The 72,089-nt window shown below is 36.4% G+C and overlaps 4 protein-coding genes and 4 pseudogenes across 7 annotated transcripts; 7 read left to right on the forward strand and 1 right to left on the reverse strand.

The window, feature by feature from the left end:
• The first annotated feature begins 13,321 nt into the window (after positions 1–13,321).
• Positions 13,322–14,321, forward strand: LOC143587507 (putative F-box/LRR-repeat protein 9 pseudogene; annotated as a pseudogene).
• Positions 14,322–37,597: 23,276 nt separating this feature from the next.
• Positions 37,598–39,498, forward strand: LOC143587502 (putative F-box protein At4g05475). Of its 2 annotated transcripts, none has more exons than XM_077068777.1 (2): positions 37,598–38,125; positions 38,913–39,498. In XM_077068777.1, the coding sequence occupies exons 1-2, from the start codon at positions 37,875–37,877 to the stop codon at positions 39,283–39,285; spliced, it is 624 nt and encodes a 207-aa protein (XP_076924892.1). In that variant the 5' UTR covers positions 37,598–37,874; the 3' UTR covers positions 39,286–39,498. The 2 variants fall into 2 exon arrangements, with proteins under 2 accessions (XP_076924892.1, XP_076924891.1); XM_077068776.1 differs by having other exon boundaries at positions 37,603–38,125; positions 38,853–39,498.
• A 5,339-nt stretch (positions 39,499–44,837) lies between these two features.
• On the forward strand, positions 44,838–45,752 carry LOC143587508 (uncharacterized). The gene is made up of 2 exons (XM_077068781.1): positions 44,838–44,930; positions 44,984–45,752. The coding sequence occupies exons 1-2, from the start codon at positions 44,838–44,840 to the stop codon at positions 45,527–45,529; spliced, it is 639 nt and encodes a 212-aa protein (XP_076924896.1). The 3' UTR covers positions 45,530–45,752.
• Positions 45,753–46,556: 804 nt separating this feature from the next.
• Positions 46,557–51,504, forward strand: LOC143587509 (putative F-box/LRR-repeat protein 9; annotated as a pseudogene). Its single transcript, XR_013144906.1, has 4 exons — positions 46,557–46,568; positions 48,954–49,041; positions 49,400–49,784; positions 50,898–51,504. The product of XR_013144906.1 is annotated as a putative F-box/LRR-repeat protein 9 (transcript).
• Positions 51,505–53,411: 1,907 nt separating this feature from the next.
• LOC143587503 (putative F-box/LRR-repeat protein 23) lies at positions 53,412–55,802 on the forward strand. The gene is made up of 2 exons (XM_077068778.1): positions 53,412–53,764; positions 54,937–55,802. Exons 1-2 carry the CDS (start codon positions 53,412–53,414, stop codon positions 55,424–55,426), a joined length of 843 nt encoding a protein of 280 aa, XP_076924893.1. The 3' UTR covers positions 55,427–55,802.
• A 5,504-nt stretch (positions 55,803–61,306) lies between these two features.
• On the reverse strand, positions 61,307–62,798 carry LOC143587505 (putative F-box protein At4g05475; annotated as a pseudogene). The gene is made up of 3 exons (XR_013144905.1): positions 62,718–62,798; positions 62,108–62,682; positions 61,307–61,961 (listed from the first exon to the last, which is right to left on the reverse strand). The product of XR_013144905.1 is annotated as a putative F-box protein At4g05475 (transcript).
• Positions 62,799–64,745: 1,947 nt separating this feature from the next.
• Positions 64,746–65,060, forward strand: LOC143587510 (F-box protein SKIP19 pseudogene; annotated as a pseudogene).
• Positions 65,061–65,631: 571 nt separating this feature from the next.
• On the forward strand, positions 65,632–66,171 carry LOC143587511 (putative F-box/LRR-repeat protein 23). The gene has a single exon (XM_077068782.1). The coding sequence runs from the start codon at positions 65,632–65,634 to the stop codon at positions 66,169–66,171; it is 540 nt and encodes a 179-aa protein (XP_076924897.1).
• The last annotated feature ends 5,918 nt before the right edge of the window (positions 66,172–72,089 follow it).

The raw sequence follows: 72,089 nt of genomic DNA on the forward strand, positions 1-72,089 counted from the left end.
GGAAGAAATTCAAACCGGTTTTTTAAAACCAGTTACAAACCGGTTCTAACCGGTTAGTATCGGTTCAGGTTTTTATGCTTCTATAACCGGTTTAAACCGGTCATGGTTAAAAAAAACCGTTTTTTTTTAAAACAAAAAAACCGGTTCGGTTAAAAACCGAAACCGGTTTTCGAAAAAAACCGATTTGTACACCTCTAGTTGTATGCATGTCTGATGTGATTGTGTGTTTGCTGCTTAACTTTTGTTGTGCATATTACAAGGTAAGAGAAAATGAACTTTCAATTGATGAAGTACCCTCCCATATTGATTCAGACAAGAAAGAAATTCAACATATGGTATAGAAGACTTAGGTATTGGAGGTATAATTCTGTCCAGCATTGTCTTGATTTCATGCATATCGAAAAGAATGTGGATGAGAGTATTGTTGGAACATTACTAAACGTTCCAGGAAAGACGAAAGATGGTTTACAGGTAGAGGTGTACAAATCGGTTTTTTTTGAAAACTGGTTTCGGTTTTTAACCGAACCGGTTTTTTTGTTTTAAAAAAAACGGTTTTTTTTAACCGTGACCGGTTTAAACCGGTTATAGAAGCATAAAAACCTGAACCGATACTAACCGGTTAGAACCGGTTTGTAACTGGTTTTAAAAAACCGGTTATTTAAAACCGATCTGCAGAACCGGTTTTAAAAACCGGTCCGTAGAAACCGGTTAAAAAACCGAAAAAATAACTGGTCTGAGCTGTTGTCTTGTTTTAGTCTGCAGGTGCTGTTTTTGTTTTTCTTAGCTATGGTTCAATGGTTGTATATAGTTGCAGCTCAGGAACCATGAGTCTAATATTGTAAATTAGTTTATTAACTGGAATACAAAATTGGCAGTGATTTGGGTTGGCTAGTATTCTTGAAAAAATCGGTTTTGGCCCTAACTGTTTGCCACTTTGTAACGCGTTTGGACTTTATCACTAGCATACGTTAATATAACTGTTAAAACGAATATGAAATGACTATTTTACCCTTTTACTTAAAAGCGAAAGGACATACATGAGAGACATTCGGTTGAATCAATGAAAATGTAAAAAGTGAAAACATCATACGATTAAGTCTTGGAACAAACGGTTACATAAATAACTGGTTAAATACGAATACCCACTACTAGTATATATTATTTTTAAGAGTTTTAGGAGATTGGAGGATGGTGTGGTTGAACCCAAACACCCACCACCCTTTTATACATATTTGGAGATGAATTATTGGAAAAAAAAAACAACAAAAAAAACGGCTATAACCCAGTCCCAACGGTCATATATGACCTGCTGTGAGCTGCTGCGTTAAACCGGTTTAAACCGGTTAAAAAAACCGGTTTTTTCTATCCGTTATTGGTTAACCGGTTTTTTCTTACATCTCTATTTGTAGGCTCGTAAGGATCTGGAATTTTTTAATATAAGAACAGAGTTGCAGCCTCAAACAACAGATAAAGGAAAAAAATTGAACTTCCTGCAGCTACTTACACACTAACAAATATAGAAAAAGACAAGTTTTGTGAAACACTTCACAACTTAAGGGCTCCACGAGGGAATTGTTCTGACTTTTCAAGTTTGGTGAGTACAAAGTGTAAGGCCCCGTTACCGGTAGCCCTACTTTCGTGTTGGATTTACTCATAAACGCAGTTCTAAATATCAGAGTTAATTAAAAACATTTGCGGAATATAAAAGCTTTCATAAAACATTTCATAACAAAACACTTCTTGTCTTAAAACATCATTTTGTCTTTCAAAATAACCGAAACATTAAACTTAAACGTCTTGAGTCTTCCGATGCCAGCCTCTTATTCAGTGCCACGTGTCTCCTCAAGCAAGCTGCCTCATCCTACTCACCTGCGTGCATACTAAAAGTCAGCTACGCTGAGTGAGTTCTAGTTAATCATACTTTATACAATACACACAAACTTATATTCTTTCATTCATACTTTCATACTTTCATACTTTCTTTTGTATTAACTTGCTTTCATATCTTACGTTATAAAGAGCATTACGCCCTACATTCCTCGAGTATTATTAGGGCTCGGTACCCTCCTTCCTCGAGTATTATTAGGGCTCGGTACCCTCCTTCCTCGAGTATTATTAGGGCTCGGTACCCTCCTTCCTCGAGTATTATTAGGGCTCGGTACCCTCTTTCCTCGAATATTAGTAGGGTTCGGTTCCCTAGTTCTCGAATATTAGTAGGGTTCGATTCCCTCCTCGTTACCATACAACCATACATCATACCTCAAGTATTATTAGGGCCCGGTACCCTCTTCGTAACCATACAACCATACAACCATCATTTCCTTCTTTTATTAACTTTATCACATTCATACACATAAGCATACATATCATACTTACCTTATACATAGCGTTACAACCTGACAGTACGTGCAATATACGAAGATCGTTCATGTACCATCAAGCAATCATTCATACATTTCACATTATTCACATAAGGCATACACTTATCTCTTAGGATAAGCGTATTAACAAACATATTGAGTATGCACACAGCCCCGAAAACATATCACATAAATGGGGCTAGAAACTCACCTGAATCCTGTTACGCTCTCCGTTAATCGTTATTCCCTTCTTGAGTTGTGCACGGCTAACTGTATAATATTTACATATATCAATTAACTACTACTACTCATGTTGTATTTTTATCTTTATATAACTCACAACGAACGGGGTCCGGGGGCAGCACCCCTGGCAGCGGGGTCTAGGGGCGGCAGCCCCTAGCAGGGTCCAAGGGGCAGAGCCCCTGGCTGGGGTCGAGCTGCCGGGTCAGCTTGGAAAAATTTTATTTACATTAACTGTCTTAACACATTTTTCATTAGGTTTTTAATTTATTTTCTAATTTGCTAACTCAAGCGAACTTATCATTAAGCGAACTTAACAATAAGCGAACTTAACATTAAGCGAACTTACTGTAAGCGAACTTAGTGTTAAGAGAACTTATCATTAAGCGAACTTAACAATAAGCGAACTTAACATTAAGCGAACTTACTGTAAGCGAACTTAACATTAAGCGAACTTAACACCAGGCGAAGTTAACTTGGCGAAGTTACACCTTAAGCGAACTTATGCCAGGCGAAGTTGTCAAGGGCGAACTTATGCCAGGCGAAGTTGTCCAGTTAGGCGAACTTGCTTGCAAGCGAACTTGCTTGCAGGCGAAGTTCGCTTGTAGGCGAAGTTGTTGGCAGCCGCCACTGTTCATCTTTAATCCCCAAAATCATCATCGTTTTATCGAGAAATCCATGGGTATGGTATTTGACTAGCCCGCGGTCATTCCTATGGTCGTTTTTGGATATGGTTTGACCCGAAAACACGTAAAGTTTGGACCTTTAAGTTCAAAAACGTTCAATACTAGTGTTAAGGGTTCATTAACCGAGCCGTTTCCATTTTCGGGTTCATTACACTCGTATTTATCATCAAGTTTACAGCTTTATGTTTCGTTTATACCCGATCTACTCTCGTTCTAAGTTTCAATGCTAAACGTTTATAAAAACGTAAACTTTAAGATCAAAACGTACCTTTTCGTGTTTGTTTGGCTTAGTCACGGACCATAGATCTTGTGTTTATCTTGCGTAATGAAGGATCTATCAAGAATCTCGTTTACTTGGCCTTGGATCTCACTCTCGCTCTCGGCCGTATATAGGTGTAAGTGTATGTGTGTGTTTTTGAGTGTGTAGAGATTAAGATGGAAATGAATGAGGGTTTAGGGTTTTAGTTTGGTTTAGGGGATATTTATATCCCTTAAAGCCCATGGACCTAAGGCCCATTCCCATTTAACCCACCTTAATTAATCTAAGTCCATGATCCGTTCTTTACTCGATATTAATTAATAACGCGAAATCACTAAACGTAACTTTCTTTATTTAACGTTATAATATTTTAGGATGTTATAAAACGATAGGAAGCTAATAGGACTTAAATCCCATGATTATCACATGCTTATGCAACAATTTTTGCCCATTGCAATACGCTCTTTAATGCCGGAACCCACAAGATATGCTATAGTTAGACTTTGCTTCTTTTTCAAATCAATATGTAGCAAAGAAATCAAGGTAGAAGAACTTGATAACTTGCAGAAAGAGCTTTGTGTGACATTGTGTCTGCTTGAGAAATACTTTCCCCCATCCTTTTTTGATGTAATGCTTCATTTAACTGTGCATCTTACTAGGGAGGTCAGATTACGTGGTCCAATATGCTTTAGGTGGATGTATCCCTTTGAAAGGTGCATGAAGGTTATTAAAGGGCATGTCCGAAACAAAACTTATCCAGAAGGGTGCATTGCTGAGGAGAACATCACAGAAGAAACGATTGAGTTTTTAAGCGAATACTGATGTGCGCAAAGTGGTATATAAAAATCTAGCAAATAATGACCAAGCACAACGAGCAATAAAAACCTAGAATACCTTAAACCAAACCACTAGCAACAGGCAAATGAACCTATCGGGTGTAGAATAGCTATGGGAAGACCGGGAATATCGAACCCTAGAGACACTAATTTAAATAACGAGGCTAGTTCTAAAAGGTAATTTAAAGTAGTAATTTAGAAAATATATAGTTTTAGATTTTTATTTATTTTATTTTAAAAACTAATTTTTAGTTAAACTAATTACTTAATTAAATTAAAGTAATCTAAAAAAAATTAAATTACCGAATAAAAATTTTAGTAAATTCAAATGAGAGCAAGAGTTATCTAGGCAAGGATCCGAATTGTGACGACTCGGGCTTTTATCGGTTATGGGAACCGGGAATCTAAAGATATGAAAATCTAGGAATCTTAATGGATCCTTAATCACTCTCAAGGTGTCACCGAAAAAGAAATCTTAGAGATCATGTAAAAACACCGGCTTATTAGTTCACCTGTCAGTTCACCAATTATGATTAATTACCCTATAAAACAGCTAACCTGTCGGTTTCACTATCTCAATGCACCTAAGTACACGGGGTGGTTTTGAACAGTTTAAAGGACACGGGTAAACAGTGAAATTAAGGCAAAAATAGGCAAACCTCCTATCAGATAATTTAACCTAAAACCCTAACAACACAGACAAACCCGACAACTTATCATCCGTCGGATATTTAAGCTAGTAAGAATATATACTTCTAATAATATGCCAAAAATCAGTTTCTATGGTAAATGAGCTCAATAAACCATAAACAAGTTGCAAACACAAAGTAAACAACCCTAACATGCAACCTATAATCGAAAAACAATCAATCAAGTAACATGTGAAACATTCATTCAGACACAAATCAAAAGTAGATACGCATGAGACACATCCAATAAAACTAGTCAAAACTTTTAATAATCAAAATCCCATAAACAAAACCCGGAAACCGACAATCCAAAAAATCAACAAAACATCATCACAAGCCTAGATAACTAAAAGATTTTATCCAACAACCATGTTCAAAACAATAAAATATATAAGTTCATAATAAAAATAATAAAATCAAACCAAACTTAAAGTAGATCTGAACCCGAACACCAAAACGCTCACTTTTTTGTCTCTCGTATGACTTGTGGCTTCACACAAGATACAATAATGATAATAACGATCTTCTTCTTTTTGCCTTTTGTCCTCCCCACGTAGGAAAGAAACAACAATAATTATTGTTGCCTTTCTTGTCCAAGACCACTTTTTGAGTAGAGCATGTGCAGCAGCAGAACGTAAAAAACAATAATAATAATAATAATAATAATAATAATAATAATAATAATTCGTGGCTCTAGCTGCTGTAGGGATTTTTTATGCCTCGTGTTATATTCTGGATGCCCCTCTCTCACGTAACCTAGCAGCCCATACTTTAATATTTGTATGTGATCCAAATTAACTTCAAAGCCCATGAGGTCCATCAAGACTTTTGCAACTTCTATATCAAACAATATAAATCGATAAGTATATATATAAATCATGAGTTAATAACTCCCCCACTAAATGACCATATACTTTAAAGGTGCTCAACTATATTATTAACAATATAAAAACGTAATACAATATACGTTTAAATATTTACTCGTTCTCAAGTTTATATTTGATATACCGTTTTAGCCCGTTGTCTCTTCAAACCATTTATAACCCACATATGAACCATCTAATAATAATATTCAATAAAAACATGACTCAAAAGTATCTAAAAGTGTAGAAAATATTTATATTAATATGTATATAATTTAGAACACATCAAATACCAAAAAAACATCAAGACTATTGGTATTCCACCAGAAGCGCATAATGGCGATAACGATGAGGGAAATCCTTTTTCAGCCGGTAAACCAGTTAAAAGTTCCCGCAGACCTCTTCATGAAAGCACATTTCTTTGTGTTGCAAAATACAAAGGAAATTGAGAAGTATATTGAGTAAGTATTACTAACTAGGGTTGTAAACGAACCGATCGAACACGAACAAGGCCTTGTTCATGTTCTGTGTTTATGAACGGTTCACAAACACTTACCGAACGAGATTTTATGTTCGTGTTTGTTTATTAAGGAAATGAATGTGTTCACGAACGCAAGTGAACACAAAAAATCAACAGAGCCTAGAGATTAAGACCGGCGTATTTATCAAATGTGAATGACGAAAGCCTGTAAATGAATCGAATAAACACAAACAAAGGCATGTTCGTTTTTGCTCATTTACCTTTAAACGAATACGAACACTTAGTTGAACAACATTTATTTTCATTTTCATTTATTTAAAGAATGAACATTTGTGTTTGTTTATTTTCGTTTGTTTATAATCTAAACGAACAACTAGACAAAGATAAACGAACATAAATGAACATAGATGAACAAATGTAAATGAACACAAACAAACATAAACAAACATAAATGAAAAAAATTAAAAAATATAAAACTTTTAATTAAATGACTCATCTAGATAATAATTATTTTCTATTAATCCATAAACGAACATAAATAAACGAACATGAACGAACGTTCATGAACATAAATGAACGAACGGAACATGTGTTCATGTTCGTTTGTTTAATTAAACGAACACAATATTTTTGTTCGTGTTTGTTTGTTTATTAAATAAACGAACATTAACGAACTTCCCGCCGAACGGTTCACGAACAGTTCACCAAACGTTCGGTTCGATTACAAGCCTATTACTAACTAGTTTGTTTTTGGGCATATTTGGAAAAAAAAATGTTAGTAACTCATTTATGTACTTGCAGGGAACACAAGGACTATTTGAAAGAAACAAATGTTAATAAGCGACCAACATGGGTGGAGAAAGAGCATGGCATAAAATTTGGTCGCTGGTTACGCAACACGGTAAATTAAATATATGCTTAATTAATCTTTGTTTTTTGTTTGTGCCAGATGAATCTCATAATTGTAATGAAATTCAGGTAGAAAAAGAGTTGGCAGTCTCCAAATAAACTATATATCAGAAACGGTCAAGTGGATTTCGCATCAACCAAACCACACCGTATTGAAATACGATGTATATGACATAAAATGGCTATACATTTCGTACCAAAAATCATGACGGTTGCGTTTACCAAAACAGTGGGGTTGCTGTAGAGGCAACAGATATGCACATATCTAAAGATCAAATATCCTATGAGCAAACCTCATACTATGGTGTTTTACAAGATATATGGGTCCTTGATTATCATATTAAAAAAATCCCTCTTTTCATGTGCGAATGGGTCGATAACAGAACGGTCAGACAAGATACTCTTGGTTACACGTCAGTCGATCTCAGAAAAGGAGGCTACAAGGATGATCCGTTCATATTGGCCTCACAAGCAAGACAAGTGTTTTATGTTCAAGACCAGTTAGATGTACAAAGATCTATTGTACTTAGTACAGCTCCTAGAAATTATAGAGATTCGTAAGACGATGCCAATGAGGAATTTAGTACTGTCATTTTTCCTCACAATCATAATGTATTGCCTGGTGTAGATCCCCGTGATTCCTGCATTGATAGACCTGAATGTAAACCTGTAGTTATAAATACATAATACCTTGTACAACTGAATGGTTTTAGCTTCTTAATGTATTTTGAAATTAATCAAGTACCGAAACTGAATGGCTTTAGCTTCTTAGTGTAATTTGATGTGTTTCGGACATTACTGTTATGTCTCTGGTCTAATTTATCTCTGCAAATTGACCTAGCTAACTGTTATGGTATATCAGTATATATGGTCAACTGGTATGCAATTGCTGCATTTTAGGGATGAGCGTGGGATGGTACCGGTACCGTCCGGTACCAATCCCGAAAATACCGATCTTGAATTTCAAAATTTTTGGGTACCGGTACCGAAAATAAGAATTTGGTACCGGTACCGGTTTTTCTGTATGGTACCAATTTGGTACCAAATTTGAGAAAACAAATATGGTGAATTTATAAAAAAATCTGGTATCGAGTTCGTTTTTGGGGTACGGTTTTGGGACCCAACTAAACCGGTTCCCTATTAAAAATAACATCTTCAAACTTTGGCCCGTTTGACAATATATGTGGTTTCTAAAATAAACAAAGATATTACTTTGGTCTGTTTGACAATACTTTGGCCCGTTTGACTAACATTCAATTTCAATATAAAAATGGCAAGCAGTTGACCAGAAAAAAGTCAACACAACACTGCAATATACGCAGAGTAGAAATCTGTAGCAACTGGGCATTTGGGATGATTTGAATCTCGACAGTTTGTTATGTTCCTAGCAAATAACATGTAGCAACCACATAGCCTGGTTGCATCCGAAGCCAAAACACCAGTCACGAATGCAGGCTACCTCGTTAAGAGCTACCAAAACAGCTTGGTGTAACTGTATGCACATTTGCAACTTACAAATCCTTCATTAAAATTTGCACAACAACTACACTCATCCTACAGTAACTAACTTATATATAAAAGTAACATAACAAAAGGTGGCAAAATAAATTAAACAAAAAAATTGCAGCGAACAGTGGCAAAATAAATAAACAAAAAAATTGCCCATAAATTAAATGGTCCTCGAACTTGAGTGGCAAGTGATATGAAATCACAAGAGACTTAACCGAATCCACAACCACCGGTTTAACACCAAATGAAATGTAACTTCATACAAAAAACAAATATTAAATCCCAAAAAAGCATAAAACAGATTATGTGGCGCCAAACATAACAAATCACAGATTACTCGCCAAACAAACATAACAGATTATGAGGCTCCAAACATAACAAATATTAAATCCCAAAAAAGCATAAAATCAGATTACGGGCCAGTTTGACTTTCTAGAGTTTGAACCACATCAGCGGGCTGTTTGGATTTTGGAGTTTGAACCACCTGCGGCTGTTTGGATTTTGGAGTTTGAACAACATCAGCTGTATTAATACTAATAATAAAACTTGCAAACATTCCAAGAATCAAGTATCAAAAGAACATGAGCACATATCATTGAACATATATTCTGAAAATACTTGGTTAACTGAGAAGAGAGTTGGTGTATGGAATATGGATAAGTTTAAATTGAGACTTGTATTATATAGATTTTTCGGTACCAAATCGGTACTACCGTAAAAAACCGGTACCGGTACTGATTTTCCCGATCCCGAATTTTGAAAATACTTGGTACCGGTACTGAATTTAATCGGTTCAGGATTTTCGGTACCGGTACCAAAAGCTTATCCCTACTGCTTTTATAGTGTTTTAACATACAACCAAATACACAATTGAAGAATCAACCAAATACATATTTTAATAGAATTAACCAAATATATACACAAAACTTCAAAACACCGAAAAAAAACCATACATTAACATTAACAAAATTATATACATTTCAATACAAATTAAAAGATTAACATAAACTGAACACTATAACACTAACAGATGATGGCCACCAAATTAGCTTGCTTGCATATATATGCCCTTGCTGACCTTTAGACTCGTTCATATTTCCGTTGACGATCGATTCTTCATCTCTAGCTACTTCTTACTTGGTTAATGCAGACACTGAATTCAGCTATCAAAGACACTGGTAAAAGCATACTTCGTTCTGCAATCCGGGCAGTAGTAATCCCTCATCCCAAGATCTGGCAAATAATTTCGACTTATTAAATTGAAAAAATGTCATTAAAAATATAAAAAAAAACAAATCTTAAAACGATGACAGTATATTTTATCACACCCTGAATGAACCAACATTTACCCTAAGTTATACAGAAAAAACATTTACCCTAAGTCATACTGAGGTTCTCTTAGATATCAAAATTAACAAAATCAATAAAAAAAAGTTTATAACTTGCTTATTTAAGTTTGCTCATGACACTCTGTAGTAAAAACAAACTTGAGTTGTCAAACATAATGAATAGTAATGATCATAGTGAATCGGAATCATAATTTTCAAATATGAAAAAAAAATAAAACAAAATCAAAATAACTCATTTGTAGTTTAGAAATATCCAAATTTCTCACAATTACAAACACACACACGGCTAATCACAACATATTTTTTACTTTATGCACAATATATAATGTTAAAGACACATTAAGCCATACGACAATCACAACATGATTAGTTGCTATTAAAGGATAATCTATATCATATTCAGATTAGTATGTCATTAAGAATAATCTGTCATATTCTCATAAGCATGATTTAGTGGAGAAAAAAAAAGGTTAATTTGGTAACCTGGGTAGTTAATCGGAGAGTTTAATCGAAGGACAATAATTGGCAAGCTTCTATATGCTGCCCACTAAACATTCATCTTCGACATCAGGATCTACAAACATTCAATAAACTGTCAATACATGCTTAAACCAAATGTTAACATGGAATTGAAATCGACGAATTGTGAATACAAATAGAATACCTTGTGAAATCGTAGAGAGATGATAGCCTGAAGGTTGTATGTTCATCGATTTGGTATGATTCGAATAGCGATTCGCATTGAGGCACATTTAAATCGAGTATAAGTTAAATCGGAAACCTATCAATCAAACAAACCTGGTGTTAGTTATAAACGGGAACAAACGAACTTTCTATCAGTCGACCCTAATCAATTGACAATGACAAATCAACTATGTATTAGATTAGCTCTTAAAAAAAGTAAATCGATTAACATTATGAACACAATAAGCATACTCGTATAGTAAAAATCATGAAAGAAAACCCTAATTCGTGGGCTGGAGAAGAGACAACTGAGTATTCCCAAATCGAAGAGATATGACGGCTGAGTGTTCATCGATTGCAATGCTAAGATTGTCATCGTGGAATATAGAGCCGAGAAATCAACCCTAATTTTGAAAAGGGTGTCCTACAGATAACGAATTTTGTAAAACTGTGACCATAATATTTCTAATAGGTGACTAATAGACACTAGACCTTTAGTAACACAAAACAATATTCGTGACCATAGGTATTAGCTTTTAGATACATCATCAAATAAAAACAATGGCGGTTCCTCGTATTTAGTCGCACGGAAGAAGTTTAACCATGACCATAATAAACTACTGTATGGTCACACCTAGTAACTCATGTAAGTGACCAAATCCAAAACCATTCAGTCACATTAATAAAAAACTACAATGACGGTTGGTAACAACTAGCCACACACATCCAGTGTGGATATGTTACCTGTGTTTTTGGTCACATGAATAAAAAATCATTCAATACCATGGCAGTTGGTAACATTTGGTCACTATTTTGTTTAGTGTGGCTAGCAACTGTCACACTATTTTATTGAAGTGTGGCTAAAATGTGAGTTTATGGTCACACGTTCTTTTTGAAAACATGACCAAAGGTATCGTAACGAGCTTTTATTGTCACACGAAATTGAAGTGTGTGTCTAAAAGATGTGTTTATGGTCACGTTTATTAAGAAAGCGTGACCAAAGGCCTCGTAACTGGACTGTTTCATCACACGAATGCTCAAATGTGTGGCTGAAACTAAGATTAGTCACAGATTTTTTCAAAAGTGTGACAAGGCGGTTTTTGAAAAAGTGTGACTATAGCCCAGATATGACATAGTGTACACCATTAAAAGAGTCGTTGGGTCTTGGGGTTCGTGAAAGAGACATTAGGGGTACCGTTGGAGGTTTAAAAAATGTTTTTTTATAAGTTGTTTTTAACAACCATTTTTACCTAAAAAAATTACAACCTAAAAAAAATTACACACAATCTCAATTTCTTTCCACATTATTTTACAAATCTAGCTACCACAATCTTCATTTCTCTCTCCACAATCTACCTCACTTTTTAAAAAAACATGGACCAATGTGGTAGTTGTTACCAACCACATACGTCCTTTGGACAAGCTGGCGACGTGTAGAGCACCGATTTAGAGCATAACGTGAGTCAAATACCACCAACTTATCCCGAATTTGTTATTCCGAAGACGTAAAAGCCTCCAAAAGAAGGCGCCAAGGGCAAATGAGCGCAAAAAAAGAAGAGCCAAGGAGGAGCGGGTGGCTCGAGCGAAGCGGAGGAGGTCATTACAAGATGAAGAGCAACTCCTTGAACGTTAGAGGAGAAAACGCCTTTGTGTCATACTTGGGTTGAAATATCTCAAAATTGAGAAACCGGTATTTTATTTAACCTCTTTTTTGGTTTTGTGTGAAATTCTAAAAATAATTTTTAACATTTGCTGCCTCTTTTTAATTGGCAAATGCCAAAAAAGAACCAACATTTTGTCTGGTTTTGCTCACAAAAGTTCTAAACTCGACTTTTGCATATAAATTAAACTCCTTTCACTTGTTGAATTTGAACATAAAATCTACCGAACTCGACTTTTGGATATAAAAAGTCCCTTAAGTCAACTTTTACATATAAAAGTAACTCAACTCAACTTTTGCGTAATATTAAATTGATTGAAGATTGGGCGTGGAAGAGAGAGTTCAATCATCAATGAATTACAAAGTTTTTGAAAGTACTTTATTTGTTCGTAGTTTATCCAACGTCTTGACTTGGTCACTTGTAAGTTGTTACAAAAGTTTTTATTTCTTTTGTTGAATAAATGAAATTAAATTTTGATGAACTTTAATTAATGCTACGTTTATCGTTTTTCTTTAAATTGCATACTATTAAATTAAAATAAATCAAAAGCCGTTTTCAATTAATGATGAGACCGTCCACCTTCGGATATTGGAGACTTTAATACCAATTTGCTTGGACATCTGCATCGTCTCTTCAACGATTGTTGTGTTGTTTCATGTGAGTCCATCTTTTGTTGAAATTACTTCAAGAGTTCAAGTAGTTGTAGAGTTTTAATTTTTCATTAATGTATCATCATGTTATAGATTGGATTAACATGTTTGATTTGCTTTGTGAATATATGTTATAGTGACTACAATGCCAAAGAAATCAAAATCAAATCGTAGAAAAAGGAAGAACCACAAACAGCGATGGAAAGTGAAGAATTCAACAAGGAACTGGTTGGAGCTTCCATCAGATTTAACGCTCAATATTCTCCAAAGAGTTTGCGCGTATGACATACTTCAGAATGCTCAGAAAGTTTGCACGGCTTGGCGTGAAATCTGCAAGGACCCTGCCATGTGGAGAGTTCTTCATATCAACCCATGCTTGAATAGGAATCATCGTCTTTCTTTTTGTGACGTGTCCAGGCCTTCTGTGGATAGAAGCCAAGGTCAATTGGTTGATCTAACTATCACCTATGCATGCAATGATAAGCTTCTTCAATATGTTGCTGATACGTATATCTAATGTATATATTCTGGTAATGCATAAACAGAAAATTATGATGAAAGCTCTTAAGGACATTTATCTAACGTGTAAGTCTTCGCTTTTTGGATTTGTTTCTGTTAACAGATCAAGTCAGCTTAGACGTCTAGAAATAAAAATTGGCCTGCACAAACTATCAAGTGACGCTTTCAAGAAATTCTCACTATTGGAGGAACTTAGTCTTGTCGCAATAGACATTTCGGAAGAACATATTGAAGTTGTTGGCCGCTACTGCCCCCTGCTAAAAACACTCAAAGTGAATCAAAAGTTCTCATATACTGAGAATGAGATAGGCTTTGCGATTGGGAAAAACTTACCTCGGTTAACTCATCTTGAACTCACTTGGAACTGCATCAGTAACAATGGGTTACTGGCCATTCTGGATGGCTGTTGTCACCTTGAATCACTTGACCTGCGTGGGTGCGAGAATCTTGATTTAAACGGGGACTTGGGCAAAAGATGTTTACAACAGATTAAATATTTGAAACTTCCTGATATACTTTTAGATTATTCTGAGGATGAAGAAGACAATGATGACCCACTCAGTGATGCTAACATGGCGCACTTGAGAGATTATGTGGTAGCTAAGATAGAGGCCATGTTTGAATAATTTGGTATGCAGAAAGGTGAGATTTTTAATAGGTGTTTTCTAAACATTTTTTAATATAATCATAGGGATACTAATTGTTGTTGGTGTTCTTTTTCAATTGGTGCAGCTGTTGCCTGCCTGCAACGAGTTTCTTTCTTTTGGCCTTGCTCATAGAAGGTGGATTTGGTAATCAAGATTGGGTAAATTCTGAAGTTGTTTGTTTGTGTGGAAATTACTTGAAAACTGTTGTCTTGTTTATGTGTCATGATGTTTGGTTTCTTTTATAATGGTATGATATGGCAATATTGGGGATATTCTTTTTTCTTGTGTTAGTGTTGTTTTTAAGTTTATATAAAAATATCAAAAACAAAAAAGAATTCTGCTGCTAATTAAAGCTGGGAAATGGTAAACTAGACGGATCAACAAATGTTGTAGTTAGTCCTGAAATTAAAATATAATGCAGCGTTTGATGAAAACGATTCATGTAATTTGCGTACATGTGTTTGTATACTGGCAAAATGGGTGGGGTAACGAGTCGTTTTTATTGGAATTTGATATATTCAAATCTTTCTCATATATCTGTACTGTTGATTTCTCCCATCGTTAGCCACCTTTAGTTATCTTTTTGTATTGGGTTATATATGTCTTGTGATCCTTGTTCACATTTAATCAATATACAAATTCATCTTGTGATCCGTGTATTGAGTTTTAGATTATGGTCATTTTAAGATGGACCATTTTGAACTCAATGGGAACAGTGTGACAAACATTGGGTTGAAGGCCATTATGGATGGTTGATATATATTTTCACTTGAATCACTTGACTTGCGTGAGTACATTGATCTAAAGGGAGACTTGGAGAAAAGATTATATATATGAAACTTCCAGGAATAATTACATACTTTGAAGACTATGTATAAAAAAAACATTATATGAAACTTCCAGGAATAATTACATACTTTGAAGACTGTATAAAAAAAACATTATCAGATTTTAAATTACTTCTGTTTCTGACCAAATTTGATTAGTAAAAATGTTATTACTACTAATACGGGTGCATTTGACTGATTGGCCTATGATACATCATGTGTAACAACTTTATAGGTGTGCTAAATGGTTTGTTTTTTAGTGATCAGTAAAAAATATTATTCAACCACTAGCAAGTAGCTAGTAAAAAACATACAATCATCAACAAAACATCCACTCAATTAAAAAGAACAAATGGGAACGAAAAAACACCAAAAAAAAAGCAACAGACCCTAGACCCCCAATACCCAAAATACGGCCACTACACCCGAAAACCGCTTCTCTCCTCCCAAGAGATCCCCCCCCCCCCCGCCTTCTCATCGGTTGTATGCGCAACTAATGTGGGGTTTATAAGCCAAATGTGTTCCCTCACCTATCAGACTAGTTTTTTGGGTTGAGTTCTTCTGTTTGGCTTGTAACATTTTATCTCCTCCATCAAACTAACACCACGAATCGGCCTCCCAATATGCACCAAAGTGTTCCTCTTCTTCCAAAAGCACTAAACCGCCACAAGACAAATAGCTTGGAGCATCTTTGCCTTATCCGATCTAAACAAGGAATAAGTACGCTGGTTGAGTCCAACACGCATATAAAATGTTGTATTGTATATCTAAATACAAACACGACATGGGTTTTCAAGAGGTTGGGATAACCATGACCTATTTCACACAAAGTTTTATTTTGTTGTTTTTACATGTTAATAACTTAACTCAAAAAAATTACAAATGCAACCATATTTAATTTTTTATGGTTTTAAGTGTTTTGGTCAAAAATCTGTTAAGGATCCAGTAACCAAATATGTTACGTGAGGTTGGGTGCTAAGGTAACAAAAGTGAATGTATGAACGAAATATGGATGAACACCGTGATTTGTTGCGATGAAAAACCCCTTGATCTTGTTTAGATAAAAGGAAAAAAACCCCGGGTGATGACAAATCATCTATCACCACTTTATTAATATCAAAAAAGGGTTACAATGGGTGGAATTTATGATCAACGAATACAATAATACTATGTGTGTGTGATTACAGAGAACTATGAGCTAGAGTATACGAGTGTAAGCTAGTAAGTGCATGTGTAACTGTGTGACCTAGCATTGATCATAACTCAATATATAAAGAAAAGAAATTATCAACTAACTACTAGGTCCTATTAATCTGCCATTTCTCCACTCTCTTCATTCGTGCCTTTTGACCACGTGCTATAGAAGTCCAGTAGCGAAATAGGTGATGGACTAAGTCTTAGAGCCGTTGCACTTGATAAATATCAACCTTCATATAAGAAACAACCGTTAAGAATACCAAGTACCAAGGATCCTCGATCCTGATATAATCCTAGAGCTCTTCGGAAGAATAACTGATCCATACTGGTCACCAAGAATAAGACATCCTCGATACTTTATTATTTGTGGCTCAACAATTGCCCCCAATTTGACGGTTGATGATAATTTCACAGCTGTCCAATTGCATTCAAAATTCAAAAAGTTGTCAAATTGATTAGATGAAAGGACATAAATAGGGGTTAGAAAAAAAATAATTAATCAATATAGGGACTAAAGATAAATAATCAACTCCCTTTTAATTCGTATCATTCCGGAAGCTTCTCATCTTCTATCCATCTCAATCCAGGTAATCCTTTATCCCCTCTCTCTTTTATATTGTGTTGTATTTGATGTCTATCGATAGTTGTTTTTCAAACTCATCCAACCAAATGGCCGTAGACCTGAAAAGCTAAGGGTTACTTAAAAATCCTTCATCGGAGATCTGCAAATTCACAGACCCTGAGATTGACCAAATATCATCTTGCTTTCCTCCGAACACCGTCTTCAGACCTTACGATTCTTCTACCCCATGCGATATATCATCAAAAGTGTGGGTTTGTTTTCCGACATGTCCCTTCTTTCTCGGCTATTCGTACCCATTCCCGGAGTTTACTCAGAGATTCTTTAGCTTGACCGGTATTAGCTATATCCAAGCAATGTCGATGATATGGCGTGTCTTATTTACCCTAGAAGAAATCATAGCCGACCACGATTTCGAGTTTGGACTCTCCGAATTGGCATACATATACTCTCTGTATACCCGTGGTTCTACCCGCTTTCTGTTCAAATCCAAGCCCCATCAGCCCATTCCACTTGACAAGGTCACTCAAAACGATCCTTACTGGAAAAACCAGTTTTTCTTCGTCAAGCGAGATTCAATCCCAAACGGGATCGATCTTCCGATCAAGTGGATAAAGCAGGGTAGGATTGTTGCATCTGCTGTTGTTGTTGGTTTAGAGTTGAATACTGATTTCTTTTTCTTTTGCGCAGTTGAGAACTTCGCACATCTTGCCAAACTCCCAGGAACCAAGGAAATGGTAGCTGCATTTCTCAAGTTGAGCCCAACCATCCGGTCCTTTAAGATCAGGATCTCTGACTCAGATTCAGAATCCGAACGGTCAGATACTTCTCCTCATAGCAATATGTCAAGTAAGTATAAATTGTAAATATAAGTATTTTAATTTTATCAATAAAAAAGAAAAACTTATCTGTTCTGTTGCATTTGAAGGCATGTCTAAGTCTGCTAACAAGCCTACTGCTCACTTTTCTCTGGATGATATAGACCATTTGATCTCTCTGAAGATGGTTAAAAAGGAACCATCCAAATATGCTACTCAAGCTCCTAACCCCCACATTATGAACACCAGAGCTAAGGCCCAGTCAGGAAAGAAAAGAAAGATACCAGAACCTCAAACTGAAGTCCAGGATGTGGAGAATCATCTTCAAGAAGCAACCGTTCAAGCAGTTACTGAGGTAAGGATCCTCAATCCTGTTTGTCAATCTTGCTAAATATCTGTTGTTGATCCCGCACTTCTGACTTGTAGGGTGCCGGGCCCAAGGTTTCCACTCTTATTACAGGTCTGTCATCAAGGACCTCGAGGAGACTCTGACGGGAATGAGGACTCTTGCTGCTGCCAAGGATAAGCTTGTTGCCAAGCTGACAAAGGAGAAGAAACAAGCCGATTCCCAAATCCATGCCATGGAAATGAAGATGAAAGAAGGGATCAAGGCGGCAACTGATGAGGCAAAGATGTCCGCAGCTAAGCTTATACTGCAGGCAAGGATCCAGTTTGTGACTGAGGCAAACGATCCTTCCTTTGACAGGGCCAACTGGGAGGTGGATGAATGGAATAAGTCTTTGGCAAGGCTGGGTGGAGAAGAGGAAAAAGAGGATGCTGGTGAGGAAGAGAAGGCTGCAGAGGAAGGTGAGGCTGGGACCAGTGGTGCGAAGGATGCAGGTGATGATGGTGAAGGAAAATAAGCAGCCACTGAAGGGGATGCTGTGGAAACGGGCAATGAAGGATGAGAAAGACAAGGCCTGAGCCCGTTTTGTTTTCCTTTTGTTGATTTTTTATGAACAATTTGGTTGTGTACTTTAAGACAATAGTAACTTATGATAAAGGATCTAGGATCCTTAAGACAATTAATAGGGGTAGCAAAGGTGTAGGGATCCTCTGTTTGTGGGGATGAAGCCTTTGATGCCCATGTCTTTAATTTTCGTATGGTCTAATTAGACCTAATTTACCATAATTAATAACCCTTCTGTGATCCTTGTAGAAGTAAGTTTAAGGATTTTGAATCCATAAGTCTTGATTATTGTAATTGAACTTAGGACATCTGTTGCAAATAACTCATAAGATTAATTGGGGTTAGACCCATCAAACTGGGGACAATCCCATAAAATAAACTGGGGACAAGCCCGTGCAACTGGGGACAAGCCTGTGTAACTGGGGACAAGCCCAAAAACTGGGACAAGCCCAAACTGGTGTTATACTGGGACAAGCCCAAAGTGGGGACTGGCCCAAAGATACGGGTGTCAACTGGGGTCTCGCCCAAACCGGGATTTAGCCCAAACGTGAGTGACGTGAAAACGCCAAAACCTTAGCTAACATGAAAATGTTAGAAACCTATGTCTTGAGATAACGTGAAAACGTTATAAACCGGTGGTATGGTACGTCTACCATAAATCGTATGATCATTCATTTAGCCAAAAACAACGAAATTGTCAGCCACTAAGCGTGTACTGGTCCCGTTACCCCGGACTATACATTGGATAGCGTGCACTCCAAGCGAGAGTGTAGAAACTCTAATTTATAAGAAAGGTGAAAATCTTCAAACCTTGGAAGATATGACCATCGGGGGTCATACCTTAAACGTGGGCTAGGCCAAGGGAAATAGTAGAATACCTTAAATGTGAAGGAGAGGTGGCCAACCTCTAAGATATTAACCCACTGACGAGAATCCTGCATAGTTATTTAATACTTGGAAAAAATAAATGTTAAGAATATGTTATCCTTAAATTAATAAAAATCTTAAATAAATAAGTGATCAGATAGATATTACCAATTTCAGGATCCTTGATGCTATAAGGATACTCCATCTTCGGAGGATACTGGATCCTGTTCAGAAAAAATACTTCTTGAGATGGATAGCATTCCACGCTCTTGGTAACCTGTTGCCTTCCATAGTGAGCAAATGATATGCCCCTTTTCCTGCCTCCGACTCGATTAGATAAGGACCTTCCCACTTAGGTGCTAGCTTCCCATCTGCCGGATTGGTTGTGTATTGGAAGGCTTTTCTTAAAACCATATCTCCTTGAAATCTTCTGATCCTTATACTCTTGTTGTATGCCCCAGCTACCTTTTGTTGTTATGCTTCCATTCTGATCTTGGCTAGGTCTCTAATTCTTCAACAGTATCCAAGTCTTCAAGAAGGATTTCTTCATTGGCTTTAGGATCATGGATGCTTGTTCTGGCAGTGGAAACTACCATCTCTGTAGGGATTACAGCTTCCAAGCCAAACACCAATGAGAAAGGTGTTTGACATGTTGCAATCTTGGGTGTTGTCCTGTCAGCCCAAAGTACATATGGTAGCTCTTCGGCCAACTTGCCTTTCTTGGATCCTAGTTTCTTCTTCAAGTTGTTGATGATTATCTTGTTGCTTGATTCTGTTTTGCCGTTAGCTTGAGGATGAACCGGTGTGGAAGTAATCATCTTAATGCCATAACTGTCAAAAAAGTTAGTGGTTCTTTTCCCGATAAACTGGGAACCATTGTCACAAATAATTTCTGAAAGGATACCAAATCTAGTAATAATATTTCTTTTAATGAAAGATATCACCTCTTTTTCGCATACTTGAACAAAAGTTTCTGCTTCTATCCACTTTGAAAAGGAATCAGCCATTGCAAGCATGAATGCTTTTCCTCCTGAGGCTTTAGGCAGCTTACCAACGATATCCATGCCCCACTTCATGAAAGGCCATGACGAGGATATAGGATACATAGGCTCCGCTGGCTGATGTAGGATGTTTCCGTGCCTTTGACATGAGTCACATTTCTTCGAATATTCCATGGCGTCTCTTCTCATGGTTGGCCCGAAGTAACCTGTTCTCAGAATTCTAGAGAATAGGGCTCTACCTCCAATGTGGTTACCACAGCCACCCTCATGAAAGTCCTTAAGTACCTCTTGAATTTCAGGATCTTCGATACATCTCAAAAATGGACCTGCAAGAGATTTCCTATATAGAATATCATGTAATAAAATATATTGTGATACCTTAAGTTTGAAGGATTTAGGATTCTCCGTGACTGGAATATCTCCAGTTTGAATGTATTTCTTGATTGGGAGGATCCAGGATCCTTGACTACTTAAGGATAATGGATCCCAAAGTACAATTTCTTTGTCAGTGGTTATCTCGCCAACTTCTTGTTCTCCTATTGCTGGCAAGAGTATATGAATGATTGGGATCTTCGTCTCTTCTGGAATCTTCAAAGACGAGGCTAAATTTTCCAAGGCATATTCCCCAGCATTCTCTTCCCTTGGTACCTGTATAATACTAAACAATTCGAAGGAGCTTGCTAATTCATTCACAATATCTAGATATTTGATTAGTTTTTCACCTTTAACAGCATATGAGCCATTAAAATGGTTAGCTATCAACAATGAATCTATATATACTTGAAGATACCTGATCCTCATGCATTTAGCTAATTGAAAACCTACGATCAGAGCTTCATACGCTGCCTCATTATTCGTCGCTTGAAACTCACAGGCTATAGACTGAGGTAATATGTCCCCCTGTGGCGATTTTAGTAGGATACCTAATCCTGTTCCTCTTACATTAGAAGCTCCATCTGTAAAGAGGATCCAAGGATCCTTGGTTTCTTCTAGTTGTTGAACCTCCAAGTCGGCTTCTTTCTGTATGTCACTACTGAAATCAGCCACAAAGTCTGTGAGTGCCTGTGATTTGATGGCTGTTCTGGGCTCATACTGAATATCATACGCACTCAGCTTCACAGCCCATTTCGCCATCCTTCCTGATAATTCTGGCTTTCTAAGGACATTCTTAACAGGATAATCAGTTCTCAAAATAATAGTATGAGTTTCAAAGTAATGTATCAATTTAGTAGAAGCCATAATAAGTGCAAGAATTAATTTTTCTAAATGAGAATACATGGTTTCTGCATCTAGAAGACTTTTACTTACATAGTAAACGGGGTGCTGTTCACCTTCATGATCTTTCACAAGGAGAGCACTTACAACATTTCTTGAAACATCTAGGTACAAATATAAGGATTCTCCATCCACGGGCTTCATCAGAGATGGTGTTGAGGATAAGTAATCCTTTAAATCTTTGAGTGTAGCCTCATGCTTCTCCGTCCATTCGAACTTCTTATTTTTCCTAAGAATGTCGTAGAAATCTTTGCACTTTTCGGAGGATCTGGAAATGAATCTATTGAGGGCGGCTATTCTTCCTTCCAGCCTTTGGACATCTTTAGCATTCACAGGAGACTTTAAGTTGATAATGGCTTCTATCTGCTCAGGGCTTGCTTCTATCCCTCTTTTGGTCACCATTTATCCTAGGAATTTTCCGGCCTTAACACCAAAATGGCATTTTGACGGGTTCAGTTTCATGTTATATTGGTCAAGGATATTGAATGCTTCCTCCAAGTATTTAAGGTGGTCTTCAGCTCTCTTAGACTTGACAACCATGTCGAGTATGTATACTTCCATAGTCTTGCCTAACTGATCCTTGAACATCATATTCACCAATTTTTGATATGTTGCCCCTGCATTTCTTAGTCCAACAGGTATAGCAATATAACAGTATATGCCGGTAGGAGTCATGAATATTGTATCCTCTTGATCAGATGGTTTCATTTGAATTTGTTGAAATCCAGAAGAAGCATCCATATAGGTAAGCATCTCATGTCCTGCCGTTGCATCCACCATGGAGTCTATATTGTTTTAGACGAAAATCTGCTAAGGATCAAGTATCCAAATCTGTTATGTGAGGTAAGGCGCTAACTCGATAATGGCAAGTGTAGAAGCGTAGTATTGGTGAACACAAAGGTTTGATCACGAGGGAAAAAGCCCTTAACCAAGATAGTCTTACTTCGGTCAAAACTTATCAAGGTAATCTTTGGTAAAATAACTTCGGTCAAGGATTAATAGGATAATATTTGGTCGAATTACTTTACTCAATGATCAACAAGGTAACCTTTGGTCAATGAGTATGTGATTATCGTAGTCTCCGGCACAAAAAAACCCCCGGACGGTGAAAACTATCACCGTCAAGTATATTGATAATAAAAGGTAGTTACAAGCATTTGTGGAGTTGATGATCGAGAATACAAGGTAAACTAGTGAGTAAAGAGAATGTTTGCTTCTGCTCTAATGTGTGTGTGATAGTACATGTGTCCCCTAACTGATCACAATCTCCCTTATATATAATAGATCATAACTCAAGGGAGTTATGATTAATAAAGACTATTAACTAAAAATCCCTAAAAATCCGCCATGTCTTCAATATAATCGTAACAGCCACTTTGACCACGTGCTTCATCACTCAGGCTGCGAAATAGGTGGTAGACCAGGTCTTCTAGCCGTTACACTTATTAAATATCAGCCTTCATATAAGATACAACCGTTAATAGCAGCAAATACCGAGGATCCATGATCCTGACATAGCTCTGGACTCTTCAGATGGATAATTAATCCAGACACGTCAATATATTCTTGACTGCAATTTAGTGGATAGACTGAGTCTTCTAACCGTTATACCTGCTAAATATAAGACTACACATGAGAACAACCGTTAGTAAATAATAAGTATTGTGGATCCTTGATCCTGGCGGGATCTAGAACACACGCTAAGGATAACTGATCCAAAACATATGCAAGGATAACATATCTACAGTGTCAAGTTGCTGTGCACTAACAATTGCCCCCAAAATGGCGGTTGTGATAAGATCACAGCTGTCATTTTGTTTTAAATTCAAACTTCCTGCAAAAACATATGAGATTTGACAAGCTGGATATAATTGTCATATATCAATGGAGTTTCCTTGGGAACTTCCTTCCGGCTGTATATCCTTCTCCCTGCAAATCATGATCAACTAGTAACACCTAATTAACCCGGGTGGATGGTCCATTATTTGAATAGTGGAATCCGGGTTAAGATTTTTGGTAATTGCAAGTAAGTTTAATAGCATCTTTTAACTATCTGTTGGTTGTCTGTTATTTTGAAAGTTTGTCCGATATAGCTTTAGACTTGTTGAAAGTTTTGAGAAATATTCTTTAGTAAAATTTTTTTAGGATAGAATATCCTTGCAAATATAAACCAGGATCATAAATCCTTATAAAAATAGATTGAGAATAATGAATCCTTATATCTATGAAGATATAAACTGAAATCAAATAAGTTTAAACCGATAAACAGAAATCATACCGTAAGGTCTGGTTAGACCTAAGTTACCATAAGTATTGATCCTTTTGCAATCCTTATAAAACTGATTTTAAGGATTTTGAATCCATAAGTATTGATCCTTCGATGATCCTCAGAATCTAATTTATGATACCTGATGCAAATAACTTACGATATTATCTGGTATTAGACCCAATAAACTGGGGACAAGCCCAAAAAATAACTAGGGACAAGCCCGTGCAACTGGGGACAAATCCGTGTAATCTGGGGACAAGCCCGTGAACTGGGGACAAGCGCAAAACTGGGGACAAGCCCAAATACGGATGTTAACTGGGGACTCGCCCAAACCGGGATTTAGCCCAAACGTGAGATAACGTGAAAACGTTATAAACCTTAGCTAACATGAAAATGTTAGAAACCTTTGTCTTGAGATAACGTGAAAACATTATAAACCGGTGGTATGGTACGTCTACCATAAATCTTAGGATCCTCCATATAGCCGAAAGCAACGAAATTGTCAGCCACTAAGCGTGTACTGGTCCTGCTGCCCCGGACTATACGTTGGATAGCGTGCGCTCCATGCGAAAGTGTAGAAACTCTAATTTATAAGAAAGGTGAAAACCTGTAAACCTTGGAGGGTATGACCATCGGGGGTCATACCCAATCGTGGGCTAGGGCAAGGAAAATAGCGTGAGGGAGAGGTGGCCAACTTCTTAGACATTGAACTTCTTATTGAAACCTGCATTGTTACTTAAAAACTTGGAAAAGACAAACGTTAAAAATATATTATCCTTAAATTAATAAGAATCTGAAAAGGATAAGTGATCAGATAGATGTTACCGATTTTAGGATCCTAGATCCTTTAAGAATAATATATCCTCTTAGGATACTGGATCCTGATCAGAAAAAATATTTTTTGAGGTGGTTAGCATTCCATGCTCTTGGTAATCTGCTGCCTCCATTGTGAGCAAACGATATGCCCCCTTTCCTGCCTCCGACTCAATCTGATAAGGTCCTTCCCATTTGGGTTCTAACTTTCCATCAGCCGGATTGGTAGTATTTTGGAAGGCTTTCCTCAAAACCAAATCTCCTTCTTGAAATCTTCTGATTCTTATATTTTTGTTGTATGCCACGGCTACTCTTTGTTGATAGGCTGCCATTCTAATTTTGGCTAGGTCTCTAAGTTCTTCAATAGTATCCAAGTCTTCAAGGAGAATATTTTCATTGAGTTCAGGATCACGGATGCTCGTTCTGGCTGTAGGAACCACCGTCTCTGTAGGGATTACTGTCTCTGATCCAAACACCAATGAGAAGGGTGTTTGGCATGTTGCATTTTTAGGTGCAGTTCTGTCTACCCAAAGAACATAAGGAAGTTCTTCAGCCCATTTTCCCTTCTTGGATCCTAGTTTCTTCTTTAAATTGTTGATGATGATTTTGTTGCTAGACTCCGCTTGACCATTGGCTTGAGGATGAACTGGTGTAGAAGTGATCATCTTGATGCCCCAACTGTCACAAAAGTTAGTGGTTCTTTTCCCGATAAATTGGGAACCATTGTCACAAACGATTTCAGAAGGGATACCAAATCTAGTTAAAATATTTCGTTTAATAAAGGATATAACTTCCCTTTCTCGGACTTGCACGAATGCTTCTGCTTCAATCCATTTAGAGAAGTAGTTTGTCATAACAAGCATAAAGACCTTTCCGCCTGGTGCCTTTGGTAGCTTGCCTACAATATCCATTCCCCATTTCATGAAAGGCCATGAAGAGGATATAGGATACATAGGTTCTGCTGGTTGGTGAAGAATGTTTCCATGCCTTTGGCAAGAATCACACTTCTTTGAGTATTCCATAGCATCCTTCTTCATTGTTGGCCAGAAGTATCCAGTCCGAAGTATCTTGGAGAATAATGCTCTCCCCCCCTGTGTGGTTGCCGCAATCGCCTTCGTGGAAGTCTTGAAGTACCTCTTGTATTTCAGGATCCTCAATGCATCTCATATAGGAACCTGCAAGAGATTTTCTATACACAATATCTTGTAAAATAATGAATTGTGATACCTTTAATCTGAAAGCTTTAGGATTTTCCCCTGTAGGGATCTCTCCATCTTGCAGGAATTGTTTGATTGGAAGGATCCAAGATCCTACTTTTGAAGAGGATGGAGGATCCGTATGTTCTCCTGTGCAATCCACTATTATCTTCACGGATTCTTGTTCTCCAATTGCCGGAGACAATATATGAATGATGGGTATCTTTACATCATCCGGGATCTTCAACGATGATGCTAAGTTTGCTAAGGCATCTGCCCCAGCATTCTCTTCCCTTGGTACCTGTATTATACTAAACAATTCGAAGGATTTTGCCAATTCCTTCACAATTTCTAAATATTTGACTATATTCTCACCTTTCACAGTATAAGAACCGTTAAAGTGGTTAGTTATAAGTAAAGAGTCTATTTAAACTTGAATATACCTGATCCTCATCTGTTTAGCTAAGAGTAAACCTGCGATAAGTGCTTCGTATTCTGCCTCATTGTTGGTGACTTGGAATGCACATGCAATGGACTGGGGTATTATGTCCCCCTGTGGTGATTTTAGTAGTATGCCCAAACATGTTCCTCTTACATTGGATGCTCCATCTGTGAAGAGGATCCAAGGATCCTTGGTTTCTTCTAGTTGTTGGACCTCCAAGTCAGCTTCTTTCTGGCTTAGCGTTTCTTGAGACAGCTAGGTACAGGTATAAGGATTCTCCATCCACAGGCTTCATCAGAGCCGAAGCTGAGGATAAGTAATCCTTCAAGGCTTTGAGTGCAGCCTCATGCTTTTCCGTCCACTTGAACTTCTTATTCTTTCTCAGAATGTCATAGAAGTCTTTGCACTTCTCGGAGGATCTTGAGATGAACCTGTTGAGAGCGGGTATTCTTCCCATGAGCCTTTGGACATCCTTGGCATTTGCAGGAGACTTCAAGTTGATGATGGCTTCAATTTTCTCAGGGCTTGCTTCAATTCCTCTTTTAGTCACCATATATCCCAGAAACTTTCCAGACTTAACACGAAAGTGGCATTTTGATGGATTCAATTTCATGTTATATTGGTCGAGGATATTGAATGCTTCCTCGAGGTCTCTGAGGTGATCCTCAGCTTTCTTCGACTTTACCACCATATCGTCTATGTATACTTCCATGGTCTTGCCCAATTGATCCTTGAACATCATGTTGACTAGTCTTTGGTATGTTGCCCCTGCATTTCTTAGTCCGAACAGCATAGCAGTATAACAATATATGCCGGTAGGAGTCATGAATGCTGTATCCTCTTGATCAGATGGTTCCATCTGAATTTGTTGAAATCCAGAGGAAGCATCCATAAAGGTAAGCATTTCATGTCCTGCCGTTGCAACCACCATGGAATCTATATGTGGTAACGGGAAAGGATCCTTGGGGCATGCCTTGTTTAAATCAGTAAAATCGACACACACCCTCCACTTTCCATTCTTTTTAGAAACAACAACCACATTAGCTAACCATCGAGGATACTTAACCTCTCTGATCATACCGGCCTTAAGAAGTTTTTCAACTTCTTCTTGTATGATCGTGTTCCTCTCAGGAGCGAATTTCCTTCGCTTCTGATGGACGGGTTTAATAGATAAATCAAGGCCTAATTTATGAGTAGTTACCTCCTTGGAAATACCTGTCATGTCTGAATGTTTGAAAGCAAAAGTGGATTTTATTCGCCTTAGGAAGGATATCATATCCTCCTTGATTCCGTTGGGGATACTGGATCATAAGAACACCTTTACATCTGGATCCTCGGGATCTAAGGATACTTCTTTAATGTCTTTCTCCCGAGCTTCCAGTACATTCCTAGGATTTTGCTGTAATTACTATGATATCGTTTGTTTAGCTGTCGGCTTCATGGATGAAGAATAATAATTCTTGGCTTCCACTTGGTCACCATCTATCCTTACTACTCCCCAAGGAGTTGGTAGTTTAATGCACTGATAGTAAGTAGAAACTACAGCCTTCATCCCATGTAGCCAAGGCCTGCCTAAAATAACATTGCAACAAGAAAGGTTATCTATAACACAAAATTTTTTATAAGAATTTAACCCTTCGATGTATATTGGGAGGTTAATGTCCCCCAATGTTTTCTTGGTTTCTCCACTAAAACCAACTAGAACCGATGTTCTTGGGATGATTTCTGAATCTGGTATGTTCATCTTCTGAAGGACATCATGCTGTATGATGTTGACCGAGCTTCCACCGTCAACTAGGATCCTGCGAACATAATGGTTAGCTATAAATAAAGTTACAATAAAACCGTCGTGGTGAGGATCCTGGATGCTTGTCTTATCTTCTTCATCAAAGAAGATTCTTTTGTCAGTCGTCAAAGTAGTGGATATGACTGGTCGTTCCCCGTTCTCCATCTTGGTTTCTTTGGCCAGTCTCTTAGCTGCGGAGAAGTAAGTGCCACATATATCCGAGCCACCGAAGATGAAGTTGATTACTTGTGCATCTGGTGGGGGCGGAGTTGCTTTTTGCGGGATATCCTCAGGATCCAGGATCCTCGACTTTTTTCTTCCCAATAGTTCTTTGAAATGGCCTTTGCTTAGGAGGTATCCAATTTCCCTCCTTAAACCAATACAATCATCGGTCTGATGGCCAAAGTCTTCATGGAATGCACACCACTTGGACTTGTCTTTGAAGGATGTTGTTTTCTCAATTTTCCGAGGCCATCTTGCTTTCTCTCCAAGATCCTTCATGGCATAAATCAAACCATGAGTATCAATAGAGAAGCAATATTCAAAAATACTTGGGGTAGTCCCCATCATCATCTCCTTCTTCAACTGCCCGGACGTTTTGGTTGTTGAACTTGGAGTAAGGCTTCGAGTTATTGTTCCTGAATGAGGATCCTTGTTTCTGGTTAGGTGACTCTTGTTTTGCTGGAGCTCCTAACCGTTCCTGGATCTTCTTATCATCCTCTAGCCTTATAAATCTAAGTGCCATGTTTCTGACTTCATCTGAAGTCCTGCATGGAGTCATCACAAGATCATCATAAAATGGGGATCCCCTTTGAAGTCTCATCTTGAATGCTTCAACAGCCGTAGCCATATCAAGATTAGAAATTTCTAGGGCCTCCCTGCCAAACCTTGTAACAAAATCCCTTTAAGGATTCATCATAAGGTTGGACAACTCTATATAAATCACTAGTTAACTTTTCAAATTTCCTACTACAAGAAAATTGGTTGTTGAACAAGTTAACTAAATGTGAAAAAGAAGTAACAGAATAAGGAGGAAGACTTAGCAGCCATTTAAGTGCAAATCCTGTTAGTGTGGATCCGTAACCCTTGCATAGACAAGCTTCCTTGAGTCTTTCAGGAATTGGATTGATCTCCATCCTTTCCCTATACTGAGCCACGTGTTCTTCCGGATCAGTGGTCCCATCATACACCTTCATGTTGGGGGTTTGAAAGCGTTTCGAGATCTCTGTATCGCATATCGGTGGAGCAAATCTAGACAGCTTGTGGCTCCCTTCTGGTATTTCAGGAATTGGACGGACCACTCCTGGCACGCTGGATATCATATCCTTAAGCTTCTGAAGTTCCCTAGCCATAGCCTGATTGATACATGTATCCTGCATAGAGCCAAGGTTAGTGTCTGAGGATATGTGATTATAAGCGTTACCTCTTGGTTGGTTGAACATTGGCATCCCAGAAGTGTAGTTAAGATAAGAGGCATCTGCTACAGTAGCAGGTCCACCAGAGGCAATGGTCTGCATGGGGATGATGTCCCCTTCATGGACCTCTGAAGACCTTTGATGGTGAATTTCTGAGAGTCCTTGATTCTGCCAGAAGGATCCTTGAGGTTGGGAGCTGAAGGATCCTTGAGGATACAACCCAAAGGATCCTGGTTGAAGGATGGATGATCCTTGTTGAAGGAACGAGGATCCTTGAGTTTGCTGACCCATGGACCCCTGTTGAAGGATAGATGATCCTGGCTGAAAGAATGAGGATCCTTGAGTTTGTTGACCCATGGACCCTTGTTGAAGGATAGATGATCCTGGCTGAAAGAACGAGGATCCTTGAGTTTGTTGACCCATGGACCCTTGTTGAAGGATAGATGATCCTGGCTGAAAGAACGAGGATCCTTGAGTTTGTTGACCCATGGACCCTTGTTGAAGGATAGATGATCCTGGCTGAAAGAACAAGGATCCTTGAGTTTGTTGACCCATGGACCCCTGTTGAAGGATGGATGATCCTTGCTGAAGGATCGAGGATCCTTGCGTATGTTGAGCCACGGATCCTGGAGTAGTGAAATCCAGCACCCTGGGCATCAAGGGAGTCTGATCCTCCGCTGGCCTCTTTCTTTTCTTGAGATCTTCAATTTCATGTAGGATCCTCTGGTTGGTTTTGTTCTGCTGCTCTATATATGCCTTAACCTGTGAAAACATAGCAGAAACATCATTATTAGATTTGACCACCGAAGTGGCAGCAGTGGTTTTTGAGCTCTGGAGGACTGGAATTTGTGTCTTGTTTCCATCCGCGGTGGTCCTTGAAGTTGCTGCTAGCGGAGGAGGCATCGGTGGTAAGGATCTTGGTGGGAGTGAAACTGAGGAAGGCATGGTTGATGAAGCAGAAGATTGTTGAGAGGCCATTGACGGTGATATGTGTATGAAAGGTTGAATGTTGACAAGGTATTTTCTGGATTATAGCACCAATTGCCCCACGGTGGGTGCCAAATTGTTTTGGACAAAAATCTGCTAAGGATCAAGTATCCAAATCTGTTATGTGAGGTAAGGTGCTAACTCGATAATGGCAAGTGTAGAAGCGTAGTATTGGTGAACACAAAGGTTTGATCACGAGGGAAAAAACCCTTAACCAAGATAGTCTTACTTCGGTCAAAACTTATCAAGGTAATCTTTGGTAAAATAACTTCGGTCAAGGATTAATAGGATAATCTTTGGTCGAATTACTTTAGTCAATGATCAACAAGGTAACCTTTGGTCGATGAGTATGTGATTATCGTAGTCTCCAGCACAAAAAAACCCCGGACGGTGAAAACTATCACCGTCAAGTATATTGATAATAAAAGGTAGTTACAAGCGTTTGTGGAGTTGATGATCGAGAATACAAGGTAAACTAGTGAGTAGAGAAAATGTTTGCTTCTGCTCTAATGTGTGTGTGATTGTACATGTGTCCCCTAACTGATCACAATCTCCCTTATATATAAAAGATCATAACTCTAGGGAGTTATGATTAATAAAGACTATTAACTAATAATCCCTAAAAATCTGCCATGTCTTCAATATAATCGTAACAGCCACTTTGACCACGTGCTCCATCACTCAGGCTGTGAAATAGGTGGTAGACCAGGTCTTCTAGCCGTTACACTTATTAAATATCAGCCTTCATATAAGATACAACCGTTAATAGCAGCAAATACCGAGGATCCATGATCCTGACATAGCTCTGGACTCTTCAGAGGGATAATTAATCCAGACACGTCAATATCTTCTTGACTGCAATTTAGTGGATAGACTGAGTCTTCTAACCGTTATACCTGCTAAATATAAGACTACACATGAGAACAACCGTTAGTAAATAATAAGTATTGTGGATCCTTGATCCTGGCGGGATCTAGAACACACGCTAAGGATAACTGATCCAAAACATATGCAAGGATAACATATCCACAGTGTCAAGTTTCTGTGCACTAACATATATGTGGTAACGGGAAAGGATCCTTGGGGCATGCCTTGTTTAAATCAGTAAAATCGACACACTCCCTCCACTTTCTATTCTTTATAGAAACAACAACCACATTGGCTAACCATCAAGGATACTTAACCTCTCTGATCATACCGGCCTTAAGAAGTTTTTCAACTTCTTCTTGTATGATCAAGTTCCTCTCAGGAGCGAATTTTCTTCGCTTCTGATGGACAGGTTTAACAGATAAATCAAGGCCTAACTTATGAGTAATTACCTCTTTAGAAATACCTGTCATGTCTGAATGTCTGAAGGCAAAGGTGGATTTTATTCGCTTTAGGAAGGATACTATATCCTCCTCGATCTTACTAGGGATATTGGATCCTAGTAACACTTTTACATCTGGATCCTCGGGATCCAAGGATACTTCGTTTATGTCTCGCTCCCGAGCTTCCAAAACGTCTCTAGGATGCTGCTGTGGTTGCTATGCTATCGTCTGTTTAGCTGTCGGCTTCATGGATGAAGAATAATAGTTCTTGGCCTCCACCTGATCACCGTCTATCCTTACTACTCCCCAAGGGGTCGGAAGTTTAATGAATTGATGGTAAGTAGAAGCCACCGCCTTCATCCCATGTAGCCAAGGCCTGCCAAAATAACATTGCAACAAGATAGGTTATCAATAACACAAAATCTTTGATAAGAATTTAACCCTTCGATGTATATTGGGAGGTTAATGTCCCCAAATGTTTTCTTGGTTTCTCCACTGAAACCAACTAGCACCGATGTCCTCGGGATGATCTCCGAGTCTGGTATGTTCATCTTGTGAAGCACATCATGTTGGATGATATTGACCAAGCTCCCTCCATCTACCAGGATCCTACGTACATAATGGTTAGCAATAAACAAAGTGACAATCAAACCGTCATGGTGTGGATCATGGATGTTTGATTTATCTTCTTCATCGAAGAAGAACTTTTTGTCAGTTGTCAAAGTGGTGGATATAACCGGTCGTTCCCCGTTATCCAACTTAGTTTCCTTGGCAAGTCTCTTAGCTGCGGAGAAGGAAGTGCCGCATATGTCTGAGGCTCCGGAGATGAAATTGATCACTTGAGCATCTGGTGGAGGCGGAGTTGCTTTTTGAGGAATTTCTTCAGGATCCTGGATCCTGGACTTTTTCCTTCCCAAGAGCTCCTTGAAGTGGCCCTTGCTCAGGAGGTACCCAATCTCCCTCCTTAAGCCAATACAATCATCGGTCAAATGGCCGAAGTCCTCATGGAATGCACACCACTTGGACTTGTCTTTGAAGGATGTTGTTTTTTTCGTTCTTTCGGGGCCACCTTGCCTTCTCTCCTAGATCCTTCATGGCACAAATCAAGCAATGAGTATCCACGGAGAAACAGTACTCTGAGATGCTTGGGTAATCTTCATCGTCGTCTCCTTCTTCAACTACTCGGACGTTTTGGTTGTTGAATTTGGAGTACGGCTTTGAGTTGTTGTTTCTGAACGAGGATCCTTTATTCTTGTCACGGGATTCTTGCTTCGTTTGAGCCCTCCAATCGTTCTTGGATCCTTTTGTCATCTTCCAGCTGGATGAACCTCAGTGCTCTGTTCCTTACTTCATCTAAAGACCTGCACGGAGTCATCACAAGATCATCATAAAAGGGGGGGCCTCTCTGAAGTCCCGTCTTGAATGCTTCAACAGCGGTAGCCATAACAAGATTGGGTACTTCAAGGGCTACCCTACCAAACCTCGTGACAAAATCCCTAATAGATTCATCATTGGGTTGGACAACTCTATATAATTCACTAGTTAACTTCTCAAAATTCCTACTGCAAGAAAATTGGCTGTTGAACAAGTTAACTAAATGTGAGAAAGAACAGAAAAGGGAGGATGACTTAGTAGTCATTTTAATGCAGATCATGTCAGTGTGGATCCGAAGCCCTTGCACAGACAAGCCTCCTTGAGCCTCTCAGAAATTGGATTGATCTCCATCATTTCCCTGTATTGGGCTACATGCTCTTCAGGATCAGTGGTACCATCATATACTTTCATGTTGGGGGTTTAAGCGTTTCGGGATCTCCGCATCACAGATTGGTGGAGCAAATCTGGACAATTTGTTGCTTCCTTCTGGTATCTCAGGGGTTGGTCGGATTACCCCTGGTACGCTGGATATCATATCCTTGAGTTTATGTAGTTCCTTAGCCATAGCTTGGTTGATACATGCGTCCTGCATGGAACCATGGTTAGCATTTAAGGACATAGGGTCATGCATGTTACCTCCTTGTTGTGTGAAGGTTGGCATTCTAGAACAATAGCTGTGATACGAGGCGTCTGCTACAGGAGTTGGTCCACCAGAGGCTATGGTCTGCATGGGAATTATATCTCCTTCATGGACCTCAGAAGACCGTTGATGTTGAACTCCTAAGGATCCTTGATCCTGGTAGAAGGATCCTTGAGGATGGGAATTATAGGATCCTTGGTGATATACCCAGAGGATCCTGGTTGAAGGATCTATGATCCTCTCTGGAACATAGAGGATCCTTAAATCTGCGGACCCATCGACCCTGGATTATGAATTGAGGATCCTTGCTGAAAGATTGAGGATCCTTGAATCGGCTGACCCGTGGCCCTCGGATCTAGGATAGATGCTCCTGGCTGAAAGATCGAGAATCCTTGAGTTTGTTGACCCATGGATTCCTGTTGGAGGATAGATGATCCTTGCGTGAACTGAGCCGAGGATCCTGGAGTGGTGAAATCCAGCATCCTAGGCACCAAGGGAGTCTGATCCTCCGCTGGCCTCTTAGTCTTCTTGAGATCTTCAATCTCCCTAAGGATCCTCTGGTTAGTCTTGTTTTGTTGCTCCATGTATGCTTTAACCTGTGAAAACATAGCAGAAACATCATTGTTAGTATTAACCACCGAAGTGGCAGTAGTGGTTTTCGAGCTCTGGAAGACTGATAGTTGCGTCTTGTTTCCAGCAGCAGCCCGTGGTGCTCCCGTGATTGGAGGAGGCATCGACGGCAAAGTTCTTGATGAGAGAGGAACCGAAGACGAAATGGTTGATGAAGCAGAGGTTGATTGAGAGGCCATTGATGGTGATATGGGTATGAAAGGTTGAAAATTGATAGGAAGTAATCTGGATTATAGCACCGATGGCCCCACGGTGGGCGCCAAATTGTTTTGGTCAAAAATCTGTTAAGGATCTAGTAACCAAAAATGTTATGTGAGGTTTGGTGCTAAGGTAACAAAAGTGAATGTATGAACGAAATATGGATGAACATCGTGATTTGTTACGAGGAAAAACCCCTTGATCTTGTTTAGATCAAAGGAAAAAAATCCCGGGTGATGACAAATCGTCTATCACCACTTTATTAATATCAAAAAAGGGTTACAATGGGTGGAATTTATGATCAACGAATACAATAATACTTTGTGTGTGTGATTACAGAGAACTATGAGCTAGAGTATACGAGTGTAAGCTAGTAAGTGCGTGTGTAACTGTGTGACCTAGCATTGATCATAACTCAATATATAAAGAAAACAAATTTTCAACTAACTACTAGGTCCTATTAATCCACCATTTCTCCACTCTCTTCATTCGTGCCTTTTGACCACGTGCTATAGAAGTCCAGTAGCGAAATAGGTGGTGGACTAAGTCTTAAAGCCGTTGCACTTGATAAATATCAACCTTTATATAAGAAACAACCGTTAATAATACCAAGTACCAAGGATCCTCGATCCTGATATAATCATGGAGCTCTTCGAAAGGATAACTGATCCATACTGGTCACCAAGAATAAGACATCCTCGATACTTGATTATTTGTAGCTCAACATTAAGTATTTTTTTATTTTGTTTTTTTAATGGCAATTTTTTTTAGTTTGTGGAACTTAAACCCAAGACATTTAGGTGTTTAATAAGTTTTACCTTTGTCACAGAGCCACAAACTCTAAGACAAGTATATATATATTTTTTAAATGGCGACTATCATCATTATGACTAGGTGGTTGCAGGTCGGTTTGCGGCGCACCCCGGTTTGGAACCCCCATAGAGTTTCTCTCGAAGGGCATAACTAGGGGTGTCAATTGTATCGTGTTAACGGGTTGAAATGTTTCAGGTTGACGGGTTGGTGTGTTGAGATTCTTCAACCCTAACCCAACTCATATTTTTATTCGTGTCATGTCGTGTCGACCCATTTAAATTTGTGTCATGTTCGGTTTGTGTTTCAGGCCAAATCCATTTTATGTTCATTTACGAATATGAGTAATACATAATGGTTTAATAATAACCTAAACAATCAATTACTCTTATTCATATAATACATTCTAATAGCTTGTGATATATCTAATTGTTTTTATTTATTTATCTCTAATTCCTGAACTTATGTTCACATATTTGACTCATGATAAGAACAAAAGAATGGAAATAATAAGAGAATAGATTATTGAGACTAATAAAATAAAAATGCTGAAAGTAAATAGCGAATAAAAATATTTTAAAAAGTTATTAGTTTATCTTTTAAAAGTTAATAGATATATGAAAAATTATATATCAAAGTATTTAACTTTAAAATTTTTAACACTATTTATCTCTAAAATCAAAATATTAGATTCTTTAAAATTCTTAAACGGGTTAACAAGTCAACCCACTTTTTAACAGGCCGGGTTCGGGTTGACCCGTTTTTAGACGGGTCTGGTTAAGTTGACATATTTAAGAAAACGGGTCATGTCAGCCGACTCAAAACCTGTATTTTTTCGTGTCGGGTTTCAGGTCATGTCAGGAATTGACAACCCTAGATATAACCTCTGGTTTCTAGGTCTTCCTCACGTCCTCAAAGGAAACTTCTCCCCTAATGACACATGGCACCAGTTGTGCCGTCACAAGAGCCGAAAACCTCTGACGTAAAGCAGGAGAATTAAACCCTTGCGTGGCTCGTATTCGAACCGGCAATCTCACAAAAAAAAACCTAGTTTTTATCTTTATTTCCATAATTAACCAGACTAGTCAAAAAGTTATTTTTTAATTTTTATTATTTTAATTAGTTGGATGATTGTGGGCCGTGTCATTATAATGTATTAAAATAGTATAAATATAGTACATACGTGTAATCTTTATTCCAATTCATATAACTTTTCGTACAAACATGTTTACCAATAAAAAGGAACAATTAAGAAAAAACCAACATATCCAAAATATTTTTGGGCTTATAATAAATTCCGATATAAACACTAATATACATGTATAATAAATAAAAATAATATGTTTTTTTAACAGAAGAGGATCTCAAGTGTAAACATATCTTAGCTAGAGTTATGTTTAAGGTCGACTTCTTGACCGTCATGAGACCGTACCCCTTATACCCAAGAATCGGATGAAATCCGTAAACCCTCGTCTCATCCCTAAATTAAATTAAAAATCCCTTATATATCATTTCACCTAAATATCTGTCAAACCTGTATGAGTGAAGATCGTACATGCATCTCCACTAGGGAGGACATAGCTCTCACCACTTTACCAAATTCTCATAACATAAAAGTATAAAAATATAAATATAAATATAAAAAATATACAAAAATGAGAATATCAACCAGTAACAGTAACCATCATATATAAAAATAGAAAATAATATATATTATTCTTCTTTTTTTGTTTCAACTAATGGCGGTGGAGTTTCCGGGTATACCAAGCAGCAGTGACAGTAACCATCATTTCATTTCAAACCAATTTCTTTTCTTTCTAGCAAACAAAGTGTTGGTACCCATTCATCTTCTACAGAGTAACAGTTCATTAGCAGCCACAATCTTCATTGTCATTGCCAAGTGAGTTCATCTTTTGCTGAAATTGATCAACATTTACTTTAATTTCCCAGTACAGTAGTAGTTCTAGGGTTTTGATTTTGTTTTTAACTTGCATGTTCTGATTATTATTTCATCATATATAAATATATACTACTGCATGAAACAAGTTGCTTTTAACTTTTGGTTTGATTTGCTTTGTGAATGTAAAAGTGAAGAAAAGGAAATTGAAGTTTGTTAAGAAGCTGAAACCGAAACGGCGAGTGAGGAAACCATCAAGGAACTGGTTGGAGCTTCCATCAAATTTAGTGATGAATATTCTCCAACGAATCGATGTGTTTGAGATCCTTGAGAATGCCCAAAAAGTATGCACCGCTTGGCGCGATATCTGCAAGGACCCTGCCATGTGGAGGGTCATTTACATGGACAGATTTCCATATCAAAGTGAACGGGTAGGTCGGGAGACCATTAAGCGTGTTGTGGATAGAAGCCGAGGCCAGTTGCTCGATTTAACCATCGTTGGCATTTGTGATCACGAGCTTCTTCAGTATGTTGTTGATAGGTATTGTAATTCGCCTTGTTATATATCTGCATTTGTTTTGCAATTTCACTAGAAGCAGACTCATATGATTATATTAAGTTATCTATCTTATTGTTACTAAATGATCAGTGGCGGACCCAGGGATTTTTTTCAAAGGGGCCGGAAGTTCGGGCAGTCGATTATCAATATTTGTGTGTGCACACCTAAACTTTTGCTCTATTCGGGTCGGGTCAGGTCTGATAGGGTCACATATAACCAACTTTAATTACAATATAAATGCATAACAAGATTATGTCAATCGTGATGAACCGAGGCAACAGGGTCCAATAAGAGGCACAAAAGCGTATCAATTTACATATACATCTAAATATAAGTTTTAACTTTATAAATAACCTATATGTATTATAAAAAAACATAATCTAGACATCTCTAACAATCATGCTTGTGTGTGTTTTTAGCTAAGTATATATTTTAAAAATGCACATATATATGATAAAAATTTATGTATTTATAAGAGCACACCTTTATATATATATATATATATATATATATATATATATATTGATGATGTATGTTGTATTCATAATAATACCTAAAATGAAACAGAAAAAAAAAATATAATATAGGCAATAAATAAAGATACTTCACATTTAAAATGATTAATTATATAACTTGTTTGTATAACTTAGTGTTTATATCAGATGATCAATATTAACATTTGTGACTGGATTTTACTTCCTTTTAACAGATGTAGTCGGCTTAGGCGTCTAGAAATTATTGTGAGTTATGGTGAAATGTTTGGATCCAGGAGTGAAGCTTTGAAGAAATTATCGTCATTGGAGGAACTCTGCTTTTTTGGAACATACATTTCGCAGCAAGACATTGAAGCTGCTGGCCACTATTGCCCCTTGCTAAAAACACTCAAACTGAGCAGTTTACCGTTTAGATGCAACAGTGATGAGGTAGCCTTAGCAATTGGGAAAAACTTACATCAGTTAACTCACCTTGAACTCATTCAGAACGGCATGAAAAACACCGGGTTGGAGGCAATTCTGGATGGTTGTTGTCACCTTGAATCGCTGGACTTGTGTGGGTGCTGGAACATTGATATAACTGGGGAATTAGGGAAAAGATGTTTACAACAGATTAAGCTTCTCAAACTTCCTCATCATTCTCTTTAAGAGCGTCGCCGATGGTTTTGTTTTGAAGGTGTACTACAAGAACAATCTTCTTTTTGGCCTTTCTCAAAAAGGTAATCATAGTTCTACTAATGATATTGGGTAACTTCTAAATATGTTTGTTTTGGAGTTACGGTTTGTTCTTGGAATTGAAATGCGGTTGCTTTAGTGCTTGTAGAACTTCTATAAATAGTGTTTTATTTTGTGGTCTCTATCATTACTAGCTGACTTTTTCTTAGTAGAGAATTTAAGGTCGCTTAATTGCTTACCAAATAATTTGTTCCTTGAATGCGCTTACCTATTCAGCATTTCAGGGTCCAACCGTCATTCGTTTATCATAATGATCTTACTGTTTAATAATTGCTCCTTGAATACGCTTACCTATTCAGCGTTACAGGGTCCAGCCGAGCTGTGTCATATTCTCAATACAGTAATTCAACAACCTTTGTTAATAGAATGATTTGGTGCTAAGGTGGCGTTTGGTTTGTATTTAGGAGCCACTATGGGTATTGGTTTGATAGTAGACTCGTATAGGGATAGGTATCATTACTTGGAAGTTGTTTGGTTTACGCATAGGAGCTGGGTATCATTCCTAATCGTGATGCTTGGTTTGTTGAAGGAGTGAACAGAGAACTGCTTAAGCGCAGCCCGAATATTTGATTTAACCTGTGATTTGGTTTTAGACTCTTTTACATGTTTTTTTGGTTCTGTTTCGGTCAAACGCATCCATGTTATTCAGTTAACCCAAACAAATTAACAATTTAAAACTACATTGCAGAGCTTGTTATATTTATGTTTGTATCTTTTTTCTTTTTAAATGCATTTCCTTTTAAATGTATTTTGTTCGAAAACAGTCACAGCTTCTTCCCTCTAAATCATGTTGGCCTGTATCAAACCATCGAATATGAAGAGAAATTTTAGCCATGACCCTTGGATTATGCTATGCTTCTCTGGTGCTTCAGACAATTTTTAAATTGGTTTATGCTCAATTGACCAATATTTGCAAGCGGTGAATAAAAAAACCCAACCCGAACCCGACCCGGTATGGCCAATTCCTAATTTTTCAATACCCAGTCATACCAAACCCGGTTCCATACCTGAAACCGGGTATTAGAAAAACCCGTTTTATGCACCTCTACTTTGCAATAATCCATGCATGGCCCAACTCCATCATACTGTCATAGTACTCGATGCAGTCATCAAGCCCAGGCCCAATATATTTTCCTATCATAGCCTACTATCACCTTGGGTTTCCTTTCGGCCCAAACACTGTACTACAATCCCAAAATGTTATATCATGCTCAAATCAAACCACATTTCCCTTTCACTTCTAAGAAAATAGAAATATGGGAATATGGCAGAAGTTGACCTTATATTTTCTAGTGGGAAAAACTTGGTAATGGCAAGATACAGAAGAATAAAACAATATTATAATTCCAATAACAAATTATAACTCCAAAGCAAACATCATTAGAATTTACCCATAAAGAAGATTGTTCTGCAAAAGGAAAACTCAAGAATTTAAAGACAAAAAGGATCATAAGGAAGTTTCAGATGCTTAATATGTTCCGAACATCTTTCTCCCAAGTCCCCAATCATATCAAGGAACCAGCACACACGCAAGTCAAGTGATTCAAGCTGACAACAACCATCTAGAATGGCTTGCAACCCAATGTTTGTCATGCGGCTCCCAATGAGTTCAAGGTGAGTTAAGCCAGGTAGGTTTTTCCCAATTGTTAATGCTACCACATCATCTTCACTGGGGACTTTATATGGTTTATTGCTCACTTTGAGTGTTTTTAGTAACGGGCAATAGTGGCCAAGAGTTTCAATGTTTTCTTGCGTAATGTATACTCTGTCAAGGCTGAGTTCCTCCAATAATGATAATCGCTTCAAAGGTTCAATCTCGTCGATTACACCATACCACAACATAATATTTAGGCGTCTAAGTTGGCTTGATCTGTTAAAGGAAGAGAAACGTAGTCACAAATGCTAATTATAATTCAGACAATCAAACACTAAATTAATATGTAGCTAATTTCTTGACCTTCTAAAATACGAAAAGTAGCTAATGCAGATTGCATATTGGGGAACGTACGTACGAAATGCATGGCGAATTATAATACCTATCAACGACATACTGAAGAAGCTTCTGATCACAAAAACCATAAAGGCATAATTCAACCAGTTGGACTTGGCTTCTATCTACGGCATACTTACACATCTCCCGAATTACCCTTTCACTTTTACATGGCCAAGGCCATGTGTTCAAATAAACGACCCTCCACATGGCAGGGTCCTTGCATATGTCACGCCAAGCGGTGCACACTATCTGGGCATTTTGGACTATGTCAACCGCACCGACTCTTTGGAGGATATTGATCAATATATCTGACGGGAGATCCAACCAGTTCCTTGTCTGTTTCCGCACTAGCCACGGGTGTTTGAGTTTTCGAACAAACTTGAATATCTTTTTTAGTTTTGATTTTGGTGACATTGTAGTCGCTTCAACATTCACAAATCTAAAACAAACACAGAACCCTAGAAAAAGAGAATCGTTGTAGCTTCTCATAACAAATTGGTATAAATGGCGTATTATAAAATCCCTACAAACAAAAATAAAAAAAAATCGTAAAAACTCACATCGCTATCAACAGCAGAATGTTCTGTCAACATTATCATTGATGTCGCACAAACCTATTTAGTATACTTTATATTGAAGAAAAAAAAAGTATATTGTTTAATTTATGTGGATAACCCGAATTAATTCTACGTAAGCTAAGTATTTTGGGACAAGTGTTATAGCCTTATAGGTTAAAGTTCAGTGACATAAAAGTAATAAAATAATATAAACTGTAAAAATACTTTAACAAACTTAATATTGCTTAATAGATGTGTAATATAACAAAATAAGTTATTATACTTGGCAATGAGATTTTTCATTTTGAAGATGACGTGTTAGTTAAGTCGTGTGGCTGTCATGTGTAATTTAAGGACAGCTTAAGCCTTAAGGTCACGTTTGGCATCAAGTAATAGAAAAAGGAATGGAATAATTCATTCCAAGGGATTGAGAAAAGGCATGTTTGGTTTAACATGGGAAAGAAATCAGCCATTCCACAGTGGAATCCCATTCCTTCTAAACCTATTAAGAGGGTGTTTGGGATTCCTTATTTTGCCTCCTTATAACTTTTCATTAAGTTAATAAGTTACAAAAGTGTAACTTATGGAACTTTTTCTCTCACAATATAAGCAATCCCAAACGCCTTATTACTTTTCAATAAGTTTATAAGTTATAAGTTGGTGAAAATAAGCAATCCCAAACACCCCTAAATCTATTCCTCCCTACCCCCAGTTTTTTTTTTATTCCGTTCCCTGTCTAAATGTGTTTTCACAAATTTACCCTTGTGCCGCTCATTTTTCCCTCGTGATTTTTCCTCCTTATCAATCGATGATTCTGGTATCCTCTAAACAAGGAATCAATTACTGTCAATCGATAGATTTCTTCAATCCTTCAGCGGGAATTTTCCCTCCTAATCAGACGATAATTTCGCTTAGACCCCATCTATATTAATCAAGAGAGTTAGTCCACTGATTGCTATTATTTGTTTGTGACGAAGGCGATGCAAAGGTATGATTGTGTTTTTTAATGTATTGCTTTTGATGTTTTCTAATTTCTTGATATTGGTGTGTTATTGATTAAACATTTGTTTTGAAGGTAGTAAAAAGGGGTTCCTATTAATCCTATTCAGGTATATTACTTATCTTGTTCATTTGATCCTAGTTTCCAATGAACATATATTCTGTTGCTTGCACTTACAACCCGGATATAGATAGATGATAGTTGCTTCACATCGATCATAATTGAAGTTTTTTTTATAGACAATAACTTAAAAGCAATTAGCATATTTGTTGCTTATTGGTTAATTCATTGCACTTTCACTCTCTATTAGCCAAGCCTTTATAATTATTTTTGCTAATTGATTAACTGATAATATGAATTATTAAACTCGATGTTTGTAACTTTGGGTATGTGGTAAAACTAAAAAACAACCCCTATTAATAGTGACCATGTGGTTGGATTATTTGCTTATATGAATGCATTATAATATTAACTCTCGAAAGATGTACATTCACTCCTTAACAAAGTTCAGTGGACAAAATATTCCACTCGTGTTTATAGTTTTGGCAAAATGGGTGTGATTAATATATATCATCTTTGTTGCTTTGATAACTTATCTTGTTTATGTTTACTTTTTTATGTTATTTTTTCAGTTAACTAACCATCATTCTAATCCTTAAATTGTTCCTCAGGAAGATAATTCCATTGGTTTTCAAAGAAATGAGACTCACAGAGACCAACCTAGTCCGCTTGAAGATTCTCCTAAGGTGCTACTCTTTTACCATCATTCTAATCCATATTGTTTCCACCTTAACTGTTAGAAGTAAACAATAACGTGCTTATAGTTAAAAAGAGCATCATGACTTTGTTGTAATCATACCAACATACTTGTTTTAACTTTAAGCAGCATGAATAGAGAGCCTATTACTGTTGATTTTAGTAACCGATCTTAAATCATGCACAAAATAGCATAAAATTGTAGTTACTGATTGTGCATGTTATTCATATATTTATGTGTTAACTGGTTAAACGAGCTGAACCGAGCTCATGCGTTCTTTTGAACTCTTTTTCCAAAGCTCGACTTGTTTCGAGTTCTTTTTCTAAAGCTTGAGGTCGACTCATTATTTGTTTTTCAAGCTCGGGCACGGCTTATTGATTATTTATATTGGCCCGTTTGCACTTCTGATCTTGTTTCGAGTTCTTTTTCTAAAGCTTGAGGCCGACTCATTATTTGTTTTTCAAGCTTGGGCACGGCTTATTTATTATTTATATTGGCCCGTTTGCACTTCTGATTTATAATCTAGTTTATTTAGAATATAAATCATGTTGAATGCTTACCTTTGTCTTCAGTCAAAAAGCAACCACCAATATCTTTATATATATGATTAATGCATGATGTCAATAATAATTCTGAATCATGTTTATAATAACTAATGAAATCATTATTGTAATCTAATATACCTAATTTGGGTTGAATACTATTGCAGTTATGTCTAGACTTAGATTGAACAGACAAAAAAACAAAAGAAATTAGCTGCATATTGCACGTTGTGGCTTCATATACTAAACATGGTTGCTTGGTATATTTGATCAGTTCAAACAATTGTTAGTAAGTGTTTAGATAAGTGTCCAACTAAACCTCACTACAAGATGTTCTGCCCCGAGAGAAAAGAATATATGCATAGATTAGTGTATGAAAGTGATGACACTTGTTTTCATCAACTAAGAATGAATAGGGTAACTTTTGTGAAACTTTGTAATGTGTTGGAGAGGGATGGAAAGTTGAAGGCATCTAAGTACCTTCAAGTAGACGAACAAGTTGCTATTTTCTTATACATTTTGGCACACCATGTGAAGAATCGAGTGGTTAAGTTTCACTTACAAGCTAGTACCGTATTCTCACACAATTAAGAGTGATTGGTCTGCTGTACACGACATGTTAGCATGGAATAATACAAGTGGTTTTGGCTGGGATTACAATAACGATATGCTTGACACTCCCCCGCCTGTTTGGCAAGCTTATATACAGGTAGTGTATAATCACTTGTAGTTTTTTATACATTATTTTTTATATTTTGTTAGGTGCACAAAAACGCAGCGAAATGGAGAGGAAAGAAATTTCCTCATTACTGGGACTTATGTGTTGTATTTGGTAAGGATCGAGCAAATGGAAGGGATGCACAAACGGCTGCTGATATATTGTCTAATATAAACAAAGAACAACATGCTAACGGAGATGGATTAGATGATATAGATATTGATCAGCCTCTAAACATCCCTATATATGTTGTTTCCAAAGATGAATCAAGTACACAACGAAAGATAAAAAGACGCAACAGTTGGGATCCTCTAATTAGCAGCTTGAAAGAGTCCGCAGAAATAATTGGTGCGGAGATTAGGGGGGCTACAGAGACATTCAAAAGAGTTTTTGGAACGGAGAGCAATAGAGAGGAATTGCGCAGTAACCTTTTTGAAGAGATGAACAAAGTTGTGGGTTTGGCTACTCGTGAGTGTGACAAGGCTGTATGTAAGCTCGCACAAAATGAGGAGTTGATGGTAATCTTTTTTAAGGTTAATCAAGAACGCAAACTTGAACGGGTTAGGAACATGCTTGAAGATACCGCTTGACACGATATATGTTGACTTTTGGATTATTTTTACTCTTTTTGTGTGAGTTGGCAAATTCTGAATGATTTTTTTTTCCAGAATTTTTGGATGTTTTGATGTTCATTTGAGTTGAAAACTTTTAATGATTTTATATTTCATGAGTTAAAAATATTTATTTATGCTTTGTATAATTTTATTATGAATTTTAATAGGATACAGATGTAAAAGTTGGTAAATTTTAACGTATGGGCATTTATGTCATTTATATGAAGTTTATTCCATTACTTCATTTTTTTCCATCTACCAAACATAGTTTAAGTAATTATTTATTTCATTTCAATAGGGTAACCAAACATGATAATAGAATGATAATGGTTCATTTCATTCCCTCATCCATTCCATTCCATTTCCTCGTGTATTCCATTACCGCGTACCAAACATGATTGCTCAAAAAAACTAAAGAATTTAGAAATTAACTAAACAAATGTAGTGGTCGATTCGGTTTTGGATGATGATACCCGCACACGCTAGCACAAATTAGTTAGATCAAGAATATTTTGTTTTTGTGTTACACGATTTTATTTTAGTTTTATAAAAAATGTTTAATAAAATTACAAGTGCTAAAAAAAGTTAAGTTTTAATAATTTCTTAAATTTGTTGGTATTGCATTTCCTGTAACAATGTTTTAAAGTACTAACCATAATTTTTGATGGTATTGCACAATAAGGGTGGAGGGGTGGGCGACGGGTACCCACCACGGGCCCGACAGGTTCTCAGTGAACACCGTCATTAACCCCCAATTCTTATAAAAGTCAAAGGTAACACTACATCTCCAAATGTAGCATATGTACGTCTCAAAGGTAATAATTACAGCTCTATATTTCTATGCGCTCATTCTTCATCTCCTTCAACTTCTTTTGTTCTTTTTAAATACTCAAGTCGTGATATACCTAATGAACCCTTACCTGAGTTGTGTTACCTTAAAAACCATGATATGAGCTTAAGCTCGTAAGCTAAACAAAACCAAATCCAGTTAAACCATGCAAACATGGGGTTTATGGTTAGTTTTTGACTTTTTGATTTAAAAAAGGTTTAAATTCGCTAAAACTAAATAGCGTCGTGCCAACCTTTGAGTCACCAGTTCTGGTCCTACCGCTCTTTACAAAAACTGGCCTGTTATCTTGAGAACGGGTTAAATGGTAGCAACCGGACCGCTATGGTCACATGTTCCTAGTTGGGTTACATTAATATTAACTTTTTTTTAATGACAAAAAATCTCATTTGTATACCTATCCTTTTGGAGCTATGTACAAGGCCAACTCCTCAACCGTCATGAGGCCATACCCCTCTGATGTGCGGGGAACCAAGATTACAATCCTAATTTGTCTCTACACCCACCAGATGTCTACGAAACTTGTTCAAGTAGAAATCGAACCTGCGTCTCAACTGAGGAGGGCAAATAAACTTACCAGCGGACTAAACAAATATGTATGAATTAAACTTAAAAAAGTTACTTTATTTTAAATTTGGGGCCTATGGGGGCTATTCCTGTTCACGAGCAGAACCGAACCGAGCGAAGGCTTGCTCGTTGCTTGGCTCGTGTACAACCGAACCGAACCGAACGGCTGAAATTCTAACCGAGCGAAAACCGAAACGAGCCAAAATCGAATCAAGCATTTTTCGAACGAACGTCGAGCGATTTCGAGCATTATTTATTTCTTTTTCACTTTAAAATTTTCAATAAAAAACAAATTTGAAGGATGTAAATAATATATTTTATAAATAAATTAGTAGTTTCTAGACAAACATGTAATATATTGTAATTTTTTATTAAAAAATAAGTTTGAAGTGAGATATAATGATCATTTAAACTAACTTCTAGTATTTTAAAAACTTGAATCAAACAAATAAAACTATAAAATTGACGGAATATGAAAAATTTAAAGGGGTAAAAATAATTGTAAGCTTATATTTATGTGTTTTGTCTATATATTTATATATTTGTTCATATATAATTATATATAAAATAAATTAAAAATATTTGAGCCTAATCGAACCGAGCAGACCTTTGCTCGTTGCTTGGCTCGCTTACAAACCGAACCGAGCAGAGCGGCTCGTTTTCAATCGAGCGTAAAAACGAGCGAGCATTTTTCGAGCAATTTCCGAGCGAACGGCGAGCGAGTTCGAGCGACGGGCGGTTAAAATATGACACACCGGCATCATTTTAAATATAAGGGTTGAGTTATAATAAGAAAATTAGTTTTCCTAGTAAGGATAGGAAATAATCTTGTCTATTCATTTGAAAATTGAATGGTTGAGATTAAATTAGAGAGATTATCAAGTGTAAAACAATGGTAAGGGCATAATAGGGATAACATATTTGTTGACTTTGTCTCTCCACATGCAAGACACATGTCAAATTCCCCCATCATTTTAAAATGTCCATAACTTTTTTATACGACATTTTTTTTTCAAAACAATTTCACCATAAAAACGAGTGTTTTTTTTATCTTTTATATGAGTACCATATTGCTTTATAAAAATAAAAAAAAATTCGTGGGTTTTTACAAAGTGTGTTTTACCATAATTGTGTTTTACAAAATTGTGTTATACAATTGTGTTTTATTTTTTATAGTGTTTTTTGCATTGTGTTTTTTACATTATGTTATTTAATTGTGTTTTCATTGTGTTTTTATTTTCATAGTGTTTTTTTCCATTGTGCTTTTTACATTGTGTTTTCATAGTGTTTTATTTTTCGGCGAAATTTTCGAAGACTTTTCCGGCAAGGTGGTGGCGGTGGGCGGTGGTGGTTGTAAGAAATAAGTGAAAATTTAAGTGAGTTTTTGAAATTAAATAAAGTGGGTTTTTAATATTAAGGTATTAGATAAAAATACCCCCATTCCTAGCTTATTAGGAAAATCAAACTTCTTATTTGATCTTTTATCTTAAATATAAAAACCCATGATATTAATTGAATATATATATGGAAGTTCTTGAAATATTAATATAGTGAACCAACTTTTGATTTGTGAAGAATTCATTATATGATTTGGTCAATTTTTATATGTTTTAAAGTTATTTTTAAATAAAAAGAAAATTTGGTTAACTTTTATATTTCCTAAACTTTCTCTTAAATGAAAAGAAGATTTAAGAATTGATATAGCATATAAAAAGAAAAGAAGTTTTTAATAATTCATATCATATAACTCATAGCCTATGGATATTATGGATTAAGGAGATTAAATATTAGAAAATAGAAAAATTAGAAATTAATATGGTTATGACACGTCAACCCTTATTTTTGTTTATTAGTGATATGAAAAGCCCCCCAAAGCCAAAGCCAATTTTAAGTTAACTTTTAAACCTCTAGACACCTTTTTTTTTTTTTTTTTAAAGAAAAACACCGGCTTGTAAAACAATATTATTGTTTTTGAATTCATTTTAGGCTAATTTGAATTTCTGCATCGCCTCCTACGGTGTATCAAAAGCTACGAAACAGGCGATTCCATTCGATACTCTTCCTCTGTTGATATGTAAGTTCTTCTATTTCCAAAATTACTTGACGAATTAATTAATTAGTACATGTTTTTTTTAATGTTCTAGGGTTTATCGTGTAATGCGAAATTTCCCAAATTACATACAAGTTGTCTCTGATTTTGAAAGTTTTAGGTTCTCTTGTTCAGTATAAATTAATTTGAGTTACTGTAATTCCCAAATTACTTCACTAATTAACATATGTATTGCTTTGAATTTACAAGCTCAGTAAAACTATGGTCCTTTTAATCTTGTGTTGCCTGCAGAGGTTCATGAATTAGGGCATTTCGTTATAACATTTGATTTTTATTTTTGTATTTTTATTTTTATTTATTTATTTTTTTGTGAATTTTCTAGTGAAGATGCCACCAAAATCAAAATCAAGTCGAGGAAAAAGTAAGACGATTACAAAACCTGAACAAGAATGGCGAGTCAAGAATCCAGCAAGGAACTGGTTGGAGCTCCCGTCGGATTTAATGGTGAATATTCTCCAAAGAATTGGTGTTCAGGACATACTTTATAATGCCCAAAAAGTGTGCACTGCTTGGCGTGAAGTCTGCAAGGAACCTTCTCTGTGGAAAGTCGTTTGTCTTGACAACATTTATCGCGATGCCGATCCATTTGGTAAGTCCCAACTCTACAAGATGTGCAAGCATGCTGTGGATAGAAGCCAAGGCCAGTTGCTTGATTTAACTCTTATTGATGTATGTGATGATGAGCTTCTTCAATATGTTGCTGATAGGTATTGCTCAATTTTTTTAATTTTATTGATGATCTGTAGCTAGAGGTGGCAAATGGGTTGGGTTGGGTCGAACGAGTCATGGGTCAAAACGAGTTTGGGTCATAATGAGTTTGTGTAAAAAAGGGTCAATTAAAAAAAGGGTTGTTTTGGTTTGGGTTGGAATAGGTTAGGGTCTGACCAGGTTTTTTTTTTTTTTTTGTGAATGAGAATAACGGCAAAAACATTTTAGTTTTTTTAGACTTTTTGTTTTCTATTTATATTTTAAGTTAAGATTTTTTTATTATTTTTTTTTAATTTTTATTTGAGGGGTTTTCTATTAAGATCAAAATCCCTCAAATAAATATTCAAAAATAATAATAAAAAAATTATAACTCAAAATATAAATCATAAACAAAAAAAATAAAAACACTAAAATGTTTCCTACGTTGTCCTTGTTCCATAAAAAAAAACCCGCCGAGAATCGAACTGAAACCGAAAAAATCGATGAAAATGAAACAAAAAGCCAAAACTGAACCATATCAATCGAAATCGAATAATCGATTAAAACGAAACTAAAAGAATTCAAACTGAACAAAAACGAAACTGAATAACGGACAAAAACGAGTCCGGAATCGACCAAAAAGAAACACAAGAAACCAAAACCCAACTCGTCCCGTGTGAAAACTCGTGTTGGCTTGAAACCTGAACCGAACCCGTTCCAATCTGAAACCCGTTTCGTGTCGAAACCTGTGTTGTACGAGAACCCGTTCTGATCTGAAACCTGTCACATTTCCTTAGGACACACCCACATTGACCCATTTTTTTGAACTTGTCGACCCATTTTGCCCAAAAATAAAAAGGATAGAATTTCAAATGACTCATTTAGTTAAAACCTTTTACCTAAACCAACCCATTTTAATTTTTAAAACAACTCAAATTGACTCATTTGAAAGGGTTTGGGTCAAGATTGCCACCCCTATCTGTAGTCTTCCGCATATTCACTAAAACTGTTTTTTATTGAAACTTAAAAGCAAAAAATTGATGAAAGATCTTCACTTTCTATTATGGTTTACCTATACTTGCCAATTACATCAATCAAACTTGTAATGTATTTGGATTTCTTTCTGTTAACAGATCAAGTCAGCTTAGACGTTTAGAATTAGTATACTACTTTGATAAAATATTGGGTGAAACTTTAAAGAAATTACCATTACTTGAGGAACTCAGCCTTGTTAGAACAGACATTACGAAAGGAGAGATTGAAGCTGTTGGCCGCTACTGCCCCTTGTTAAAAACTCTCAAAGTGAATCAAAAACCAAAGTATTCTCAGTATGAGATAGCCGTTGCAATCTCTAAAAACTTACCTGAGTTAAACTCACCTTGAACTCATTGGGAACGGAATGACAAACATTGGGTTGCGGGCATTTCTGGATGGCTGTTGTCACCTTGAATCACTTGACTTGCGTGGGTGCTCGCTCCTAGATCTAGGAGTAAGCGGTGACTTGGGGAAAAGATGTTTACAACAGATTAAGCTCTCAAATTTCCTCATCATTCTCTTGAAGGGTATCCATAGGCTGATGATCTTTTAGACGATTATGAGGATGAATATGAGGGAGACTATCACTATGATGATCTCTTTGACTATAATGATTACTCAGCCTTTATTGATGATGGTTCGTTTAACATAGAGTTAATGATGGAGAAGATGACTTTCAGGGACATGTTTGAATAATTTGGTATGCAGAATTGCAGAAAGGTGAGTTACTTTTATCTAAACATTTATAAATATATCAGAAAGGGATATATACTAATTACTGTTGGTGTTTGTTTTTACAAGGTGTAGTTGTTGCCTGCCTGGAAGAACAATCTTTTTTGTTTGGGGTAAACTCTAAAGACAAGCTTGGGAGTTGTCATTTGTACTTGAATACTGTTGTTTTGTTTATGTCATTTCTAAAAACGATGTTTGGTTTCTCATATCTTGGTATGATTGGGCGGATTTTCTTTTGTGTTGTGGGAGTTTCTTGTTTATATTGGATTAGTGATTGTTTTTTTTATCTTAAGTTGATTCGAAAAACGAAAACGAACTCTGCTGATAAAAGTGGTCCTGGAGATCTGCTCGGTTGACTGATCGAGTGGTTCACTGGCCTTTGATAATCCTTTTGAGGAACAAAGGCTGAAGTTTGTTTTGGAATCACGAAGCGTTGGATGAAGATTTATGTGAATCTGCTCACATATCTTCACTTTCAGGAAATTGGTATCTCTAGACTCTGTTTGTTAGATGAATAGCCACTATTCATCGCCCCTGCAGTGGTGGCCAAGCAAATGTGCATGTTGTTTTAATAGTTAAAAATGGCCATGGTGATTATAATGAGTCGGTGACTTCATTAATCCCACCTACTGTTGATCCCACCACGTCTGATACTATGAATATAGTAAGGCTGAATATGTATGTTGTTCAAAATATAGTTAAAAATGGACCTAGGTGCCTTAAATACTTCAGCAAGGTAGTGGTTCAAAAAGGAAGACGCTTGAGACACTTGTGAACACGACTAGCAGTTCAAATGCAATCTGTTTTGTGGATCCCAACAAGGACACTATGAGGTTCGAAAGCATACGGTTTGTGGATCTCAACAAGGACACTAACCAATCGGGAGGGATTAGGAAAATGGAGAACGGGTAAAAGAATATCCGCCACTCGCCACAAGAAAAAATATTGAACCAAGTGCTGACAAAGTTTAAGAATCTCCACGATATGTATAAGGACATTGAAAATTAAAAAAAAAAAAAACCTCTCATTTAAACAAATACGAACGATCAAGAGGATTTAAAAGTATTAGCTATAATACCAATAACTCCGCTTTGCATTTTTTTCAGAGGTACCGAGTCTCATGAGGCGGTGTTCCTGCCGGTATTGAGGCTGCACCGCACCCCTCCCATGAGCACTCCATCAATAGAAGGCGTGGTAATGGCCTAAAATAAAAAAATCCAATACCTTTTGGCTTAAAAAATAAAAAAATAACTAACATCCTGAATAATAATACATATAAACTAGCTTGAGACCGTGTACCACACCGGCAAATACCGGGAAACTTTTATCAAATATAAATTTCATAAATTTAATAATTTTAAAAATAGTTATTTTAATTACAATTTCATTTTTGTTATTACTTTTGTCTTAAAATTTGAAATTAATATTTAATTATAAGTTAATATCCCAACTTGTGGCCTACCACATGAGGCTTAGGTTTCTTCGATGAAATCCAAGTTTGATTTTCACTTGTGTCATTTTTGATGTACTATGATAATGCATGATTTGAATTAGTCCTTACGAGGTTGTCAGTTTGAATCCTGAGCTCACTCAGGTTTTAGTCCTACGGTGTGTTAGAGTTCTGCTCTTTTTTTGTAAAAGTAATTATTAGTTAATAAAACATTTTAGGTTTTTAGTATAAAAGTATATATAAAACCTTGGTGTTGGATTTTGAGTTACCGTCAGCAACTACCATTTATTTTCATGGTAATAAAATGTGGTTTCTATCTTTTCCTTTCCCCCAAATTACTTTTTAGGGTTTATATTTGCAATTTGTACTTATTCGGTTATTGCTTTTGAATTGTGACTGATATATTATTATGTAGTGAGGACTGAGGACAATGTCATCGTATTCAGTTAGTAGCAGAGAAAGCACCAATCGCAAGCGCCAATGGCAGGGACCGGCCAGGAACTGGTTGGAGCTCCCGTCATGTGTAATGCTGAACATTCTCCAAAGGGTTGGTATGCATGACATACTCGAGAACGCGCAGAAAGTGTGCACCGCTTGGCGTCGAATCTGCAAGGACCCGGCTCTGTGGAGGGTCATTTATATGGACAGCTTTGCGTTTCCTGTTAAACGGGCCGTGACTTGGAAGATGTGCAGGAATGCTGTGGATAGAAGTCAAGGGCAGTTGGTTGATTTTGGGAGTTATGGTTATGCCTGTGGTGAGGTTCTTGAGTATGTTGCTCAAAGGTACTAGTGTACTACTCTAATTGTTTTACCTTCTGTTTTAATTGATGTATGTGATTAAAACTGGCAATCGGGTCGGGCAGGACGGGTTAGGGTTGAAGCGGCCCAATTTAAAGAAATGGTTGTTTTTGGTCCGATCAGAACAGGTTTTAGTTGGAACGCATCCGGCTCCAAACGGGTTCGGGTCGGAATGGGGCCTGGGTGTAAAAAACGGGTGGTTTTTATTTTTTTAAGTTTTTATTACTTTGTCATTTCTAAAAACATGAATTCATCATCAATATCATAAATTTACCTTTGGATCGAGTCGGGGCGGATTTGGGTCTGAACGGATTTCGGGATCAGGACGGGTTCGGGTCAGAATAGGTTTGGAATCACAACAGAATTAAGTTCGGATCAGGTTTTGGGTCAGAAGACTCAGAACAGGTTTTTTTTGGGCTGGGACGGGTCTTAGGTTAGAACGAGTTTTGGAATGCAACAGAATTCGGGCTGGGATGGGGTTCAGGCTAGAACGAGTTTTGGATCGCAACAGAATCGAGCTGGAACGAGTTTTGGGTCGGAACGGGTGCGAAAACTCGTGCTGACCTGAATCCCGTCTCAAATCGAACCTGTTCCGATTAGAAACCCATTCGGCCCGAAACCCAATCTGAACCAGTCCTGTGCCCGCTCGAAACCCGTTTCAAACTGAGACCCGATCTAAACTGAACCCGTTCTGATCTAAAGCCTGATCTTAACCGAAACCCGAACCCATTTCAGTCTGAAACTCGTCCCATGCAGAAACCCGTGCCAGCCCAAAACCCGTCCCGGCCTGAAACCCGATTTGAACTGAATCCGTTCTGATCCAAAACCCATCCCATGTGGAAAATCGTGCCGGACCGAAACCCGTTCTGAACCGATACTCGGTTCGAACCCGACTCACTTTGGTCTGAAACACGTTCCGGTCAGAAATCCAATTCAACCAAACCTGTTTTAATCTAAAACTCGTTCTGATCTGAAACCAATACTTGAGTATGTTGCTCAAAGGTACTGTAATGTGATTGCACTAAACCAAGGGTCGAGAACTCAGCTACTGATGCAGTTCATGTTCTGTTTTCTTTGTTGATTGTTATCGACCCACATACTTATTGTGTCTTGTGAATGAATGACAACAAACATTTATGTTTCTCTTCGTTTGACAGATCAAGTCAACTTAGACGTCTAGAAGTTAAAGTGTGTTATGGTGACATGTGTGGAGTCTGGAGTGAAGTTTTCAAAAACTTACCATTATTGGAGGAACTCAGCCTTGCGGGATCATACCTTTTGCCAAAAGATATTGAAGCAGCTGGCCGTTATTGCCCCTTGCTAAAAACACTCAAAGTGAACAGTAGACCATATGGATTATTGTATGACGATGACGATAATGAGGTGGCCTTTGCAATCGGGGAAAACTTGCCTCAGTTAACTCACCTTGCACTCATTGGGAACCGTATGGAAAACGTTGGGTTGCAGGCCATTCTGGATGGTTGTTGTCACCTTGAATCACTTGACTTGCGTCTGTGCAAGAACCTCGGTCTAGAAGGGGACTTAGGGGAAAGATGTTCACAGCAGATCAAGCATCTCAAACTTCCTCATCATTATTTTGAAGGATACTATCATGTTTGTGATGAATGTGTAGGATCTTGGGCATGACTATGATGGATACTTTGACTGTAATGATTACTCGATCTATATTTATTTATGATGGTTCAACCGAGTTAGCGAACTGAGTAAGATGATGTAGCTGTTGCATGTCTGCAAAAACAATCTTTTATTTTTTTGGCCTTGCTCGCAGAAGGTAAATTTTGTGAAAAACTGAAACTCTAAAGACGTTTGTTTGGGAGTTATCATGTGCACTTGAAAAGTGTTATGTTTTTGTGTCATTCCTAAATATGATGTTTGGTTTCTTATATCTTGCTATGATTGGGCGGATATTCTGCTGTCTTTTGTGAGTTTCTTGTTCATGTTCTCGATTAGTGACTTTTTTTGTATCGTAAGTTCATTCATAATTCAAAATACGAAAAAGAATCCGGCTTTTCAACAACAACCTTATCATCACAACCTTTTCAACCGTTCCAAAACCAACCTTTCCAATCACAATCTTTTCAACCGTATCAAAACCAACCTTTTATTCCACCTTTTTCTACCCAAAATTATCCAAATAATGCTTTTCAAATTATGTATGGCCAGATCTATCCTTACCATTTTTATACTAGACAAGCCTGGGAGTTGTCATTTGTATTTGAAAACTGCTGTTTTGTTTTTGCCATTTCTAAAAATGATGTTTGGTTTCTCATATCTTGGTATGCTTGGGCGGATTTTCTTTTGTGTTGTGGGTGTTTCTTGTTCATATTGGATTAGTGATTGTTTTTTTTTTATCTTAAGTTGATTTGAAAAACGAAAAATGGACTCTGCTGATAAAAGTGGTCCTGGAGATCTGCTCGGTTGACTGATCGAGTGGTTCACTGGCCTTTGATAATCCTTTTGAGGAACAAAGGCTGAAGTTTGTCCTGGAATCATGCAGCATTGGAAAAAGAAGATCTATGTGAATCTGTTCACACATGGCTTCATTTTCAGGAAATTGGTATCTCTGGACTCTGTTTGTGAGATAAATAACCACTATTCATCGCCTCTGTAGTGGTGGCCTAGACTTCATTTTTGGGTGTCCATAAAAAGAAGACCATGGTAATTATAATGGGTCGGTGACTTCATTAGTTCATTAATCCGACCTACTGTTGATCCAACCAAATCTGAATTTATATGTTCAAAATATAGTTAAAAATGGACGTCATAATTTCATTTCGACTTAACTGGAAAATTTAACGACGTTAGCTCATGTTACGAAAACGTAACCATCAGGTCTATTTGTGAACATTTTTTAACAATCAGGATTTACTTTGTAATTAGTTAACCATGAAGATCAAGCGTGCAAAAATGGTAAATCACAGGGATCAACTATGCAATTAAGTCAAAAATAAACTTATATGTATAAATTAAAAATTATTTTTAATTTAAAGTTTGGGCCCTGTGGGAGATTATCCAGAGAATCAGTTTTATTCCCCTCTCCTAGTTTTCTCTAATCAAACCCTATCACTGCCATCTTTTTATTTTACTTTAGGGTTTTCGATTATAAACGTTTAACATGTTTTTGAAAATATTTCCTCTCATATATATGTGTGTGTATATATAGGGAGGGGTTATCCTAAAAAGATAAGAGTGTCTAAAAAGTGTAGGAAGAAATATGGATGGTGGATCTTGTCAATCAATGGTTAAGATGGAAATGTGAGATAATTGGAGGAGTGTTTTGTTTGAAAGACCTATAAGGGTGTGTTAAAGGGTATTTTCGTCATAGTAGTTATGGAAACATGCAGGATGTCAACTGGGTATCTTTGGAAACTCCTAAATTTATGTAATCATTCTCTATTTACTTCAACTATGTTTAAGATTTTCTCATCTTTTGAACCATAATACACAATATTCAAATAGGTTTAGCCAATTTTGTTAAAAACACATGAACATAACACACTACATTCAAAATATACACACATAAAACACACTACTGTAACTGTAATGAAGCTGATTTTTTTAAAACACATAATTGTATCCAAATAATAAAACGCACTACTGTAAAAATAATGAAGTTGGCGTGGAGCGGTGTGTTATTGCAATTTGATTTGTACAGGGGGGAAATTAAACCATTTGTAATGAACTATTGCCTTACAATAACACACCATGATTTACAGAAACACACTTATGCACATATGAAACGAGAAGATGAACACCGGTCAATACGCACTTGTTTTACAGAAACACACTTATCTCTACATAAAACGAGAAGATAAACTAACGTTCATATAAAACGAAAAAGATGAACACCAGTCAAAAGTACATTGAATTTCATAAAATCGATAACAAACATTTTCTAAGAAAATAAAACCATGTTGAATGTTGTTTCTTGGTTGTTTGAATATTAGAAGAAAATGAGGGATCCCATTAACAATTCAGATTTAAATTCCAAAATTAAAGGATTTGGTTGATTACCATCATGCCCATGTGTGTTATATTGCATCTAACGGTCCAGATTCTTTCTTACACTTTTTAGGAAAATATGTTTTTTTATTTTAACCTTGCTCTATATATATATATATACATTTATATATATATATATATGGAAAGTATAGAACAAAAACCCACTCCAGTTATGGAAACCTGAAAACTCAATTGTGTGGTTTAGATCCAGCCATATATACATAAATGCATTATATTCTAAAGGGTATTTGGGTAATTTGCTACGCCCATTCCTTTTCTCTCTCACTGCACGTTTTTATATGCAACAATCACATTTATTTATTTAAGATCCAATCTCACATATTCCTAAATCCTATCTTCTTCATTCATTTGTTTCAAAGGGATGAGATATTTGTAAAAACTCATTAAATAATCAAATCAAAAGAATTCTCCAAATATTTTCCTCCTTCCCAATGCCTATACCTCTATTGCTCCCACTTGAATTCGCCTACTGCTCAGCACTTATTCTTCTGCATCACCATCATCACCTCCTGCTATATATCAATCGATCTATCAATCCTACCCATCTGCTATGAGAACCCGGAAAAGATCCTATCCCTTTCAAGAAAGATTGAGAACCCGGAGAACATCATATCCCTTTCAAGAAAGATCATCCTCTTCATCAGCTGTAAGTACCATTTGCTACGTCTTCATCCTAGTTCATCATGCGTGACCGGTTTATTAAAGATTAGGGTTCATCGTGACAGTGATATAACCATTTCTTGTGTTGTGTTGATTGATTTAGTCGGTTATTAGGAGAAATCTGTATCTGTTGTTAAAGATTAGGGTTCATCGTGACCTGTTGTTAAAGATTAGGGTTCACTGTATTGTATCTGTTGTTAGGAGATATCGGTTGTACATTTGTTTTATTTGATTAAATTTAATTTATGTACTTTGGTTAATTTTGTTGTAAATGATTATTTAATTAAATCTAATAGATATTGCCACTTTTAATATTGCATGATAGTACCTTGAGAGCTGTGACAATCAGTTCACGTTCCGGCGTTTTCGTCGTAGATTGGGGTGTGACAGTTAGAGTAAGCAATTTGTCTTGGCTTCTATCCACAGCATGCTTGCACATCTCCTGGAACACACTTTGATGCTCATGACATGTCGGTCGGCCGGGAGGGTGTGCATTGTGGGCGGCCTGCCGAGGCACACCTTATTTTTGGGGGCAATTTTTTTTAAAAAATATTTGTAATATTTTCTGATTTCGTTTGTAGTTTTGACCTTAGATGGGAAGAGGTTAGAAAATTTAGTGATTCTTTTTTGGTCCAAGGCAGTAGACAGAAACACATGTGAAAGTGAAGAGAGAATGGTATGATGAAGAAGATAGTGGGGGTATTTTTGTAAAACAACAAAAGTTTAGCTAGAAATTAAAAGCCTGTGACATAATATTTACTTTATTTATTCTCTTTCATTCTATCTTTTGTATGTTTTTTAAAGACATATATTAACTAGAAACATAAACATAACGCCTCGAAGATTTTTAATTACTTTTACTATTTGATTTTAATTAAAACATCTAGATTTTTTTTGGGTTGTAGTTTAATTAGCTATTACTTAATGTAAATTAGAATTCTTTTTTGAATGACAATGTTATTTAGAATTTTGTTATATAGTTATTTGTTTTTATTTAAAAATGGTACTGTTATTTGACAGTCCTTGTGCTTAGTTTTTATAATATGTTGAGTCATTGGCTGAGAATAAAAATAATAGTATGGGAAAGTTAGAGAATAAAGACTATTTTATTTTGACCATCCTCTTTTAAACTTTTAGCAATCAATTAATCAATTATGTCTCAAAAACAACCATCGGTGCTAAAAGACATAAAAGAGAAAAATAGTTTTTATGATTATCTAACTTCTCATCGTTCAAATAAAAAAGTGAATCTCCTCACCATACCGTAGGGATAATAGTAAATAAAATACTCATCATGTCAAAAGACCTGGCCAATGACAATGGTGATGTCTAAGGGTAAGTTAATATTATGTCCACATTTTATGATGCCGAATGTAAACGAGCCAAGTCACTCGAGATAAGCTCACTAAAAAATCAAATTGAACCAAGCTTAAATATGCTTGGGTCTAATATATAGCACGTCTAATAAAAGAACAAAGCACGACAAAGCACACAAGCCAAACGAGCATATTTATATAAATATGTATAAGTTATGATACTATGATATGTATAAAACTATATTTATAAGTATGTTTAAAACAGATGAGTCGCCAATGGAGTTGATGACCAAGTCAAAAATTTTCAAACACCTAGGTTTGAAAGTCTTGGATTCAAATCTCACAAAAATTAAAAAGACACTCTGTTAAAAAATAAAATAAATAAATAAACAAATAAAATAACAACTGTGTCCAACCTAAGCCAAGCCTAGCCGAGCTCAAGCATGAAAATTTTCTCACGAGCCGAAGCTTTAGTAAGCTAAAGGATAAATAGGTGAAAAACAGCTTCTTTTGTTTTTCTTTCATTTTATAGGAATCTCGAAGCATGTGGAGATGTTCTTCCTTAGAGGTTTTGTCTATGGATATATGCCTCTGCAGCTTATTATTCGCGACTTGCCAATTGCCATTTTTAAGGACCAAGGGTTAGCATTCCCTTTAATTGTCTAGTTTTATAACATCTAATAAGAATACAATCATTCTATACGATTCCATATATGTCACTTGGGGAATTTTGCATTGACTCTTTCCAATGTCAACACCCCTGATTCAGCAAGCCAATATCAACCCGAGATAAGTTAGATAATCATAAATGTAAGTTGTTTGAAGTTTACATTGGATAACCAAGATTACAAAAAATCTCATACCTCAAAACAATACAATAAAGTGACAGACAAACGGGCAACAGGCTGCGCCGCAACCAGAACCCCTACATTGGAATAACCAAGAGTTAATCCGCAGCCAGTCTATCATCAAGTACACAAGGACCAGTCAACCTATCATCAAATAATTTCTTCCTAAACAGTCTTGCAGGCACCGTCTTAGAAGCCTGTGAACCACGCTATCCGTTTGGTTTTCCATTTCATGCGTCATTTGATGTTGCATTAAACCAGCAGATCTTCGAGGTTGCTCTTTACCGCTTTGAAAGCAGAAGTCTTTTATTATTTTTATTTTCCCATGATTTGTTCAATAATCAAAAGATACAAAACAAAAGTCTTTTTCACTGATTGAATATGAACAACAAACTCACAAAACTAAAGAAACTCTGGCCAATATTACGTTAGCATACAAAGATATAAGAAACCAAACATCATGACACAAGCATATATAACAGCAGTTTTCAAGTAATTAATGCATTTTAATTCCAAGTACAAATGATAACTCCCAAACAAACATCTTTATTTATCTAGTTTCATAAAATTAACCTTGAAATAACAAAAAAATAAAAATAAAAATAAATTGTTCTTGCAGGCAGGCAACACAGGTACACCTTGAAAAGGCAAACACCAACAACAATTAGTTAGTATCCTTGTGATTACACGTAATGTATTTATAAATATTTAGGTAATATCATAAAACTCACCTTTCTGCATACCAAATTATCCTAACAGGTCCATGAAAGCCATCATCTCTCTCAGTTCTCTAAGTCAGTTGAACCATCATAACTATGGGCTGAGTAATCATCATTGTCAAAAGCATCCATCATCTCACCATCATACTGATCAAAATATCCATCATTTTACCCTTTAAAAGAATCATGAGGAAGTTTTAGATATTTAATCTGTTGTGAACATCTTTTCCCCAAGTCACCGCTTAGATCAAGGTATGGGCACCCACGCAAGTCAAGCGATTCAAGGTGACAACAGCCATCCAGAATGGCCTGTAACTCGGTGTTTTTCATGTTGTTCCCAATGAGTTGAAGGTGAGTTAAGTCAGGTAAGTTTTTCCCAATTGCTAAAGCTATATCATTCTGAGGGCGAGTTGCCCTTTGGTTCAGTTTGAGTGTTTTTAGCAAGGGGCAATAGCGCCCAACAGCTTCAATATCTTTTTGGAAAATATTTGTTCTGACAAGGCTGAGTTCCTCCAATAATGGAAATTTCTTCAAAGCTTCGCTCAGTATTTCTCCAAAATAATACACGATTTCTAGACGTCTAAGCTGACTTGATCTACAGAAACAAAGGCAAACATATTAAAACTTTCACTATATATATAACCAAAGAACTTTTGGGAAAATAATAAAACAGTTTTTGTGAATAAGTGAAGGCAAAATTTACATAAAAAAATTAACGGGGAGACGAAAAATGGCCAATACCTAACCGCAACAAACTGAAGAAGCTCGTCATCGCATACATCGATGAGAGTTAAATCAAGCAACTGGCCTTGGCTTCTTTGCACAGCATGCTTGCACACCTTCTGGCATTCGGTCCTTTCAAGTGAAAAACATTGTCGATATGAACGACCTTCCAAACGGCAGGGTGGTCGCAGATATCACGCCAAGCCGTGCACACTAGTTGGACTTTCTCAAGTTTGTCAGCCACACCAACTCTTTGGAGTATGTTCGCCATCAGATCTGTCGGGAGCTCCAACCAGTTCCTTGTTCGTTGCTTCACTCGCAATTGCTGTTTCGGTTTCTTGCTTTTTCTAGGATTTGATTTTGGTTTCCGAGGCATTGTAGTCACTTTAACATCCAGAAGGCATATCAATTTATAAACAAAATTAAGAAAACAAATTAAGGAGGGTAAAGCAAACAGTTTCAGTAACTGATCACGTTACCCTGAAATTAAACATGTAACTTCTAATGATCATTAACCGTTTAAGAAAACGGTCGTAATAAACCGTAGGAGGCGATACGTGGAAGTTCAAATAGAAACTGCCCCGAAATGAACTCTCATCATCAAACTAATTAAATGAGAAACACTAACAATATAATTAATATATTAATGTTTTTATCAATAAACGAATAAATAAGTTTTAAGTTTTGGTTGTATTATATTTGAAGGTATATATTACCTTAAATTTACTTTAATAAACCTGCATGGTATCTTAGGAAATTCAAAACTTGTTAAAAATTCAAATAATATGAACAAAACTTAACTATCGTTTGGCCAGGGGAATTTCCCACACATAGAGGAGTGGAATGAAGATGGTTGGGCCAGTGACCCGTCTAATCCAAATTAGCCGTTACTGAAAACTGTGTGATTTTCAGATTTTGGAGGCCACTATACGAGTACACGAACCATAATAATAGCCTCTTAAAAGAGAAATACACACATATATAAAGCACACACTATTTTATGATGCAAGATTAATGGCAGTGGCGTAGCTAGAAAATTTTTTCCTACGGGTTCGAAAATTTTTGAGGGACAAAAGACCGATTGTTTACCACTTAGATTTGGGTTTTCTACGGGTTCGATGTTGAAATTTCTACGGGTTCGATGTCAAAATACACTAATATATAACACTAAAACAAAATTTTGTACGGGTTCGGCCAAACCCATTGCCCTAAGGCTAGCTACGCCCCTGATTAATGGTATGCATTTTCAAACGTAAGAAATACAAGTTTTAATACTAATTAATGTTATTCTTAAATTAAGGGGCAATTAGCCTTTTGGGTTTTTTTCCTCTATTTACTTAAATTCTGATTATTTTAAGGGAAAATTCTCAATATATACCTATTTTGGGAATAGATACCAAAAATGTCCCTCAAATTTTAGAATTCCAAAAATGTCCCCCTCTAACTCATCTCCGACGATGTGTTAGGAAGTCTATTTTTAACACATCGTCAAAGATGTGTTAGACTTCCTAACGCATCGTCGAAGATGAGTTAGACTTCCTAACACATCGGCAAAGATGCGTTAGACTTCTTAACGCATCGTCAACGACGTGTTAGCCTCTTGTTTTCTTTTTTTTTAATATTATATTAATATAACTAATTCTACTTGTTTTTGTGATTTTATAACTTTTAATATATAAAGTTTTATATCATTTCGAATATACCGATAAAAAATGCTTATTTTTATCTATATGTTGACATAAATTTTATTTAAAATCGTGCGGGCAAATTTTATTGAATATTTCAATATTAATTTGACATGACTCGGGTTTAAGTAAATTTATGTCAGACTGTAGTAAAAATAAGCATACTTTATCGGTATATTCGAAATAATATAAAACTTTATATATTAAAAGTTATAAAAACAAATATAGGTATAAATAGTTATATTAATATAATATTAAAAATAACAACCAAGAGGCTAACATGTCGTTGACAATGCATTAAGAATTCTAACGCATCTTTGCCGATGTGTTAGGAAGTCTAACTCATCTCCGACGATGCGTTAGGAAGTCTAACACATCTTTGATGATGTGTTAAAGATAGACTTTCTAACGCATCGTCGGTAATGAGTTAGAGAGGAACATTTTTGGAATTCTAAAATTTGTGGGACATTTTGAAACCTCTTCCCAAAATAGACATATTTTAGGAATTTTCCCAACTTTTTTCATTACACCAATTAGTCATGTTTAAAAATAAAATTATATTTATAAAACATATAATTAACTTTTTAATGGTTATGGGCCTTTTCAAAACAATGGGCCTGGTTTTTTTAGGCGTTTTCATCGGAAAATGTTTATACTTGTCTAGTAAACAAACATAAATTAAATTTCTTTCATCATCGGAGCAGAAAGAACTACAACGATCGTGAGTTCATCAGTAGCTCTAGGGTTTTATTTTTTATTTTTGTTTTCGATCGATTAGGGTTACATGAAATTTGAGTTATTGGGTTTTCAAGCTGTCATTTACACCATACCGTTTGATCATTTCCCTGATTACTTCAAGTTTTGACTGATGTTTTCTTTATTTTTACTACTGTATGAATGCATATTCATTAAATTAAATTAGTTGGTTTTAAATTTGGTTTGTTTTGTTTTGTTTTGTGAATGATAAAGTGATGGAACCAACAAAGAACTGGTTGGAGCTCCCGCCGGATGTAATGGTGAATATTCTCCACAGAATTGGTGTGGAGGACATACTCGAGAATGCCCAAAAAGTGTGCACCGCTTGGCGTGAAGTCTGCAAGGACCCTGCTCTTTGGAGGGTCGTTTGTGTTGGCAGATTTCCGTTTCAAACTGATGCGTTCCCGCTTCATGAGACGTGTATGGAAGCTGTGGATAGAAGCCAAGGTCAATTGCTTGATTTAACCATCATCGGTGGTTATTGCAATCTCGAGCTTCTTCAGTATGTTGCGGATAGGTATTGTCATTAGCTGTTTTTAGGCCTATCAATGAACCGAACGAATACGAAAGCGAACACATATTTTGTGTTCGTGTTCATTTATTTAGAAAATGAACATGTTCGTGATCGTTTGTTTAAAGTCTACACGAACAGTTCACGAACATAAATGAACAAAGATAAACAAACATATATTAACAAATGTAAATGAACACAAACATGAACGAACATATATGAACACACTTAAATGAACAAATATAAAACCATTAAGTAGATAACTATTCCGGATAATGTTTAATTATATGCTATTTATATGTAAACGAACATAAACAAGCATAAATAATGGACATAACTGAACATAAATAAACGAACGTTCACGGACATAATTGAACGAACGAAACATGTGTTCGTGTTCGTTCTTTTATTAAATAATCGAACTTCCCGCCGAACAGTTCACCGAACGTTTGGTTCGTTTGCAGGCCTAGCTGTTTTGGTTTCTTAGTCTATGATTGTATTTGATATGGTTTTTGTTTCTCTTCCTTTAACAGATCAAGGCAACTCACACGTCTAGGAATTTTATGGTCTTTTAATGAAATGCGTGGCAAATGGAGCGAAGCTTTGAAAAAGTTATGTTATTGGAGGAACTCTTCCTTTTCAGTACAAACATTTCGCAAGAAGATATTGAAGCTCTTGGCCGCTACTGCCCCTTGCTTAAGACCCTGAAATTGAACCATAAACCGTATCTAAGATTTCAGGGTGGAAAAGGCGATTATGAGGTACCCTTAGCAATTGGCAAACATTTACCTGAGTTAACTCACCTTCAACTCATTCAGAACTGCATGACAAACATTGGGCTGGAGGCCATTCTAGATGGTTGCCGCCACCTTGAATCACTTGACTTGAGTGGATACTTGTACCTTGATCTGAAAGGGGACTTGGGGAAAAGATGTTCAGAACAGATTAAGTGTTTAAGACTTCATTATGATTCTAATGAAGGGTTCCCCCCTAATAACGAGACGCGTGATGTTTTAGATGATTCTGATGATGAGTATGATGGATATCATGACTATGATTTGGATGATATTGATGATGGTTCAGCCGACTTAGAGAATTTGAGTGAGAGGATGGCTTCCATGGACATGTAAGGATAATCTTGTATGCAGCAAGGTGAGTTCTTACACCTTACCTAACATGTATAAATGTATTATTTTTGTGTAAGTAATTGTGATTGATGTTATTCTTTTGAAGGTGTAGCTGTTGCCTGCAAGAACAATCTTTTTCTCGTTTTTGTGACAAGGTAATCAATATTCTGCAAATTCATGAAGAAATTGGGTGCATTCTAAAGATATTTGTTCTTAGAATTGAAATGCATTTCTTTTAACGGTGATTGCATTCCTTGTCGTTACCAACTTTGATCCTATTTACATAATCTTGTGTGAAGATGTCATTTGGTTTTTATTTCTATTGGCATTGATTTGGTTTATCCATAAGGTTTGGGGTATCAGTCATGAATGTGATTTTTTGTATGACAATGCAACAAAATGGGAATATGTTAATGCGTAAAAAGCCAGTATAGGCAAAATATTGATCCACATTAGTTATTAGATTTATATATGCTTGATCCTTGGTTTGGCAAAAACCTACACGTCTTCATCTTGTTCTGGTGTTTTTTTTTTTCATTTAATGTGTTTTAATTTGATTTCTGGTTCCTTTTCATGAGTCAGCATCCATTTTGATTGTTTCCGTGAGTCAGCATCTGTCTACGTCCTGTTCTGTTCCGGCACCCATCTGCATCCTAAACTGTTTCGGTATCCATCTGCATCCTGTTCTGTTATGGGCCTTATGGCATCCATTGGCATCCTGCTATGTTATGGCATCCATCTGCGTCTTGTTCTGTTATGGCAACCATCATCATTCTGTTTGTTTTTGCTTTAATATGTGTTTTGAGATCTGATTCTCAGTTCTGATTTGTTTTTGTCAGTCGGCGTCTATCTTCTTGTTTTTGTCAAACCATTTCCATCTTGTTCCTGTTACAGATATGATTTCTTGCGAGATGGAGCTACAAACGATGATGGTTTCGTTGCTACTGTAGATTATATTTGTTTTTTTATGTGGTTCACGGTTCCTCGATTCAAACTTGGGTTTCCATGTAAACACTTGATTCAACCAGGTTTGGTTTTGCTCATGTTGACCAAACCGGTGCTTGGTTTGGTTTGCGGCGAAACCGGTGCCTCCGATCTGATTTTGAAATTAAACCATTTTCTTTATCATAATTTTAGTTCATTGAGTTAACAATAATCCGGTCTACATTAGGTCCAGTTTTCTGTTATGGTTAGTTTATATCGGTCAACATCCATCCATCTTCATCTTGTTTCGGTCTATATTCTTTTTCATTTGATGTGTTTTTAGATTTGATTTCCCAGTTATGGTTTCGTTTTCATATGTGATTCACTTCAAGTTTAAGAAGAACATTCCAGCCTCTGCAACCTTCTTTTTTACCATTCAGCTAATGCATTAGCTTGCTTCCTGAAATTGCTAGATGATCTTAAGAAAACATAAAACAAAAAATATTGAAAAACTTGAAATCAATTTGCAATAAAACTCGGCTGACTCATCCTGTCCGTTTTTTAAAAAATCCTAATCACAGTTTTTTAAAAATTATTTTGTGATAGGAATATTTTTATCATTTCTATTTTATTTATGTGTTTTTTTTTTATACCAAGTAATAATTCATTCAATTTTTATAGGCTAATCAAATAAGATAAATTAATAGTGTTCCATTACATTTTCTTTCTATTACCTCCAACAAAAAAATACTTTGCTTTAATAATGTAGGATTGTAGGTAAAATATAGTAAGCTTGGACTTTCCTAATATATGCATGTTTATTTATAAATAACCTTTGAACCTCATGCACACGTTGCTTTTGTTTAGTGCATGCAATTGTCCATGTTTACATTATTTCCTATTTTCATGTTAGTGGTAGTTTGTTCATTTAAATATGGTATATTTACAATTGGAAAATAAGAAGGAAATAAAATTCAAACCTGCTAAAAGGGTTATATATTGGGAGACGGTTGATCTCGAATCCGGCTCCTATCATATATTTGTTTATTGATAAAAACAATATATTAAATGTAACAAATAAAAACAATATATTATATTGTTTTTCATTTAGTTTGTCAAGACTTCATTTCGGGCTGATTTCTAGTGGGCACCAATAAAAACAATACATTATTTCCTATTTTCATGTATGCGTAGAATTAAAGTTAAGGATTTTTAGGGAGAAAAGAATAACTTAAAGGCTGTTATTTACCTTACTTTAGTCACACACTATTATGCTATTTTCTTGTCATATATTATATATTTTATGTATTAGTAATATTAATTTTACCATGTGCTATTATTAATTATATTACCGTGAACTTTGATCTTCTCTTATATTCCCACAGACATGTTCTTTTAGAGCTAAGGGTCTCTCTGAAAGCCACCTCTTTATATCTTTGGATAGAGGTACGGTGTGCCTACATCCCATCCTTCCCAACCCTACTTATAATTTTGATATTGGCGGGATTCCACTGGATATGATTGATTGATATTGATATGATTGATTGATATTGATATATCATCTGTGGTCATCTGTAGTATTAAAATAATGGAAATTTCCTAAAATGGCCTATTTGTAGAATGTGATTCAAAATTTGTCTCCCCTAATTCAAGTTTCCAACTGTGTCCCTTTGGTATCTCGTCTCTGCGGCATGATAGCGAACACCGATGATGTGCTAGTAAACACAGGGTTGACGATGCATTTCTGGTGCTAACTAGGGTTGACAATGCGTTTCTTGTGCAAACGCAGGATAGACGATGCGTTAGGTATTAAAATTGGGTTCAAACAATGCATTTAGTATTATCAAGATTTGAAAGGTCGGTTAGAGGATAGTGCTGTTAAGTAGACTAAATATTACACGGGTAATCTTTGAATGTTTTATGTTATCGACTATGACTTCATGTTGGTTTTTTGTTTAATGTTAGTGAAGATGTATTCTCGTTTTTGTATATTTTATGTATTATCAATGTCATTTAATAAGAAATAGTTAACGTAAGACCCATGTTCTTGAGATTTGCAAGGCTTTCGATGTAAGATTTCATATTTGTAATGTAAAATCATCTTCAAATTGTTTAATTGTATTGTCTTACGTTCCCTATTTCTTATTAAACAACACAGAGAATACATGAAATATACAAAAACGAGAATACATCTTCACTAACATTAAACATGTCACACCCCAGTTTAGGGCCTAGGCGTGTGACCACAAGTTGGTACCTGTTTTGTAAATACATCAGAGTTTATGGGTAAATTTTAGCGGAAGACTTTAGGTTGAATATAATAATAATTTACATTGAAAATTTACTCGGGAATTAAATACCCAAGTATTGGTTTACAAAATATATATTTCATATTACAAGGATTTTTAGTTATAAAAAACGGAGCCATCTTGTATGCGCTTCTATCTTAATTAAGACTCCAATCCTTGTTAATGCTACTTATGCTTAATTACCTACAATGGGTTGGAAAAAATACGTCAGCTATGTGCTGGTGAACACGTATGACTCAATAAAACATTTTGAATGACGATTACAATACAAACATAGTTTTCTCGACAAACTCAGCGGAAGCATTTCTACTTCCGGTATATGTATCACTGCCCTACACATATAACGGTATTCTCCGAGCCACATGGCCCTGAACAAAGAACTGGTCATGACCGTTGCAGCCCGCAACTTCCTTGCCTTTGATTGATTGATTGGGCTTTAACAGTTATGTTTGGATCCAGACACATGCGTATTCGGTCTGAGTTGATTTTATTATCTACTTTGTATTATAACGTTTTAGAGATCACATGATCTCATGTAGACTTTGATTGACTCGTTAAGACAAACACCCGTTCGTCTCATTGAGTATAAATAAGTTTTGACTGATTGAAAAGATTAACGTATTCACCTGTACCGTCGGTGTTGAAAACCTTGACTGAATGATTGATTGATTGTGAATGATATTAACCTATACATAAATAGGTTTGTATAAATATTTTGAATGGTAGTTTCTTGATTAAGCTATGATTGCTAAGCTTAACCTTGAAATCGTTTATCTTTGATTGTGAATGAAAACACTTGATTTTATGTGACGTTTGATATAGCATGCTTTGGCCTAATATTTTCAACACATTGGTAAGTTTCTCCATGTAAGTAAACGGGTCCCTCAGTTGATTGAGATTTATATGAATTACTTTTCCTTAGGCAAAAAACTTACTACCAGTGATATCCCCCTTCCAGTTACTACATGCCCGTCAAAATATATCTTTTGTTTAACATTACTTAATCATGAAGTAATGTTTTATGAAAACTTGATTGTGAATGAATGTTTGTGAAATACGATCAAGGTTAAAGGCCATAGCCTCGATTGATAGTCTAAGCTATAATTCAAATAACTTAAACGTAATCCCTACCTTAACGCGGATACTTAGATTTTTAATAAGAAACTTAGATTTTTAATAAGAAAAAGGCAGGGTCTTGATCTACTCGATTAAATGATTGCTACTTAATTATAACTTCGTTTCTTGCACGAACTTCGAGAAAATGGCACGTCGGCTTGTTACGGCAATGGGGCACGCCTTTCGAGCTTAAGTGTGTGTAAATGGAGGTGTGTTTGGGATAAATGGAGCTCATGCCCGTCATCCCCTTTTATAGGCGAATTCAGGACCCCATCGCGGTACGCGATGGGTTCCTTGGGACCCGTCGCGTACCGCGGCGCCGCAATTTTACACCGCCTTACCATATTGCGACACGTGGCCTGTCATATCGTGCCATGTGTTGACACGTTGTTGGACACGTGTTCACTGACTCAACAAGTCCATCGCGCTACGCGATGGGTTGAGTGTTACCTTGTCGCGTACCGCGATGGAAGAAGATTTTCAGAATTTGCAATTATGGTCCCTATACTTTCTAAGTTAGTGTATTGAGCCTAAATTGAAGAGGGTAAAAGACGCGGTGTTACAAAACAAGACACCAACATGAAGTCATAGTTGACACTTGACAACATAAAACACTCAAAGATTCTCGGTGTAATATTTAATCTGCTTAACAACACTATCCTCTATCCGACCATTCAAATCTTGATAATACTAAATGCATGGTTTGAACCCAATTTTAATACCTAACACATCGTCTGCCCTGCGTTTGCACAAGAAACGCATCGTCAACCCTACGTTAGCACTGGAAATGCATCGTCAGCCCTGTGTTTACTAACACATCGTCGGTGTTCGCTATCATGCCGCCAGAGATGAGATACCAAAGGGACAAAGTTGGAAACTTAAATTAGAAGGGACATATTTAGAATCACATTCTATAAGTGGGTCATTTTGAGAATTTCTCCTTAATATATTCCATTGATGGTGCCTTTTATTTTTATACTTATAGAAAAGACTTCTTTTTTTGTGTGATGTATAAATTTTTAACATTTTATTAATACTAGCATAGAGCTTGTGTGATACACGGGTGATTAAAAACTTAAAACAAAAAAGGTTAAATTTAATAATATGCATAATAATATATCTTATAAATTCATAAGACATAAATAATTTTCTAAAATACACAGATTAGTAAGAATAAATTGTATTTGTAATTTAAAACAAATTAAAGTAGAAAGTTGTAAATCTATACCAATTAAAAAAAGAAGGCTAACATCAATTCATTCTAATTGAGTTGGTAAGTCACACACATTTTAAAAGCAAAGGTAGTGATTTTGATTACCACCAACATATTTTTCATTTTATCATTAATGAAGTGGAAATTATAAAAATGAAAACTTGTACATTTAGCAGTCTATGTGGAGGGTTTAATTGAATGACATGTGAAAAAATTGTATTGCTTTAATAATATATGTAGATTATTATTATTTTGCTCTGATCCATAGTGAATGAAAACACAACCTATTTAGTTTTCAGAGGCCTTTTTTTCTATGCTCATCTTCAGCCCAAAAATTTTATGGGATTCTCATAGACCCA

This window comes from Bidens hawaiensis, unplaced genomic scaffold, assembly GCF_021521415.1.
Source record: "Bidens hawaiensis isolate Kalapana, Puna unplaced genomic scaffold, B.hawaiensis_p1.1 tig00035534_1, whole genome shotgun sequence".
NCBI lineage: Eukaryota > Viridiplantae > Streptophyta > Magnoliopsida > Asterales > Asteraceae > Bidens > Bidens hawaiensis.

Bases quoted from the DNA above. Each gene is read 5' to 3' on its own strand.
- LOC143587502 (XM_077068776.1), top strand. From the start codon at position 37,875: ATGAATATTCTCCAACGAATCGATGTGTTTGAGATCCTTGAGAATGCC. The intron at 38,126-38,852 runs GTATTGTAATTC...TCCTTTTAACAG, and splicing joins CTTCAGTATGTTGTTGATAG to ATGTAGTCGGCTTAGGCGTC.
- LOC143587508 (XM_077068781.1), top strand. From the start codon at position 44,838: ATGTTAGCATGGAATAATACAAGTGGTTTTGGCTGGGATTACAATAAC. The intron at 44,931-44,983 runs GTAGTGTATAAT...ATATTTTGTTAG, and splicing joins TTTGGCAAGCTTATATACAG to GTGCACAAAAACGCAGCGAA.
- LOC143587503 (XM_077068778.1), top strand. From the start codon at position 53,412: ATGTCATCGTATTCAGTTAGTAGCAGAGAAAGCACCAATCGCAAGCGC. The intron at 53,765-54,936 runs GTACTAGTGTAC...TTCGTTTGACAG, and splicing joins CTTGAGTATGTTGCTCAAAG to ATCAAGTCAACTTAGACGTC.
- LOC143587511 (XM_077068782.1), top strand. From the start codon at position 65,632: ATGGAGCGAAGCTTTGAAAAAGTTATGTTATTGGAGGAACTCTTCCTT.